Genomic DNA, 72,089 nt, shown 5'->3' with positions numbered 1-72,089 from the left:
TTGCGTCGAATGGGTTTGTGTAAAGTGTAGGTAGCTTGTTCTTGTAACCATCGTTGCACTTGAGGTAAACGGAGACGTTTCAGTCGAGTTTTGGCAGCACGATACAATTTTTGAACTCCTGCGTAACCTGCAGGATGCGAGGGATCGTAGTAAATGCTAGCTAAGACTTTTTCCATTTTTTTGTGTTGGTTGGTGTGTTAATAAGTCACCCACTCTTCGGTGATGCTACTTTGGGTGGGTCGAAAGGGTGGTTTGGAAACGGATTTACGTGTCCGATGGGCTACGGGAGTAGAAGTCGAAGGTAGTGGTGGTGGTGGAGGTGGCAATGGAATGGCTTTGGTTTTCTTTTCTTTTTTCGCTTCTGGTTTCCCTTCTTTCTTTTTCACTTCTGTCAAAGGAGGTGTGGACATCATCTTTTTAACCCAAGCTTTCATTTCTTCTCGTTGGGGTGTGGGGGACGGGGTCAACAAGGATGCTGCAATCTTACTCGAAATGGGAGCTGCTGACGGTGTTTGAAACACTTCGCGCGTCTCTTCTTCCTCAGGTCTTCGTGGGGTAGCATCTCTGGTGACGGTTGGGGATGACAGTAGTGGTCGTGGTGGTGGTAATGATGATGATGGTGCTGGACTTTTCATCAAGGTCTTAAAATCTTTCAAAGTGGGTAGAGATGTTTCGTCTAAAGCTTTCTGGTGAAAGAGTTGCAGTCGTTGCAAGAGTTGACCGTACTTTTGCGATTTTTCTGTTTCGGACAAATCTTGGCGATCCAGCAAGGATTGCAATTCGTATTGTAACTGGGACATCTCGCTCAAATGGGGATTGGGAGGTAAATGCGGGGTGCGTTGTTCTTGCCACCGATGGTATTCCATCCATCGTTTGTAAGGCACTAAAGCTAGTTTTCGTCCTTCCATGGGGTTGTCAGGGGTGAATTCTGAGATCTTGGGACTTCCGAAGGCCTTTTTATCTTGCTCCCATCAGTCCTCCCAACATGGTTCCCAAGACTCCTTTCAGTATGGGGCCTAGCAAGAGAGGTAAAATGCCTCCACGTTGGACCAACATCTTCTTTTTTTGACGAATGGGAATTTTCTTTTGAACCATTTTCCGAAGAACGTGACGATGTTTGCCTAAGCATTGTTTCTGGTGTTTGGACAAAGGGATCGTGCCTTTCAAAACGTTCAAACAACATTCGCACACGGTATCGATGACCTCTTTGGAGGCCGTTTGAATGAGTTTTTTTCGTAGGGGTGGAGAAGCTTTGGACAGGACAGATAACAGGTCCCCATGTTTGGCTAAACGTGGTGGCAGTCCTTTCCTTTTCTTTCCTTGGGGTTTTCTGGAGGGTGACATCTTTGAGTCTTCAGGAGCACCAAAAAACACTGATATCCTACTCGGTCACAGGCCTTTTTTATACTGGAACGCGTCGCCATTGATTGTCTTTACGTCGTATCAGTTTGAGGACAGGCATGACACGTCGTGCAGGGGTACGTAACGGACTAAATCGAGCCAGTTCTTGCTTGGACAAATCCAGTAAACTTTGTAACATGCCCGATCTTTCTTGAACTTTGATTTTGGGAGAAGGTACTTTGTGAGCAGCAGCCACTGCCGCTAAATTGGAAGGTCCTGCCAATGGGGAAGTTCTTTTGGGGGTCATCAACGGAGAAGTTCTTGGTGTGATCAACGTCTCCAAGTACTCTTCAGTTCCTGGTGACATCAACGGAGAAGTGGACAAACGTGAGGCTGCCGGAGACGCTGTGGCAGGTCGTGGCTTGCGAGTGTAAGGTTGCGTCCTGGCCGAAGTGCCTCTCTTGCGACTAGTTTTCTTCTTCTGTGGACTTTTCTTTTTCTGGGGACTTTTTCTCTGTTTCTTTTTCTGGGGGCTTCTTTTCTTCTTCCGGGGTGATGGTGGTGGTGTCTGGTAAGAGGAGGGTCCTGCCACTGGAGAAGTTCTTCTTGGGGACCTGGTCTTTTTCTTTTTCTTCTTGGGGCTTCGTTGAACTTTTGTCTTGGGGATAACTTTGGGGGCATTAGGATCCCATCTTAAGAGTGAGCGAATGATGACCCCTCCTAGAGTACCGCTCCCTCCAGGTTTCAAAATGATTTGTTTTTTGGTTTGAGTGTCGATGCGGGGATCGGCCAGTTGGACCAAAGCGACTTTGTTTCGATCGAAAAAGCGTTGGGTTTGATGAGGAATCTGAATGATTCCTTGGAGTAATTGACGTGCCGTCACCGTGAACCATCGTAAGACTTCTTTGAGACTAGCTTCTAAGACACGGGCTCGTGTTTGTGGATCTTTTTCTCGGCTGATGCCATACAAGGCACGAATCAATTTGACGGGAAGATGCGACTGAAGGGACGTCATGTTCACACTGTGTGAGACAGACGAAAAAGGGTCTGAGGTTTTTATAGATTTTTTTATGGGGAGTGAAATGAAGTCGAGGACGGAGACGTGTACAGGACAGGCCCTCCGTCTTGGCACCAGTGGTGAAACAAGTGGGTACGAAATCGCAAATCCTCGGGAGTCGTAGGTTTCAAATCGACGAGTAAATAGGCGTGTGGAGTTTCAGTGGCATCGTCGTACGCCTGAGTCAGCCAAGGCGTTCCTAACTGTTTGGCTAAGACTTGCACTTGCGATTTATCTCGAGGGCTTTTAAACAAGACCACGTAATGTGCATTGAGACTGATGGTGCGATGGGCTTTACTTTGTTGAAACAAATTTTGGGTGATGTAAACGACACTGGCATTACGGTGATGCCCTTTGCGCGTAAACCACAATTTAATTTCTTCTTCGTCTTCTCCTAACATGTCGTCGAAAATGACCAAATGGGTTAGACGGGAGTCAGAGACGATGCCATCGTCTTCTTTAGGAATGCCTTCCACAAACACGATGGAATCGCCTTGACTTTCACGCAAGAGGTTGTACGCCGATTGCCACTCTTTGTAACACCACACGATCCGTTGAGGGGGCCGATCGATCAAATGATGTTTATGTTCGATCAAACGTTTGACGAATTCGGTTTTGCCTGAACCGCTAGGTCCAGCAATGAGCATGTTAAAGGGATGGCGAAGATACAAAGCCTCCCAACTGGCACGATCTAAGTGTTCGTCGATGACTTTGACAGTAGAGGAAGAGGGAGCAGAGACAGTAGAGGCAGCCATGGTGTGATAAATGTCACTTGTGACACGAAAAAACAAACAAGACAAGAGTTTATATACTTTTTTCAGAACACGTTTATTGAATGTTTCAAATATGAACACGAAAGACAAAAATACATACAACCCAAATAGTGATGTACAGGAATATAAAACACAGCAAAGCGATCAAAGTGGAATATAAACAAGTGTCTGTACAACATGTTTTGGGTAACCAAGATGTCCTAGGGACAGTGTGTAATGTTCTTACAGTCTCTACATGAGGTATTGTCACACAAGTGTCCTCCCGGAATGACCTTTCAGGAATGTCCATGACAGTCCTGTCCTGAAGCGAGTGGTTGTTCTCTGTGACGGGTTCTTCTGGCACCGTCACTAACACAGGTTGAAAAGTAACTTTTTTCCTTGAACAACTCTTGTGCATACTGGGCCACTTCTTGGGTCCAAGCCTCAAAACCCCCCTTTTTCCAGTCACGAACATCCGTCCAATGAGGGTGTAAGTCACAAGCTACACACACATCGTCATACACGTCTTGGGTCGCTAAAAGTTGACGAATCTTTTTTTCCTGTTGAGGTCGAGAAGTATCCAGATGAAAACGCAAGGCTTTGAGCAAAAGGAGTTTTTCGTGACCATTTAAGGCCATGGAGGTGGTAAGTACTGATCGTAAAGAGTCCACAAAGAATCGGCTGGTAAACGAAATCCCAAAAAACAAGTCACTAAGACACACACCACTTGTCGTCCCAAATTGAATGGATACAGTTCTTGTAATAATCGATGGTAATGATCCACGGTTTGAATATGGTCATTGAGTTCCTTCCACGGAATCTGTTGGATGACATGTGACATAAGTCGTGGCATGGCAGCCTGTTTTTATAGTCTCTTTGTTTCGGAAACAATACACGTACTTTCTAGCCAGAGATCTTCGTTCTCCAGTAGGGAATCTAAATCTTGCATACTGTAACCGAAACTTCAGAGTTCGTTTAGAAGTTTCCTCTTCCTCTAAGTAGATTCCACGTAAAATATGTTGATAATCCTTTAACTTGTCTTCCTCAATGTATTGCTGTAGGTGAATCTCGAAGTAACCAAAATAATGAACATTTCGATCATTCACTAACTCAAAGTGTTGAACAAGGTCTGACCACTGAAACAATTTCTGACGAATCAGTTCTCTTATACCATTCAGGTACCAGTGGTTAAAGATCTGGTGACGTAACGGATGCAATTGTTCTTTACGTTTGACTTGTATTTTCACCAGCTCTCGGTAAATGCGTTCTCTCAACTCCACAGGCAAAGCACGAATGTTCTCTAGCAAAGTATCCATGAATAGGTCATACTAAATCCTCTTTGGTCTGACACAAGAAATGTACTCTTTGCACAAACATGGTTTCACTTCAGTGTCGAATTTAAATCGTTGAGTCACTAATCTACACATTACAATTCGTTCAGAAGTTTCCTCTTTCACCAAGTTGACATTGTGTTCAAGATGTTGGTAATTCGTTAACTCTTCCTCTGGAATTCGATGCAGTACGTTTACAATGTAGTAGATAAAATCGTCAATACCAAACCATTCCTTTTTATAACCAGGAGGTCGTTGATCAATGTCTGTCCAATGGAACACTTTCAATTGAATCAGTCCTTGTATGGCCTTCAGGTACCAGTGGTTCAAACACCGGTGACGTATCGGATGCAATTGTTCTTTACGTTTCACTTGTATTTTGACCAGTTCTCGATAAATGCGTTCTCTCAACTCCACAGGCAAAGCACGAATGTTCTCTTGTAAAGTATCCATGAACAGATTATTATGGTAAAAAGTTACTTCAATGTCTCGGTCCCACTAAAGGTAAGTAATGACAATTCGGTGACCATCGAGCATGTTCTACGTAGGCCGAATCTTGCGGTTCCCAGTGGTGAAGTGACACACTGCAACTGAAGCACTTGACTTTATCTCCTTCGCCCAAGTAGAAAAATCCGGCTCTGGCTAATTCTTCGGGGGTCGGTCCTCCCAGATACTTAGGCCATTTTCCTTTGAACGATTGAAGACGATTTTCAAAGTCGCAGTATTCCGACAAACGCACAGGAAACGAATATTCGTTTTTCACAGGTTCGTTTCGATGAGGGTTGAGTGAAATGGGCAGGAGTTTGCTCAGGGCTGGATGACATCCGTAGGGAGGTAAACGTGAAGGTCGACATTCCCCTTTAAAACGAAACCCAGTAAAATGTCCAAGAGGACGAGCAGCATCGCTTTCGCATCCCACAGGTTTGACACGCACAGCATCACTTTCCATGACAGGGGTAGGGGCACTAAAGTTCCCATGATGCTTTACGGCATCGCTCAGGTCACAAGGTACAGCATCGGTCCCATCGCAAGGCTCACAATCGCACTCGTCTGCAAACTCCGTTACGCAATTACAATGGTAACCACATGGACAATCGCAGTTTCCTTCCGGACATTTTCCGTCGCAATGTCTGGGTCTTATCCATCCAGTATTAGTCACACTAGAGAAAGATACAGCTTTTTTACAATCCCCAAACTGGAACGATGTCTCTTTCAAAGTATTCATCTTGTTCGCTCGGTCTTGGTAGTCACAATGAACTATCGATCTTGACCATAGCCCCCTTTTTATACTAGTCGCAATGCAGTCTCCAGTTTGTACATCTTTCCTTTTTTACGTTTTTTATGTCTTGTTTCGGAAGGTACCGTCTCTAAGGTACCGTCAACATTGTACCGTAGTGTAATGGGTGGAAAGGCCATAGAAAGGTAAGGGCAGTGCGGAGACCATCGAGTATGTTCCAGAATAGCTGAATCTTTATAGATACATAGATCCATTCGTAACTTCAATCCACAAGCGAAACACTGTACCTCGTATCCCAATCCTGACTCAGGTCCCAAGTAGACAAATCCTGTTCTAGCTAAAACATGCGAAGAAGGTAATCCTTCCCAATCCGTAGGCCATTTCTGAAACGTGTCCAATCGACGGGCACAATCACAATAGTCAGGTAAGAAGACTGGAAAATGGTAGGGTTTGAACTTGGAGTTCTCATCGGGTTTCTCACTCGATTCTTGCTGTGGCGAAGTCATCTTTCTGGTGGGTGGCTATCCTCTTACAACCAATGTTTTATACCAACGTGTCCATACGGTAAGGTGAAATGATTGGGAAGTCGAACTCGCTTCTGGTACACGATTTGATAAACTTTTTCCAAAGGTCGACTGACGATGTGGTGAGTGGGTAAACGTACAATCTTGTTCGGTTGGTGAGTGGTCACTTTAAAGTTTCCATCCTCTCCCGATTGCAAGGCTTCTTTCAATACCCCAAAGTTGACCACTCGACTGGTACGATAATTCAGAGTCAGTCCTTTCACTTTGCACGTCGTGTGCACTTCTCCTTGTTTGTCCCGGTATTCGTAGCCGTAATTTTTAGGACCGCCACTGACGAAACTTAGAATCTTGTCGTCGGGATGCTCGTCTGTCCAGGCTCCTAAACGGTCTCCTTCGATGTGAGGGTGATGTTGAATCGGGTGATGGATGTAAATGCAACTGTCCGTGTCAAAGTACAGGACGCGTTCTTCTAACAGTTCTAAAGCTTCGTACAATTTTAAGCGAGCATGGGCTGTCACGTAAGCCGCAATGATGACATTTCCAAAAGGGTCGTCTTGTACAAAGTCCAGATCTTCTTCGTAATTGACCAAGATCAAATTCTCTCGAACGACGTCCACGTGTTTCATGTATTTGGTTTTGTCGTGAATCATCTGGAAGTAGCGGGAAGGTTCTGTCAAATATTCCGTCTTGGGTAAACACGGTCGTTGTGCCATTTTACCCCACAAGCAATTTAACATCACTTTGGCAAACGATCGCCTGCCTTCGTTTTTCTCGATGTGGTCTAAAGTGATGCCTTCTTGTTCGTAGTATTTCTCTTTGAATTGTATTTGGTCTTCGGGAGTGTGACACCAGGAAGGATAGCCGCTGGCTTCTTGCTTCAGTTTCAAAAAGGCATCCACGTAGTCGGCGAAAATGCCTTTCTGACTGGGATCACCCTTGCGGTACTGTTGTGTCTTGGGAAAGTGGCAAATTTCGTACACTTCTAACAGTTGGTATCCCATGTCCAAAGCTTTGAACAATTCTACGCTGACCCAGGTTCCCGTCAAGGCCCGTTCTTCCTGGCTGTGCTGACAAGGTTGATCTTGGTTGCACGTTTCGGCACAAGTACGGCACAAGGGAAACATCAATTTGCCTTGACAATGGTGAGGTAAGACGGGATGGTATAGGTTCGTGGGAGGCAAAACTTTACACTTGATCAAGCCTTCGTATTGTCGAATGTTTTTCAGGTCGATGTGTTCCGTTAACAATTGCGGGTGCCCTACAGGAAAGCGACAATATTTGCACACGTAGGGATACAGCGAACACACGTCCAAGTATTTGATTTCTTCTCCTATCTCTTCGTCGGCTTGGTACAGCAAACAGGTGGCATTGGTCCTTCCTCCGTACAAACTATCCCTCGGGTTCAGTGGGTCCATGAACTGGTAACTTTCCACGGCACGTTTAAACTCGGGATCGGTTTTCATACGGTGATCGTACTCGTGTTCCCACATTTCCACCACTTGGTATCCTTGCTGTTCTAACTTTAGGCATCGCTGACAAGGGTCCTGGTACAAGTCTTCCATGGTTCGTTGCAAAAACTGATTTTTAGTGCCACGGTCAGGGTAACAGACGGGACATCCGTGAAATAAGCAACCGTTAAACTCGTACACGATCTTGGGGTTTTCTAAGTCCCAGCCATCGACCGAATACGTTCCGATGGTCTTTTCGCCCCCTCCGTTGCGGGCATGCTGAATCCACTTGTCTTCCTTGTCGCACAAGTAATGTAACCAACGTAGGGCTTTGACCGAGTATTGACGTTTGACAAAGTGGGTCGTTTGAGGACTGATGACAGCCACGGTCTTTTCAGGCATGAATCGTTGTCGATACACTAAGGAACACGCTTTGGCAATGGTGCAAGCTTCTTTCAAAGGATCGACCCCTCCGTGTTCCATGAACAGTTCTCGAAATTTTCCACAGCAACGCCGTAAAATGTCCACGTCGGAACGACAATACTTTAGCATTTCTTCCTGAAAGTCGAAAGGGTCCGAGGCGTGAATCTGGTACCAAGCGTAGAAAGCTTCTCGTTGTTCGGTACGCATGTTGTCGGGGTCGTAATAGTGAGCCTCAGGTAAATGGGGTAGAACGGCGTGTTGATTGGCTTCCGTATTGAAAAAGTGTGGAAAGTACCCTTTAGCCATTTCTGTCATTCCAAACGTTTTAGGCATTCGACTCAAAGGCATGGCCAAATAGCTTATCGAATCTTTAAACTGTACTTGTCCCACTTGCATGAAAATGATTTTGGCTCCGTTCAAAGTCACTTTAGGACGCTCGGTGCCTTGTTCCGTATAGTATCTGAGAAGAAACTGTCCATCGTATCCGGAGAAATTGTGAGCCATCACCGTGGCATGGCGATGACAATCTCCGTAACGTTCGATGTCCTCTTGGCTCCACGTCTTGTCGACGGGGTCTAAGACCCATTGGGCAAAATCGGCTAACGTGTTTGGTCCCCGAAAGATTTTTTCACGCCCTCCGGGAATCTTGCTACAGTGAGGGCAATGACTGAAGATAGGTTCTTGAATGCACTTCTCGCACGCTCGATGAGCCACGCAGAAATTAGGAATGTGAATGCCAGTCTCTTGCATGCATTCGAAATCGAAAAAGATGAAATTGCCTTTCTTCTTGTGACCGTCCTCTTTCTCTGGTGGGGGTTGGTATTTTTGCACGTAACATTCGTGTTCCAAGTCCACGATGTGGTGACAAATGTGACATTTTTTCTTTCCTGAACATACGTGTGCCTTGGTATTATTGGTACGTATGCCTTGTCCACACGTAGGGCACAATCTCAGGAGTTGACAAGCGCATTTCTTCTGTGAACCTTGCGTCTTCAAATGTTGTTGGTAACAGGTAGGGCTGACAAACGTGCGCAGACAAGTGGAACAAGGCACTGGTTCTTCGCTCAGACAGGGTGGAGAGGCCAAACATCCTGAGCATTTCCATCCACAATGTTTGTGTTGCTCTCGATTATTATAACCATAGTCACATTTCTCACAGTAATAACCGTATCCCAGGAATCCGGTGATACTGGTAATGGTATCGAAATGGTCATCGTGATGATAAACGTGAATGTATTTTCCGTCCTTAAAATCTTGGCCTCGAAACAATAGAGGCCCGCGCATTTCTTGAGGGTGCACTTTCAAGGTGTATCGTGGAGCTAGGACATCTTGCAATTTTTGCATCTCAGGAATGCCGCAGGGTGTGTCTTTGGGCAGTCCGGCTTGTTGTAACAGGAGTTCTGCTTCGTTTCGTTGTTTGGCTCGGTCGGAACGTTGAATAGTGTCCCAGGTTCTTTTCCATTCTACCGTGTTGTTCTTGTTGGCATAGGTTCGTCCCACCACGATGGCACGGGCTAAACACATCTGGTCTTGAGGGTTGTTAATTCGGACGAGACTCTTTTTGGTGTTGCGAAGGTCGTCCACCAATAACATCTTTTTGCGTCCAGTCCCTTGAGGAGGAGAGACGTGGGTCATGTCCAGTGTGGCTTTACCATCGGTGATGTCAAACTGATCATTAGATTGTTGTACGTGTTGAATCTTGTCCATGACTTTGGAAGCAGTTAATTCTGCAGGGGTGCTAAACTCGATCCAAACAGGGGATTTCAAACCGTCGTGTTGTATGGAAAGTCTCAAGCGATCGTCTTCTTTGGGTTGACATTGTCGCTTGAGTGAAGTGAGCAAAGAATCCCACACCTCGGTGATGAACACTTCTGCTTTCTCTAACGGCACGTCGGACTTGAAATCTTTAAACTTCACCGTGTATTTGTAAGCCGTAGTTCTAAATTTTCTAGAGGAGCGCTTTTCCGTCTCTCGAATGGAATAGTACTTTTCAGGGTTGACTAAGGGTGATGAACTTGGTTTAGAGGGTTGGGATTCTGGTTCACTCATGTCCTCTTCAAAATCACTGGCATGAATTTGTGCCAAGATTTCAGCCCTGGTACGAGGCGATAGATCACGTTTCTGCCTCTTACTTTCTTCTTCTTTCTTCTCGAATGAATGGGATCGTTTCATCTTGAAAGCAAAAAGTCAAATGACTCAAGTTCAAACACCATAAGCTACTTTATAGTCATAGCAGACCAGCGTATATAAAAGGGTGTGTGTCTTGTCCTTTCACTATTCATTTCACTCTCAAGCCGAGCACAACGATGGAAGAGACTAACCAGATGGAACGTTTCGTCAGAGCTTTGCGAGGGGTCATTAGAAAATTCTCTTCAGACCAGCCGACGGACTACTCTCCTTCCTTTAGAGATAAAAGTCAAGATACTTGCTATATCTGTCAGAAGAAAGGGCATTGGTCTTCAGAGTGTCCAGACCGTCAAAAAAGAACAAAAACAGGGACTAAAAAAGACAAAAGTCAAGATACCTGTTATTATTGTAAAGAAAAAGGACATTGGTCTCCAGATTGCCCAAAAAAGAAACAAGAGGAGTCAGAAGAAAAGAGGAATTCTTCAGAAGAAGAGAGGGATTCTTCGAAAGAAGAGAGGGATTCTTTAGAGGAAGAAGAGGAAGAAAAAAGACAATTCTATTTACAAGAGGCAAAGAAACAGGAGAAGAAGAAAAGAAGAAGGGAAGAAAATGAGGAAAAGACGGTGAAGAAATTCAAAAACCAGAGAGACTAAACAAGGAGAAAGAAGAATTTAATGAACTTTTAATTAAAGTGTTGTGTTGTGAATTGTGAATTGAATTGTAAAAAATGGAGAAAAGAATAAATGAATGATATAAGGTAAGTGTCTTTGAGTTTTGATTTTAAAATAAGAAGCTACACTCACGCACTCATACACAGACACGTACTATAAGGTAAAATGGGTGGGGTTTTTTGAGTTATTGGCAAATTGAAATTGTATTTCTTTTCGAGAAATGTGGGTGGCCCTGAAAAGGGCCTTTTTTGGTGTAGGGGTGAGTTTAAGCAATCAACTTTAACTGCCTTATGCCTTTGCCACGGCCAAGGCCTACTTCTGGACTGCGTAATGTTGATGATGATTGGGTTGAAATCACTAAGGGTGGTACGGTAGGCTTAGTCACAGGGTTGACATGTTTGGCTCGGGAAGGTCGTATTCTCTTCGGTCGTGATAAAGAAGTCTGATACATTTGTTTCAGACTTCTTAACTCCGCTAAAATGTCCAACAGTACCGTGACCGTTTGATTTTCACCCTCTTGTTTCTTTGCTGCTACTTCTTCTTGCTGTTGCTGCTGTTGTTTTTTTCTTACCTCTTCTTCTTCTTGTTGCTGTTGCTGTAGGAGAAAAGCCTGTTCCGCTTCCTTTTGTCGTTGTATAAATTTCTCCAATTCTTCTTTCTGTCTCTGTCTAAAATTTTCCACTTGCGGTAATGAAGAAGGTAACGAAGGTTCCGGAACAAATTCTTGCGAGGAGAGAAAATCCACAAAATCCCAATTCACTTCTTCTGAAAGTAAGTCCGAGTTCCCTTGGGCAGTCTCCCCTGCTGGTGCACCCCACTGGATCGTTTTCTGAGTTTCCGTCATGTTGAATCACTATCGCATAGATTGACTGCACACAAGCACTAGCGAATCTATATTGACTACGTGACGTCACAGACTGCTCTCTTCGGATTGGATGCGGGCTGACTGAATTCTGTAACGCGTGTTCGGATTGGTGAATGAACTCAATCCGTTTCAATCCTTCCTGTCCCTATAAATAAGCGCAGTTCACTACATTGATTCACCTATTCTCGGAGCCTCAACATGTGGACCGACGTTGAATCTTCAACCCTTGTGTCAACAATGATGTTCAGGACGGACATGCTCATGTATGTCCGATCCAAGTGGACCGTTGTCTACAGGACCAACAGCAGTCTGTGGATAAGAAGAGTCTATATAGAGAGACAAGGTTGCCTCAAGAGGACTCTGATGTATGGCCCTGCTGTAAGACGAAGTTTGAGGAAAAGAAGATGTCGCAAATGCCCTTTATGTTAAGGGCATATTAACATAAACCAAAGGCCCTTTTCAGGGCCAGCCATATTTCTCGAAAAGAGATAGTCTTTGAATTGCCTACCCCTTTTTTTAAAAATTTTTTTTTAAAATTTAAAAAAAACCCATGTTAAATTCCCCTTGTCCGTAGATTGTCCCACGATTTATTCCCATGTTAATTCCCCTTGTCCGTAATCTGACCCACGATTTTTCGCCATGTTAAATTTCCATTGTCCGTAATCTGACCCAGGGGTCCCTGTAATGCTAATTCCCATTGTCCGTAAAGTATCCCCTTTCACTACTTATATATATATATATATATATATATATATATATATATATATATATATATATATATATATATATATATATATATATATATATATATATATATATATATATATATATATATACATATGCTGTGCTTTGAGGTTTTTGAAACATGTTCTAGAATGACACAGATGTGGAAGACAACTCATTAAAATTAAATGAATTAAAAATAATTGCACGACATTCGAATTAGTATTGAGTTAAGAGAAACTACAAGTACGTCTAAAACAAGATCGTCTTCATAAAAATGATCACATGAAAACATAGTGTTACTGCAATGAAAGTAATGTCCTGGCATGGTCAGAAATGGCATCACAGAGAAATACAAACTAATGACAATCAAAACTAGAAAGTCGGTTTATGTTACATGAAACAAAATATAAATAGACGGCAGAAAATCCAAAACCAAACCGAAAAGACCCCAAGATAACAAGTACACTGCAAAATACTGCAAGGCAGTCAACGAGATTTTGAACAAAAGAAAAGATGCCTTAACAAAGGCAATTAAATTTCTCCCAAAGATAAACGGATGTACATCGGTGATTCACATAAATACCTAATCAACTCTGCAAGTTTGGAGTGATAAAATGTTTTCATTGGCAATTTAATAAATACCTACAATCTTCACTCACTAGAAATTATCACTGTTTTGAACAAAATCAGTTGATCTGGTTAGAACTGTCCAAACCATCTGGATGAAGTGAAAGCCAGAGCACATTTCATAGTGCGCAGGTAATTGTTTTAAAAAAAAATAATAATTGATCTTCAGCTTCTGAAATATATAAAGTAATTGAATTTAGTTGAAATATATCCCTAAGAAACAACAATAGTTGTAAAAGATTTTCAATGTAAAATAGAGAGGAAATGAAAAATAAAAGAAATATAAAATAACGGAGATACAACGAATGTATTAAAAACGGAATAAACATATTTTGTAATAGAGAAAGAAACAGATTAGCGCGGAAAACCATCAGAATGTGTCGAAATTTATATGTACAAGAAAAGTCAATTACTTATGCAAATTATAGGTGTTAATTGCTCAACATACTAATATCTTCATTTGAAAGTAGTGGGTTCACAAGCTCCACCACTTTACTGTAGATAAATTGACTTCAGCTTCTTAAAACAATCTCCAGTACAGCGCCTCGCTCTGGTACTGTATCTCAGTTTGTTGCAACTATCGCTCCCGGTACTGCATGCATATTGAACGAGATAAAAGCTTACTGCTTTGAGTCTAAATGCTTGGTGGGGCCCGGAGTGACCAAGTAGTCTAAAGCGCTCTCCGTTACGGATCACTGTCATCTCATCTCTGTCTGCGTGGGTTCGAGTCTAGGATTCGGCTAATGTGGGTATGTTAGAAAGCTTGCCAGTAGCTTCTCGTGGGTCGGTGGTTCTTCCAGGGGTTTTCCCGGGTTCTTCCTCCACCATTAATACTGGCCGACATGTATAGTCTATAGTGTGCTGGAAAATGGCGTTAAAACCCCACAACAAAAAAATAAATGCTTGGTCATATGGGCCACTAAACAATTTCATAATTACAATTTAAAATCTGTTAGTAATGACATTTTGAAGAGATCCATGTCACCGTGAGATTAAAGTTTAGCAGTATCAACTAAATTGCAGTGTGAGAATGGCTACAATTGGCCGTGTAATTTCTTTAATGCATTCGATAAAACAAATAGCTGTCTGAATGCATTAAAAGAGTTTGAGAATTTCAGGTTTATTTTCAGTTGCAACAACTGATGTCTTTATGCAATGTTTCCCTCTTTTTAAAGCAGTGTATAGTTTAGTCTAAAATGGTTTTAAATAAAGTAACAGGAAAGAGCGAAAAGAAACACGTTTAGTAAAATTCAAGAATACATAGTAAAAATTGAAAAACAGCTTATTGTATTATGAATTAATTCCCACTGAATGACAGTCTTTGTCTTGACTGAAAGTTGAAGAAGAAGCTTGCATACATAGCGGCATTACTTTGTATTGATCAAGTCCATCTGGTGTTACGAATGCCGAAATATCTTTTGCTCTTTCCGTTAGTGAAATTCGCCAGAATCCTTTCAAAAGGTCACGCTTGCTGACATAGTTTGTGTTTCTAATTTTTACCATTGCAGTCATCGATCCTTGATATTGCAGACATATCTGTTTTGGGGATACTGTCCACTTTTCTATTATCAGTGCACGTACGAAATTATCTGGATTCGGCACTAGAATGTATGGTGAACTCCAGTTACTTTAACTTGGTTATATGAAATTATTCTCCAGCAAATAATGAATATCTTTTTTCAAGCAGTTTGAGAGGATTCATCCTGTAATGATACTGTTTCACAGGCGTAGAATCTAGCATTTCAACGTCTTGGTAGATTTCATTTGTTCGTGTTTTTAACATCTGGAAACAAGAGCTCATATACAAGTAATAGTTGTTTTGGTTGACTCTTTTCTTTTCGATTGTATCGGAACCATCATACGTACTCTGAAGAAGATGCTTTTGGTATGGGCAAGAGAGCCAGAATTATATCGCTTGGCTGAAAACTAATTTTCTTTGTGTTTCTGAAATGCCATAGTTTCATTTTTGTCTGAGTAAAGATTAGTTCTTGCTACTTCGGAAGTATTTGATACCTTACATTTGAAATCAGAGACATAACCAAGAAGATTAATTTCTGAATCTTCGTTGAAAGAAATTTCTTTTTTACTAACTTCAATGGCCCACTGACAGTATAGCTAAAAACAGGTTCAAAAGGTATGAAACCTAATAATTCTTGATCTGATTCTCTAATACCACAGTAAATGAACAATCTAATTCCAATCTCTTTCTGTGTCAAAGCAATATGACTGTATGTGACATTTTATATCTGTGCTTGATTTTATTGTTAGAGGTTTATACCTTTTTTGCTGTCTATCGAGTGCCACCTACATGTCCAGTGTGAAGAAATATTTCTGCTGTTTATGAGAACATAAATCGAAAGAAGGATAAAGTACAGAATGATCGATGTCTATATCTGCTTTAATGACAACTGCACGCTTTGTAACGTTTATCCATCTCTGATATAACTTAATGAATAATAGTCTTTTATAGTCAGTCTATTTCATGTAGTGTCCAATTTAATGTTGTTACGTAAAGCCGATACAATTCCAATTCTTGCTAAGGAAGATATCCTGTGGTTTTCATTATTTCGCATTCATTCCAATCTACCAGACTCTAATTTTTTTCCACCAATTCGTTTCATGTACGCTTGTAATTGCGTTTGGACCAAGTTTAAACTCTAATATTATATTACGTATTTCCTTTCAAGAAATCTCAGAGAAACCTTTTTTTTTTTATCCAACTCCTTTATTTATGCAATTAATATTCATGGCAAGTAGCCTTTCATGTACAGATTTTGCTGATTTATCGTCCAAATATCATTGTCAAATAAGTGACGTAAAGTAAAAACAAGGTTATCAAAGAACCTGAAAAAGGTTATTGCATAAAAGCTAAAGACCAATGTAGAGTTGAAATTGGATGACATTCGTAAGGATTCAAAAAGGCAAAGCAAGCATGCATATCGAAATGGAATGTGGAAGAAATCATAATGCATGAAATAAAGCAAACAGTTAGATCATTTGGTAAAGAACAGTTTTCCTTCACGTAGTCTTTACTATCACTATTATGTTTGGGTATTAGAAAAATTCTCCTGAAATAAAATACAACATATCCACTTACACAATGCACGGTCTTGACTTTGACCGATAGTATAAGCTACCATTGTTTAAAAATCTTGATATGTATATATTTAAGTCAGAATAAAATTCGTAGCTTGGTTTCGCGTATCTTTGCCGTATCATACTAATTCCACCTCTACTTCGGCTCTCAGTAAGAGTAAGAATGTTCTACACCCGATAAATGTATACTTGCATCATGAGCTAAAGCTGATGCACTATAATAACAAGCAAGGTCGTGTTCGTATTATTGCGAGCAGACAGCACGAAACTCATTGAAAGTGTCATGCAACACTAAAGTATTTTTTAAGTAGTAACCGTCTTGAATTTAAAATTATTCTTCCTTAGATATGTTTAAATTGTTACGTAATTAACAATCTGTTTTTATATGAGGTATAATTCTCTCATCGTCTCTATCTGAACCATAGAATTCCCAATATGGTTAGATGTCCTTTCTCAGAAAGTTAGGTCTCGTGTCACGAAAATGTTGTGTCTTCTTATCGTTGAAATTAACAGTAATCAAATAGTTAAACTCACTGGGTATTTTTGAAAGTGGATTGTATATGTATGTATCTAAATTAGGCAATTGGCAAATGTGCGGCATGGAAAACTATTTCCGTATTAGTCACGCAAAGCTGACCGAGTAAGACCAATGATAACGTAATAGATGTCACTGAAGCTATCAAAGACTATCCGATATATAAAAAATTATTCTAATTATCTGACCTATGGCTAAGCCAAATTACACTTGCCTATATACTTTCCTGAATAAAAACAATGGGTAGATCGTGGAACAAATAATACAAGCAAATGATGTCCTTTAAACGTGGTTGGAAACAAGTATTGAACTATAATGCATTATTCATCATTCTGCTGTATTTCCTATTATTATGGTACTGCCTTGACAATAAATTGTGCATGCTACTCCTGCAATATAATACAGCCTGGACAACCAATTGTGCATAATGCATGGTACTATCCGCACGAACAAATGTGCACAATGCATGGTACTATCCGGACAACCAGTTGTGAATGGTTTTCTTTTTAGGACTGCCAACTCTATCGTAAATCTGCAAATTTAAATCGGTGTTATGCAAACTGAAATGAAGAAATGGGTTTTGCACTTTCGGCTTTTATTCACCCAAGCATTCATTACCGCTGTAACTAAATAGTCTGTAACATTTATGTAAACGACTTTAGGTACAAACATAATCTTCATGGAATATGTTTAGTGTTTTACTTTGTTTAGAATATACGTTTGATGCATAACACTGTTACCATTTTGTGCTGCTCAGCAAGGACACATCGTGTACAGTTTGATGGTTCAAAGTCGAATAATCTACATAAATAACTAATAAATGGTGCTGGGAGCTTTTAAAAACGTTACAAATGAGTCTTTTTTGTACATGTATATGGAATTGTCTGCACTTTAATAGAGACTTTGTGGAATTAAATCTAATTTTGTACAGTCAAAAGGATAAAGTGTTTTCTACAGATATATGTCTGTCAGGGAAGCCCGTTCATCACTGATGACACCGACTTAGATAAATCTTGAATCCAATGTAATGGAATTTTCTGTGTAGCTGTTAGCACAATCGCTTGAATCAAACATTATTACCTGGCTAAAATATCTGACTTTTAGATATCAGTTTCTCTAATACTACTGCTGTTTCGCACCCGCTCTCATTCTCCTTTTCAATAATTCATGCACAATTTATATCGATATCAAATTCAAGTTAAAAGTTTCAAATATTGTCGCTTTTAATTGAATATTCATTCAACCATGGACAGCCAACATCTAAATTATTGTTTGTAGTCTTTGAGGATTTTGTGGGAAGTGTTAAAACTTACTCGATATGGTAAAGGAAATATCGGTCATCGGTTTTGTTTACATTGACACAAGCTTTCTTGTTCTAACTCGTTGAGACAAGTCCATATGAATCCTTGAGGCAAATCTATATGAATTTCCTCGTAGCGACCGCTACATTCAATATTCAGTGCTATGTAAGATTCATATCGCGGTGGCGCTTACTTTCAGTCCGAATGTGGTATGCACAATGTCAAAAAAACGTTACATGACATCAACCATTTCAATTATGTTTATTAAATTAATAGTCCATGGCCTATGGTAAAGTTTTTGGACTCAAGGCGCCCTCTTTTGCATGGTTTCGATCGCCAAGTATCGTGTGCTTATGCTGTATTTGCTTCCAATTACATCGTAATATTTTATTATTGGAATATTTATTATCAGAGCTTATTGGTTTCTTTGTTAATTAAAACAAACACAAACAAATCATACATAACAGTCTTTTTCAATGATCTATTTAAGGAAGAATATTTTAATATATATTTCACTACCTTTGATTTAGTTGTGCTTGCGAATGTATAGTGTTTCCATTTGTATGGAAAGGGAGCCAGAATAAACGTATGTTTAAAAAATTCAATCAAAAGTATGTTTGTGAATAGGTGATAGTTGAATGAATCTTTTATGAGCAGATGTTCACTCTGAACACGTGTCCGTTATGGGCAGGTGTTTTTAAGCATGGTTCAAGAACCTCCGAACTACTGATAAATAAAATCAATTAGTTTTTGTGTATGGTACGATGTTTCCATAATTACCCTTAACTTTTCCTCTCAAAAGAAAATGTGACAAGAATTTTCTCCCCAATATTCTGTATATATAAAGTGTGTGTGTGTGTGTTTAAGAAACTACATACCATTGGCATGTAATTCTAGTAAGACTTCATGAAAAACAATTGTGATTAACGATTTCATTTCTTCTTACCTAACAATGTGAATTGAATTCAGTTCTGCATTGCAGATGCTGAGAACTTATCATCTATCATCATCAGCTCTACATGTGGAGAATACCTGTCCATATACTATGTTTACCATTATTTTTTCACATTCTTTGATAAATGAGAATTACTTCTGTATAACTGACACAGGCTGAGTGCGGAACATGATGCAGTTTCTCTATATTCCAGGCTGAATTAAATACAATGCTAAACATGGAAACAAGAACGAACTTACATTATAGGTCTTTGTTTTTCCAGTTTAAGGTGAAATTCCCCACTAGAGCTTTAAATCCTCTCGCACAGATCCGGAAAGCTGTATGGCTGTTGCTATATAATACTAAAAGTCTGAAATATATCATGCATGCAGCGTGAATCATGTCATTACTTTACTACATGCATACAAAAATGGCATTTATTGTTTTATGTTGGTTGTAACATTTAATCTGTTCACACCGTTATTTATGTTGTTCAAAATATTTTGTCTATTTGTTTTGTGCCATACTCACGCAAACAATCAGGGGATTAAAATTTGGATGTATTAGCTAGAACGGTGTTTGGTTGTGATTTATACATTTACATGTGTTTTTAGATATTCTCGCTGCCTCTAAAGTGCAAACAATTGTTGCTAAGCAACACCATTGTACCACTAAACTGGTTGGATGCGAATGATACATGTACTAGTGTTATAACTGTCACAGAATAAGGCAAAGAAATAACTTGGTTTTGTCTTAAAACAATTAGACTATTTCTCGTTGTACATGCGTACAACGTTATATAGGGTGAATATGTTTTTCCAGGTAAGCGACTGTGTATCATGTACCTAGCCACAGATTACTTGTGTCGGGTATCATGACTAACATGAGGTGCACGGGTATTCTACCCCGACTTGTACTCACTCTCCTATGGATTTAAGTAAGACGAATCACGAAAAACCACACTGGTCATTTTTTGGATCACGTCAAGGAGTATACACTCTCCTTTATTCTCCAGCCATAGGGGTAAGTGTTAAATTTACATTCTATTTATTTGATAGGCGAAGCTTATTCGGTTTGTACTGTGTTATCGCGTAATAATATTTATTACAACGCAGATTTTTAAAAGTACTATCATATATATAGAAATTATGCATAAACTATTATGTCCCATTTGGTTTTATTATAGCTGCGTATGTGAATCTGTAGCTGCGTCTGCGTCTGTGTGTCTGTGTTGACAGCTGTGTCTGTGTTGGCAGTAGCTGTGTCTGTGTTGGAAGCTGTTTCTGTGTTGGAAGATGATTCTGACTGTGTTTGTAGCTGACTGTTATAGTAGCGGACTATTATGGTAGCTGACCGTGTCTGTAGCCGTGAATGTATATGAAATGTTATTGTGAATATAACTAGAGCTGTCCGAAGCTGTACGAAGCCGTCTAAAGTTTCTTGGAGTCATCTGGAGCTTCCAGAACAACGCTGTCTGTTGTGATAGCATTACTGTGAATCTTTAGGTGTGTCAGATTATTGTGAATCTTTAGTTGTGTCAAAGATTATTGTGAATCTTAAGTTGTTTCAAAGACTATTTTGAATCTTTATAATTTTGTTCTTGTTGAACAACGAACTGTTTAAGGGGTAAGTGCAGCCCATGAGGGTTCTTGGATCTGCACTTCATTTTATTCAATATTTGTTTTGTTTATTTTCAATTGTATTTTTACATCATATATTTATCATTATTAACTCGTTCATAAATTTCCAGCTTTCTTACATTGTGTTTGGCTTGTTCATTTCGTCCAAAAACCCACTCGGTTACAATTCTGCGACAATAACAGTGCTTTTAGTAGTTGAATACTAAAGTTAGAAATAATTTAACTGGTCGTCTGTTTTGAGAATTATTTTCGTTTATGGATAAGAGAATGTTTAAAATTTAATTGGTTGACTGTTTTGAGAACTGTTCTCCTTTTTAGGTTAGAGAATGTTTAAAACAATATATCGGTTGAAAGTTTTGAGAAATGTTCTCATTTATGGGTTTGTGGGTGTTTTGAAATCAGATTTAACCAGCTGACTCCTTCAGGTCTCTTCACGATTTGTGTTGATCATCATTTAGTTCAAAAACGAGTTCTAAGATTTTATGACACTGTAGTTTGAACGATATAACTCTTAATCGTACTTGGGAGAATTCTTGTGAGCCAGTTTTATGAACAAACCAACTTCAGCTGCAGCTTAGTAATGGAACAAGAAATGTTTTAACTATTGTGACATCGATCTATCATCTGTGAGACAAGAATGTCAAGGAAATATGTTTTAGCTATTTTGACATCGATCTATCATATGTGAGACAAGAATGAAAAATACGTTGTAGTTATTTTGACATCGATCTCTCATCTGTGAGACAAGAATGTCAAAGAATAGCTCCAGACATGGCTCATAATATTATTACAATATATACGAAGAAACAATTCCTAAGGAACTGAAGGATGATATTATTGGATGTTAAATTAAGCTACACAAACACTTCATCTTGTTTAGAAACAAGATAGTGTCATAAAGAATTCGTTAGAGTCAAGCTAAACGGGAAATCTAACTTTCAAGCCTTATGTTGTCTACATGCATTGGATCTGTGACTGATATGGGTACTCCAAAAATGTCACACGGGACGTTGAATATACATCAAACCTATTTTTGGATTTTTTTAAAAACATGAACTGCTTGGTAGTGATTTATTCTGCTCTTTTAGCGATCAAGAAAGAAGGATGATGAGTTCAATTATTGTTTTGTAATGTGTTTACTCGAAACCAGTGTGAATCGATATTCAATTATTGCATTTTAAAGTTCAATTTCTTGTCTAACATAATAAATCTTAATTACTTGAAGCGAACACTGTTCATCCCAGGAGCCGTTTTCTTAACTCATCCTGAAAGTAAATAATTAAGTAGCTGGTTTGCGATGAACAATACGTGTACCATACATTAAATGACAAACAAAACATTTAATCACTATACCCTCAACAAAGGTCAGGTAAATAAAGACTTTCTGAAACTGCACCCACTGGGGATTTGTTTTGCTGTGCAGTTTTACGTTTGACTAAGGCTTTTGCTTTGTTGTGACAAAATGTTGATTATGTACTACATACGCGACAACAATAATATTCTCCAATCATTTTTAACACACATGAACGGGGACATCCATCATTTTGAATGCATAAAATCAAGCACAAGTGTTAGAGAAACATGCTTTTGCGACATGTAAAAATATGATAGCGCATTATATAATCAAAGCATAAGCCAGAGCTGAGTGGACAGAAAAAAATATAAATATATTAACACAATATTATTGACTTTTAGTTGCTAACCTAGACCTCAAAGCTTTAAGAGCAAGTCTTGTCTGCAAACATTTCTTCAGACACAAGTCAGTAATCAAGATTACCAATAATGAGTAATGATAGATACATAATGACTGATGTGGGTCACAGTGGGCATTTCTTTAAAATCATTATACAGTACTTCTCAGTATGTACGTTAGTATTCGCTACCACAAGTGTACAATCAGCAGGGTCTCAGAAACGTAAGCATTAAAGTGCACACAATTGCTGACAATCAAACTTAGGTCACAATGACCTACTTTGTACCCCTCAGATATATCCCATAAAGCTTCATCAACGTGAAATATTGTCTCAGAAATAGAAATCAACGTGTTTAGTGTGCGTGATCATCGGATCATTAAAATAATGCCTACGACGATAACTACGACGCCAGAGGTACTATACACGCTCCCTTGCATTTTCATGCAGGCGGGCAATGAAAAGAGGCCATTTTCAAATATGATCTTTACAGGTCAAATGCTTTTAGCACTTCAACGGTACACTATACGTCCTGAATAAATACTGTATCTGACAATTTGTTTAAAATGGCCAGCTGAGCTATATCGTATAAAGCTGTTGGGATTTTAAAAGATCATGTATATATCTGCCTTGAAGTTGAATCTATGATATTTTACTTGATGGTCAAAAAATAAAAAAGTGAGATCATGAGAATATTGAAACTTCAGTCCTCGGTATTCCTTAATAGGATGCATTTTTAGACATGATTCAGTTCATTGTATGAGACAATGAAAGTAACAAAAAAAGGATCGATAAAACAAAGGAAGAAGACGAATGAGTAGTATGGGAAGATCCTACAATTCAAAGACAGAGTAAATGGAGCCGCTGAAATAAAATCCAGCAAGTTCTTCTTGGTGGTTAAAATACTGAGTTGAAAGTATTTATAGAACCGTTCTCCCAGTCCTAGGAAACAATTTCTCAGAAGGATCAGATTCACAACGGCAATACAGTCGAAAGGACAGGAAACAAGAAAAAAGGACCAAATAAGGAAATAGGAATACAAAAAGAATGACAGTGAGAGAGATTAATGGAAGTGTCAAAATAGATAAATAATAGGAATTTGGTCCGTATAATGCAGATTTGCCACAAGATGCATGTTAGTTTAAATTACACTAAAGATGATATGTTCTTAGGGACAGCAAGCGTTGTTTATTTAGTTGTTTTGTAAATAATTGATATCACATAAGCTGATAAAATGATAATCTTGTTAAATTGCCTGGATCAGATGTTTGAGTATATTAACGTGGCATTTAGATACATAATGATGAGAAAATTTGCTTCTGGCTGGTTACAACAGAGCTCTGGTTTGTGAGTTCATACATTTACTCGCAGAGTTTTAAATCAAGCCGAAGGTTTACCAGTATCCTTTTATTTGTAGTTACATGTCATGTTTGAAATTATTCCAAGGTTCTAGCTTGGATCCTATGTACCAATTCCGAATAAACCGTAATAAAAATTTAACTGAAAAGAAATGAAGGCATTCGCCGTATTTTTGAATCAGATGGATTGTTGGAAATATGACTTTAGGCACTGGGAGTTAAAATGAAAAATAAACAGTTAAAAAGATTGTAAATTTGGATACTTTCTTGAACTCTTAAACTATTAATCCTTCCAAACTCGAATTTACATACGCACATGAATTATCCATGCATGCATGCATCCATACATACATACTAACCTATCTTCTTAATTATATTGCGGCTTTTCCCCTTGTTCCATTTTACATACGTTTCTTATTATCCATGAGCGTATTGTCAGTGCTAGGCTTTATGCATACAAACGCAAGATGAAATGCTGAATCAAATGAAATGTAAGATTTGGTAAACTTAAAATCGTGTACAAACTTTATCACATAATTGGACAATACATATGAAGATCAAACTTGGTTATTTGTAACGAATTTTATTTCGTTCATTTCCAGATTTAATGGTGCTACTGTAGCACTGCTACATAACTATGTTTGATTTTGAAATATTTATTACCTGTACACACAACTATTTAAGGTCTCTATTATTTTAGATGAAAGTTAACGGGTCATTTACTTGGTTTTTAATTATGATTTCATTTAAGATAAAATTTGGCAATACCCAGCAGCAAAGTGTTAAATAAAGGTGTATTAAGATATGTCTTATTGAATTGACCACTTGACCGTATGACAGTCATAAAACAGTCTAACATTACCAAGTGTAATATGAATGTAATGATGCAATTGCAATCATGAAATTAATCATCCATGAATAAGCTTCTTCAAGGTAAACAATTGCAATAAAATGATTTTTGCACAATGCTTTTTTGTGAGGTCCCCAAACTAATATACTAGCGGTGTAGGAAAATATAGTTGCTGGAAATATTAGAAATGTTCACTTCTTGTAGGCTTATACTACATCACGATAGTAATTTAAATCTCTTCATCTTAACCTATTTAATTCTATACAAAATATTGAATGTACGGATAGTTTATTCTATCCAGTAACATCGATTAACTATGTCATTGATTTTCAGTATAAAACTTAACTACATTGTGGGAGGGGAGCACACTCCGGTTGGTTTGGCTTCATGCATGATTCACCTGACGGATGGCTCTGGTCTTCAAGATATGCTTGGATCTGTATATGACGGCAATTCAGTTACACACATGTTGAGTGGAAAAGTCATTGCCAGAGCTCGAAGGGGTCACTTTCTTATAGATGATGCTTTGAACATTCCTCTTTTGGAATTGACTTTCAAGTTGCAAACACCTTGGAGGTTTATCAAAGTGTCAGAAGGAAGACCTGTAAATTCTTTATTGAGGAAATAGTGACGGCAGAGGATTCTAAGTTTGTATCTGAAGAAGGGGGAAATCAACACTTTGATGCTTAAAACCAAAAATATGTATGCAAGTGTAATACAACGCAGTGATATGAGTGAAGAAGGTGTGCAAACAACCCTAACAATATTGATCAAGTTTTACAATAAAAAAGAACAGATCAAATGCAGCAGAACATTTTTTACAATACAAAACAACAGATCAAATGCAGCAGAACAGTTTTACAATACAAAAGAACAGATCAAATGCAGCAGAACAATGGATGCAGTACATGGACAAGATTGATATTCTAAAAAGTTTCCAAAGAGGATGAAGAACTGCCAAATGGAATCACCGTTTGTCTTCCATGGTGCAGACGCTCCTTATTTTGCTACAGCAGGACATAATCTCTGTGCAAAGACAGTTCGTGTCTATCTTCAAGATATGACAAATCTCGAAACAAATAATCTTAGTGTGCATGAAGCTTTTATGAAAACACACCATGATTAACAACGTAGTGACAAATTCTGAACAGGCCTTTTCACTGACCAGATAACTGAGCAAGTACTGATGTGCAGCATTAAGACCATAGGAGGGATTGCCAGGGTAGAATTATGCAAGAACTTCAGAGGTTTGTTTGGATCAATTCAGAGCCATCTTGTACTTAAATCAACCATGACGTGCAAGAGTTTGCAGAATCAGTATTCCAAACCAATGACCAACACTAGGAATCATATAATGCAAAGAAGTAGGAGACTGCTAAGATCTTGAAAAGTTTGTACAGGTCTTGAAGCAAAAAAAACCCAACCCATTTTATCGTAAAGATCTGTCTCTCCGCAGTACAGTCTCGGGAGTGGTGGCATACGAATTGGTAAACGTAGACACTGCAGCAGGCGTTGGACACAAGATAATATAACCTATGAAAGATATGGACAGCTACAAATATTCATTCAACAAGAGTCAACAGGCCATCACTCCAGGTAGCAAAAATGCAGCTAAATCATGAAGCCATCAACGTTGACCCTGAACATTTCTTTCAGAGATCGGCATTGGTTGGCACAAACGAAAACACAGACTCGGAAGATCTATTTATATATGAACTTTGCAGATATCCTGTCATTTTGTTTGAGACAACATATGAGGCAGGCAAAAAAGTAGTACTTACTGATTCATTGTCGAATGAAGCACAAGACAGTCAAAATGCAACATCTTCCACTTATCTTCTATTGCATATCTTAGATGGTTGAGCTTTAATGCATCGTTGGCCTTGGAATAAAACATGTGTATCGGAAATGTTCAGCGATGTTTGACGGTTACAAAACTGGTTGCATGAGGGAAAGATAGCACACATATGAGAAGATCATCAACAACAGGCACAAATGTAATGGTTCAGTGTGACGCAAGAACATTGCTCACTGTAAACAGGAAAGTGTCCTTCATAAACAATGCGAACAAACAACGTTTCATATACATGCTAGAAGTATGTCTTAAAAGCTGGATGTGACACCATATATGCACCTGGAGGTCCATATGTTCTTAATGTGCAGACTACAGTTGCTGCAGCCACCAAAGAGATGTAATAGTTATGGCTGGTGACACTGACATACTTGTGCTCCTTTTTATATCATGCCAGCATGAAAAGCAGAGAAATAATATTAGTAACCCAAGCGTACCTCTAGCAAAGTCAGAAGGTGGATCGTCAAAAGTATCTCCACCTCCGTAGGTATTGTAACTTGCAAAATCTTCTTTTCATTCATGCTGTGCTTGGTTTTGAGATAGCCTCCCATCTGCATGGAATCGGAAACTGTGTTGGACTCGTGAAGATCAGGCGATTGAAGCGTATGCAGAGGTCATCAACAACTCTATTTTGTGGCTGAAAAAAGGACTTGGGTGGTGTTCACAGTGGCAAATCAATTGATACCTTACACGGGTTTCGGTATAAGCATTTCTGTGAGAAGATAAATAGGACCTCAACATTTCTCTAGTTGAGGTCTTGGCCTCAGACAGTTGCTTCAGCCAAACGCCTGTATCATATTCTAGCAGATTCTAATTGTTAGTATTGACAGTTGGCCAGAACATTAATCCCATCATTCTGGATATTTAATACCAGAGACTGTCAGCAGGTCCGGTTCTGTTGTTTATCTTCCCATGGCTAATTGATCCTGGACTAGTCAGGCCCTTCTGATAATCACAAATGTTAAATTAAGATCACTTATCTCTAACCCTACTAAAACAAGGGCAGAGTGGTAGAGCAGGCAGTTATGGGCTTGGTACTGTAAGCAACACTGGTGTCTAGTTTGTGTGAAGACTTTAGCTTTATTTTACATAAAGGTGTAGGACCCTTACTTGGTGTTTGTGTGTCCTTTGAACCCGAATGTAACAGACCCCATTAAGTGGGATGGAATGAAGTCCAGGGAGCACGTCTTCTCGTGGTAAGCGATGCCTATCCAACAGCTCATTGGAGATGATAAGATGCATTGTAAGTTTGACTGTAGCACTGCTGGAATATTTAACCTGCCTACGGTGAATGTCGATGGAATGCTTGTACCAATGCTCCTCCAAAGGACTGTGAAATGGAGCAGATAGATGATTATCAGGACTGATATGATGATTTGTATCCTTTTCATATATGACTGTTCAAAGTTATTTTTTTGCAGTGAAATGTGTCGATAATACGTGAGACAATTTGACAATAATTACACCTGACACTGCTGTCGTCAGTGTAAGTATTTGTACAAGTTCCACATTATTAATTATTTTATATATTTCCAGCAATTAATATTTTCTGTAATTTTGTCTTAGCAAAGTTAGCATTATATTGATGTTAAGCAATGCTATATTGGTGTTAAGTAATGCTTATGAGACATTACAATCTCATAGAAACTATTATGAACATTGGGTTGTAAGTTTTGAAACTTACGGTCTTTGAGAATGTATTCCTCTGTATCTTAAGCATATTAAACATATGCAAATGTAATCTTTGTTACTTTTGTTTTAAGTATATCATTAAAGCATTAAGCATACATGCAATGAAGTTTTAATGTTAAACGTAGCTTGAACTCATTGCAGTAGTGACTACTTGTAGAGATTTCTGCTACTGACTGATGTGTACATACTTACAAAGGTAGATGACATTATAATATAATGTGAATCGATACTTCCAGCAAGTATTTGTCCTATACCTTTGTTATGATATTTTATGTACCTTGTAGAAATGCAATGCACAACATTCATTTGTATTGCAACATATTTTACCTTGACATAAAACTTGAGACAATATCCCTAGACTATAAACGAACTATTCAGTCTCGCAGAATGACGGGAGACTACACACTTGTCATGTTGTTGCGTTTAAGACTGGACTGACATGTGCCAGCAAATCACTGGAAAACAAAATTATAATTAACATAAGGTGGAGCAATAAATTCATTTTTTTCTTCCTACGAACGTTTCGCACATTACATTACGACGTAGCGAGGAGAACATGATAAATAATTACATGCGTAGTTCTGGCACACTAATTATTTTCTGTTGTAAATATTAACGAGACAGCTGTAGAGTACTTTTCATTTTTGCTATACTTGAGAGATTCATTATGAAACGTAAACCACTGTCTTTCTAACTATTTTACTTGTAAGGTTACCATCAAGTATGTTGTTTTCTTCGTCATCTACCAATACATTGGTCCATGTCTTCATCATCTGCCAGTTCATTGCAACATACCTTTAACAGATATCAATACAAAGGTACATGCGTTGCACTTCGTATTTTTCACATTCAGTAAAATAATAATAATAATAATAATAATAATAATAATTATTATTATTATTATTATCATTATTATTATTATTATTATTTACTAAATTTTGAGACAACAGAACGAGTGATAATACGACGAGCTAGTTCAAGAAGGCAACTGTACAAAAAACAAGTCATTTCACCATTGTTCCGAATCTACAAGTGTAAGTGTTAGACACTTAACCAATGAGTGCAGCAACCTAACCAATTTACACTTAGATAATTGGCACAACACTCTATCCCTGACTCTTCTGTGGCAGCTGCAAATAAATATAAGGCTGAGTTCACAAACAAGTAGAACGATCACAAGGCAGTGAATATGGCTGAGAATAGCAGTGCGAAAATTCTGTAGGATTATAAAACTGAAAATACAGGCCGACCACAGGATATGACACGGACTGCTCGCATAAAATAATCCAGACCTATCATAGGGTGCAATCCAGAGCTCCAACAGGAAACAACCCAGATTGATCATTGGGTACAAGCCAGATCAACAACAAGAAACAACTCAGATTGATCACTATTTACATCGCAGAAAAACCACAAAAAATACAACTCAGACCGATCGCACTGTCCACCAGGAAACAACTTATACCGATCATGTTACAAACCAGACAACCATAGGTAACAACTCAGACTGATCACGAATTACAACCCAGACCGCTCACAGGTTACAACTTAAGCCGATCACATGTTACAACTCATACAGACTACAGGAAACAACCCAGACTAATCACAAGTTACTACTCAGACAGCTCACAGGAAACAACTCAGACCGGTCACGTGTTACAAACCAGACAGACCACATCATACAGAACAAAAAGACAGCCCTAGTACTGGTTGCCAAAGAGGAAACCTGATCTACGTCATAGGCATATCAATGCCAGGAGACACTCAGAAACTTTCAGAGCTTGTTGTGGGAGCTACTAATAGTAATACCTGACAGCCTGAAGATTCTATGAAAAGCGATTAAAGCCATTCGCACTGCAAAAAGAGGCTCTTCTCGGAACAGCAGGAAACAGCAGAAAGTCCCAGAAATCTAACGCACTAGAAAATTATACTATTTCAGGAAACCGTTCATAAATATTTTCAAGATGTTGTCAAGAGGTTGTGAAGAGGTTGTGAGTTATTATCATCATTGTAATGATACTACTACTACTACTACTACCACTACTAAATTTACATTAATTCACATTGGTCTGGTGACATTTTTTGCATGGTTTCCTTCAAAGACGAGTAACTGAAATAGGGGCAAAATTAAGTTTCAAAAATAAGTACTCTAAACGAATGGTCTTACTAGTAATATTTACTGCCAATCTCTGGGGAACTTTCAGTTTGAATTACATTACATAAGAGGCGAACATAAACATTGTCACGTGACCTTATTTCCCAACTAAACTTGGAAACAAACGCTGGTGTCCTAGTATCATATTACAGTAAAAAGGTGGGATGTTTATACATATACATATATGCCACATTATCCCCACATAGGTTAATATTTATGACACTAAAATCCAGTGCTGTATTTAATCTCTTCCAAAAGACGATGCCACAGTCTAACAGATAATCAGCTCTTTCCCAAGAGGACAATGCATAAGATAATTGGATTTGTTTTTACTGACTGCTGTTTTCCAACTGAATACGAAGAGTCAAGGCGTAGCTGGGAGCTTTTCTAATTATTGTCAGTATTAAGCAAGAAATGGATGATTTTGTTGTTGCAATTTATATAATCCCGGGGCCTTAACTGATACTGAGTTTGATAAGAAATCATTGGGCTTTGAATGAAACGTCGCAACAGACTGGTTTCTTAATGACTTCTGTCAGGAGTCTGCGGTCCAGTACCAGCAGTCTATACTGTTTTTTTGTGTAACTAAATTGTCGGGAAAAAAGATACATGTAACGCATAAAGGGTAACTTATTTTTAAAGTATTTTATATTATAAGCGCTCAGAGAGAGAGAGAGAGAGAGAGAGATGGTCATGCTTGATGACTATCAGAAAAAGATCACACAAAGATACAGTCACTCAAATATAAGTAAACCGACAAAAAATATTTCGATATTAGAGATAAAATAAAATCACATGTTTTACTTGTTTCCAATTTTTAAGCTCCAAAGACAGTGCGATTTGAGAAAGAGGTTCATTGTGGGTATTATAGATGCTCGAAGAGTAATGAGATTGCAGATACGCACGGACACAATGATCAGCTGACGTCCAGACAGGCAAGCAGAATACAGCCAAATAAACACATTACAAAAAAACAGAGTACTTTTTATTTTCTATTGTCCTTGCATTTTTGTGCAAATTGTGTTGAGGATCAATGCATAAAGACAATCGATTCCCCATAACCGGGTTTTCCTATCAGCGTCTTTTGTACAGAAGTCTATAAAGCGCTCATCACAGGTCCGCGTAATTCTCTTGAATTTACATCATAAGATTGTCTTATATTGTATTGGTGTTGTAGTTCAAGCGATGTTAATTCCAATCGATCAAGGGTGATTATGTCTAACTTGACTGATGTAATCAACGCTGAGCATAAAACCAGTTTTATCCGCAACCACTCTGCAGGAACTGAGTAATGGAACAAAAATATATACATTTTTACTTAATTTGAAGTATTGCGGACAACCGTCTACTTTGACTGAAATTTCATTATTGAGAATAGAATGTCTAACAAAACCTGGAAGGCACCGATCGCTATATTAATACAAAGAAACCTAAAGATATAAGGTGCAAACGAGAAAAGTATGGAATGTTAATGTAAGTAGCACAAACAACTATGACTGTAGTTACCCTATTAGACCCCGATTCGAATCCGAAGGGTGTAGGGGGTCGATAACATTCCAGACACCCCAATAAACTACATGTAACGAATTTATTAGCTCCAAACCTTACATCAACTTATTTCTTCAAAGAATAATACACAGAAATCGCTAAGCTGATTTTATTGGTTACGTACAAGATTGTAACAGTTACCTCTCTTAAACCGACACCAAATTTACGCCGACCGACTACGGAATCAACATTGTTTAATTTAAATATATACTCCATTTTTTGTGTAAGGATATTTTCTGCTTATAGAAAAATATTGTCCTGTAATTAATTCATTTACTGGATATATAATTGCATCTTTTGAAATATTATAGGTGAGGTTCTAAATGTTTGTTGCCCTTTGAAAATTGTTTACTCCATGAGTTGTTGAATTATACATCCTGGCAGACTGCCAACATCAACCTTATAATTTTCTCTGATTTAATTAGTACGGTTGATGACATCATAGATTCCCTAAAGGGAGTCATTTTTGCAGTTATGATTTGGGGAGATTATAGATAATGAACGCACTTATAATTACGATTAGAGAAGATTATTTTAGTTAGTGCAAGTTAACGTTAATCAGCATTAGCATCGCATTTTATGGGAATTCCGCAGAAAATAAAAGCGTTTTTGAAGGCAATGTCATAAGTTCAAGTACACTGGATCTGACTATTTTCCCTCGGCTATCCACGATTTACAGTTAACTTATATTAAACCCATACATACTGTAAACATGTTTACAGGTCTAGTCCAACAGCAAATTCCTCAAATCCAGAGCTGCCTCTGCACAGTGCCCTGGCAGCTCTGGGTCAGTGCATTTTACCATGAGAATTCAGTTTAAAAATTAGAGACCCTGACCTGATGGTATCATGGTCTATATTAAAGAACTAAATAGTAATGCGCTACACTGCATTGTATTTTTTTCATGCTGTATGTTTTTGATCAAGGTTACATGGGTTTGGGATATATAATTTACCCTACGGAACTAAATATTTGTCGCTTTATCCGGTAAATGTATGCACAGCATCTGAAAGGTCTTAACGATTTAATGAAAGCAATGAAATGAAAAAAGTAGGTAAAATAATTAAATGTAGCAAAGTGGATGTAAATATATAAATATGGAGGCAATAACATTTTCTTAATAGGAGCACTCGGGATTGCAATTCTGTTCTTGTCTTTTACAGTTCATGTATAAATGTAATATTTATTTATTTATTTATTTATTTATTTATTTATTTTTATTTTCATGGACCTAAACACTTTACCGTTCAGTGTCATTTTGGGAGTTTAAAACACGTTTCACACAAGAATGTTAAGATAGCAAACAGTAAAGATTGATACACTGTTGCATCTCTGTATACTTACTCAAAATGAAATTATATTAACAATATTAACTAAGTCAGATTTATACAGATACCTCATGTATGTATGTATGTATGTATGTATGTATGTATGTATGTATGTATGTATGTACGAAAGAAGTTTTCTGTTTCTATTTTTTGGTTCTTTATTTCTTTATGTTTTCTGTCTCATTGTATCTATCTATCTGTCTATCTATCTATCTATCTATCAATCCATCCATCTATCCATCTATCTATCTATCTATCTATCTGTCTATCTTTCTATCTAATTATCTATCTATCAAAAGTAATAAGAATATGCAATGAATCTGTAATAAGAAAATAAATATATCAGTCATTTTACAATGTAACGGTACATATCAGATATCATTAAAAAGAAAAAGAAAAAAGAAGAAAATAACAAGCATGCAGCATGATCATTATAGGCTGTTAACATCCGGAAAATATTTAATTTTGTTAAGTGTAAATACTTGAATTGCAAAGTATGCCTTTATTATTATCTTTATTAATCTTTATTATTATTGTTGTTGTTGTTGTTGAGCTCGAATCAGCTATCATCCTGGTCAGACTAAAGCCTAAGACTTGAACGTATTACTTTGCCGCCATCCTTTCAAAATTATGCCTTGTACAGAGCAATGTACATTGTCGAAAACATTACAAAAGATCTCGGCAAAGAGCTTCACTCTGGAAGTGACGTAACTTTCTCTCCGATTCAATCGAACTGAAAGGTACAGAGTCAAAATCATTATAAAGAAAAAGGTACCTGCACCCCTACGTCTTCCCTAATCGCGTTTAATAAAATCTTTTCCTCATTTTCATCTAATGATGCGACCGCATTTTTCATATCACAGCCTGCTGAGAACAAATCAGTTTCTAACAACTCGGCCACACGGACAAGTAGAGGGAACTCGTCTTCGAACGCTGGTCCGGCTGTCGTTGTTGCCTCCCATTATGCGTTTCCGCTTCCAACATCGACACCTAGTACAGGACACACGGTACGAAATATATGGAAAAATGGGCACCAGACTAGATATGGGTGAACCTTAAATAGAGTATTTATGGGTTTGGCTGACCAGGATTGGTTAATAATGTAAGTTATATTTTAGGAAAAAGAATCTTTTGAGAGCTTATCCTAGTTGTAAGTAAAAAAGATAGAGACATTGTTTTATTTATGGAATTTCAGTCCTTAGCAGTCTTGAGTTGGAACATACATTACTAAAACTAGTACATGACTCTTTGGTGCAGAATTGAAAGCACGTGGTTCAAACACATGCAGGTCCAGAAAATTCCGCGGATCATATCTTTTCCTCTACACAGAAGCTGACATCCAGGTTTCATCCATACTGTTAAATATTGGTTTGATCATGAGCACTCAGAAATTTTAAGTTATTGGATTTTTAATATCATAGTGTTTGCATAGGTTTACTATGGGAACTGAATTATTACCATGAGTCCTACATATTGCTCCCAATATCCGAAAAATCCTATGCAAAGTATGTACGACACAAACACGTGTTTCGACTAACGTATGACTTTTCACTGCACTAGCCGCACAAACCACTAGAAATCAAGCACTCAACCTAACGACATTGAAAATTACAGGAGAACGCAAGAGAAACACGACGAGCAGTCTGTACCAAAAGTCTGGAAGGAAATGGCAGTAATTGGCACTTAGAACGAGCTAAAAACAGCTAAAGGTTTCCACGATTAATGTAAAATTTTGTCAAATTATCTTTCTACATGAATCGTGCAAAAAAAAAAAAAGAAAAAAAAAAAAAAACGGTGGGTGAACTTACAGGATCTGTTGCTATTCGATATTATATGACACATGCGCAGTCTCGTGTGGCTTTTTCACTAAATGAGAATGGGACACGTGTTAACCCCCCCCCCCCCACTTATTAAATACAGCAATGAATTTTGTTTAAGTAAGAATTTTAACTCTGAACACCATTATAATCATGTCTGAAAACCACGGATAAATCGGGCATTTGCTGAGTTTGACTGCAAGCCAAGATTAAGCGATAATCGAAGTTTGTGTGTAACCTCTGTTACTAAACTAAACAAAACTGCTTCTTGGCCGAAAGTTCACATCTGAATGAAGAAATGAGTAAAAAAAATGATTTAAAATTCATACGAGCAAACAAGCAATAATTAAAGTGGTTAAAATATTTTTCCATTTTCTGTTGTTTGTTTTCAAGTTGTTACACTCTGTCGGATGCATCCAACTTCGTGATGTATCTCAGTACTCTATCCCAAAAATGTTTGACATATCAATCCTCGCAAGAAAAGCGTCAGCACAAATATAGATCTCTTATATTTCGTTTGAAATCAATCATTAATTTCACAAAATATTCAATTTGTGTAGCATAATAAATACAAGCTAAATTTGTTAAAGGTTGCTATCATAAGATTATTGTAAACATTAAAAAACTTCTTGTTACCAATTTAGTAATGAATTCGTTAATCGCATTGGAACAGAATGAAGAAAAATATCAATGCAAATTTACGGTTTTTCCTAAGAAGTTTATATGAAATAATACCTACGTTTTTTTTTTCAGTAGATATGAAGAAATACTTCACTCGTGAATTGGAAACATTTTGTACTGTCGCTCGTGGCTTCGCCAGTCGTAACAATACAGTGGTTACCGGTTTCATTCTTGAAAGAAATATATATATATATATATATATATATATATATATATATATATATATATATATATATATGTTAATGATGTAGATTTCATGGAAAATTGGTAAATTGGTTTTGCAGCTTGTATAAACGTCATGCTAGATAGTTGGATTTCAAATCGACCGGATACGAAAATCGAAAATTTGCTCAGAATTTGCCTTGAAAAGAACGACTTTCTTTTTAATGAAAAAGAAATATTTTCAATGATAATTTACTACTTTGGGAAGAAGTGTGTTTCTGAATGGGAGATAAAACTATTTGCTAGGAAACAAAAGCTGTCATTTTTCTATGACAGGTTTATGGATGACATTTTCTTCATCTGGACCTATTCGGAATAAGGATTACATGGGCTTCTTAACTGGACGAGTAACTCCATTCAATAATTGAAATTAAACTAAATTTAGCGATGAAAGTGGTAGATTTATTTGATGTAATAATATTTAAGGAAAAAAAAATTACAACTGCAACATACAGATAGTTTTCGTTCTAGGCGTTCAGTAACATTGTTAAATCGCAAATACTATGGTTTGGCTAGATAGGTTACATGAACAGAATTTTCATGATGCACGTTCAGTGCTTTTTGTTGGACCACGAGAAAGACGTTACTAGATCATGGAACGAATGAAAATTGAAATTTGACATATTAAGAGGAGTACATATCTCACAGCTAAACACATGACATCATTATGTTAATTTTTCATTTCAACAAATGTTCAGCCTCTACATCGAAATTTTTTAGACAAAAAACAAGATATTTCATGCCATTCCTAGTGTATTGTCTGGACTCTATGCTGAGAAAAATAAAATTAGGAATAAAAGATGGTATTTACATTCGGCGTTAGTAGCTATTGGCGTCGGCCTCGGCACGATATAAGTTGGTCTAGGGACAAGGTGATTTTAACAATTCGCCGCTAGTTTGAAAACATATCGTCTGAGCACAAGTGGAATTTACAATTAAAATGTCTATCGATTTAATATTTGAGGTCGGCCTGGGGAACACAGGCAATTTAACCTTATGATTTACTCTCGGTACAAGATCCATACCAACTGGTTTACATCCACACATACTGACCACCACACAGTCATACAGACCAGCAACAATATTTACTGACCAGTAGCAAAACATATCCAGCCACAAAATCTTACAGACTGATACAAACACCTTCTAAATAACATCCAAACATATTGATCATTACGCATCCTTATTTACCAAATATATTGGTCATATGCCGGAATCTAGATGAATACTAAGACTACCAGCACCCGGAATATTAAAGCACTGCATACTCATAATGTATGCTGATAAAGGCATACACAAGGTACTGCATACTCATACTATATGCTGATACAGGCATACAAAAAGTACTGCATACTCATACTGTATGCTGATACAGGCATACAAAAAGTACTGCATACTCATACTATATGTTGATACAGGCATACATAAAGTACTGCATACTCATACTGTATGCTGATACAGGAATACAAAAAGTACTGCATACTCATACTGTATGCTGATACAGGCATACATAAAGTACTGCATATTCATACGGATATCTATAAATTATAATTTATAATTACTGCATACGCATACTGCATACTGATACAGACATGCATAATAGGACTGCATACCGATAACGTTCATGTTAAGGGGTTTCGCTTTCTGTTAACAGATCCTTTCCAAGGTGGAATACCGCTATGTAAATAAAGGAGTCCTTTATACTATTTTAAAGCGTTCACGACAGTTAGAAAAGACGTTACTTATATCAACATCAAAGAGACTAAATCAAGTGTATGTTGTTTGCCTGATATCGTGACATATCTGCTAGTCTGCCTAGAACTTTTGCCAATATTCAGTCTTCGTGTTCTTATGGTATTCAACTGGCCTTGCAGACAGCAACGGCAATAGATGAGACGATGGTAATTTTTAAGCTAACCTTGCTTATTTCGTACAAGTCGATTAAACAATATGTCATTCACCTTTTATAGTAGTTTTTTTTAACTGAAGATTAACCGCAGAATACTGGCAATAGTTAATGTACAAGGTTTTGTTTTCAAGGAATTTTCACAAATACATCTTTTATATATTACTTATACGTAGGAAGTATAAAGGGAGACTACTAGCGCTAACATAGATAATAACTGCTTCGAAGATATTTTTTAAAGTGTGTTATTCTTAACTAAAAGAAAGATACATAAATGACTGGATGTAATATACCGAAGCAAGTATAATAAAACTTTTGAGTTTCAACATTGACTTGTAAACATGGTCTCGCAAAGAACATCCTCAATATCAGATACGAAAATCTGTGGCATGTTCCGAATGTAATGCCCAAATAGGTTCTGGTGCAAAATGTTGAAATACTCTTATACCTTTATCAGCGCACATAACGACTGTTTGAATCTATTTTATATACGTATTACCCTTTATAAGGGTAAACTTAAATTGCATGAAAATCAAATACATATCGTTGAAACTCAGTAAACCTTATATTGATGGATGAGATGGTTAGGTAAATAAAAATATGGGTTTGCTGGTTTTTAGAACTTCAACTTCACAGAAACAACGGTCTATATTTATGGGGTTTTAATGCATGAACAATGTACAATTTTTATATTTATCTTGCTGCAGAATAGAAACAATGCTACGTCGTCTGCAAGAGAGCACAACTAGATGGTTATGACGTCACGGAAAAGTAAATTATGTCACGACAGTGCGCAATGATGAATTATCTCAAATCACGTCACCTCGCATCAAGTGAAAAAGAATCTCTTACAGGAATCGTGGGATAAATAGAAAATGTTATCCTGAACAAAATCGCCGAGTCCATCTCCAAAGATAACTTTATGTGTTGGCAATCGTGAATTTATCGCCCTGACTATGACAGGTCCACATTGAACATTGTGTATGATCATGTTATTTTCTTCTCACTGATCTAATTGCATACCTAGTCGCTGTAGTAATTGGCAGTAATGTCATCGACAAGTGCCCGATAAACGTTAGAGTTTATGATACCACCTGTAAATAATCGTTGACAAATAGCAGCTGCCTCACTGATGATTTCTGTGGCATTATTGCCCGCTCGTCTTCCACCAATTAAAATTTCCAGTCTATCAACGTCAGCGATGACGTTATTGGGACAAATTGTATCGTGAATCACTGGAGATATTTGGTTTTTACGACGTTGATCGCGAGTGGAAAGACCACTTCCAGTTGTTTCGTCTGCGTTTTTATTTCTTGTTTCAGATCTAGATCTTAGGGTTGATTTCCTTTCTTCTTGTTTTCGCTTCCTTTCTAGTATTACCTGTTCAATATGCTCATATACCGGTCAGTTAAAAATGTTAAAATTTTCATCGTTACTTCTGATTCGCGGAGCGTCGGCAGCAATGATATTACATATTTACGCCAATCAGCACGACCTTTTGTATTTTTAACATATTCAGGTTTCACATATGGTCTTTTTCATAAAAACCAAATGCAGCAATTTCAAGTAATTGTTTTTTTAATTCTTGATAGCTGCAATACCTTCCGGGGTAAATTTACCTATCATATCAACCTTATCTTTTAATGGTTGATCTTCTGGTGCAACAATTTCCTTATCCCTACCTATTTCAACACGAGCCTGATCGATACCTTCTAATATTTACGGTTGAGTATCAGCTATCTCTTTTTTGAATCCTTTTTGTTTTCTTAGTTCGCTCTGCGATTTTCCCAGTTGCGCTAGTGTTTTTTTTTCCCCAGCGATGGAAGAAGACCTTTACTTGTTTCCGTAACTGGTTTAAATAATTCTTAAGCACTCTCTGCAAATTCCACTCGAGCTTGTTGTGACGCTCTTATAGTTGCTGTTGACGCGATCACGGACATGGAGATATTTCTTAATTGCCTCTAATCGTTGTCGAGCCAATGAAGCTGTACGAGATTCCATAGTCAGCGCAGAATCGCTCATTAGTATTGATATCACAATGACTTAATTACAGATCTTGCTCACTGCAGCCACATGTTATTTTACTTCAGAGCGGAAAATAATGGAATCATATTTTCAGCGAGGGAGTAAACCCTCCCCCCCCCCCCCACACACTACGCGCTGATTTAACTGATGGAACCTTCTATCGTTTTTTCATAGAGGCATCCATTTTACAAATTATCGCTTTGTAGCTCTGTCATATTGCCCTTCCTTGATAAAAGTGTTAATATTTTTAATGGACGCTTCTATGAAGAAAACGACTAAAGCGTTAATTTGCAAAATGGAAGCTTCGTACCTTTGTCTGTTCCCCCCCCCCGCTACTCACACACACCCACACCTCCAAAACAACACCAAACTACACCATACTCCAAAACAACACCAAACTACACCATATACATAGTAGTGCGGACAAAAATAGTGGTAGTGAACTGTGATTGTTAGATTGTTAGTATATGCAGCCAGAAGTGGAAGTGAAATATCATCAGCTAGGGTTGTATTTAACACAGCTATTGATCCAGTCTTTGTTCCAGATTCACCTTTGTCTAACTGGAGCAGCAAGTCAATATAAATATTGCATACATCAAGGTTGATAACATACCTCTTTGTCTCATTCGTTGGCAACTGTTGTTCGAATACAATTATTTTTTCGGGTTGGTTGCTTAAAGATCCATCACAGTGCTTCTGTTAATAATGTTAAAGCCAAGTGCAAAGTGATGGCCGTGATGCTGCAAGATTCAAACGTACTTCCAAGCAAGCATTTTACTTTACTGCTACACCTGCATACAATCATAGAAAATAACTTCTCGGGGAATATCGTTGTCTCCAGTGATTGTTTTCATGCTTCTAGGGTACACGGAACTTCGTAAATTTCACCGATGGATGGTGTTTCTACGCCCGAAGTGGAGAGCGACGGGATGTTTTCGAGGGCATATAAGGATTTAATATCACATTTTTCAATCAGATAGGAACAACAAGTAGAACAAAATTGGTAACTGTTCCATTCGTAGATTCAGGAACAGATTCATCACGTGGTTGTTCAGAATCCATCACGTATGTGCAGTTGTAATTCTTAAACGCTGAAGCCAAAGACGGCTAAGTACCCTACTGGATGACCGTTGAGTCCTTCATGTTGAATTTGCACGCTCGCTGTTAATAATGCTGGTGCTTCAAATGGTTGTCTGCTAATATCGAATAACTCGGTATGGGTTATGTAACCAGCACACGTGTTATCGTTTATCAATATTGACATTATAATTTGCTTGGCAGCAAATCAGGTTACGATGAGTAGATATGACTCAGACTTGCATAACTTCAAGTTGAATAGTTAGATTGGTTAAATCCATCAATTCCACCAGGATAATCAATAAGAGTAAAAACACACACACACACACACACACACACACACACACAATGCGCGTTGTTTTGAGGGTAAGACTGATAGCACTTCAGCGGCCTTTAAATTCACTTATTGTTGATTGCGGCATCAGCAGTGTTGATGGGCTTTTGTCTCCGAAGATTTCGATTTCTGTTTATTTTTCGCCGGCTTGTTTGTTTTTTATTCCTTATACGGATCGATGTATTATTTGTGTTGCAATGTCAGCGTCTTCGATATCTTATTTCGCTGCAACATTTGCAGAATGAACGTATCATTTTAATTTATTCCGCAACGGCTTGGTTGATGGGTTTTCTCATCCTTCGAATTCGGTTTCCGGTCATGATACTATCTCTTCTGATTTCGCTATTGCCCGAGTTTACTTTCGATTCTGTGCTTGGATTGGCGCAAACTTTTGATAGATTCCATTGAATTACCAGTCACAGATTCATCCCATTTCACTGATCGCGTTAGAGTAGTGGTGGCGTCTCGCGGCTTTAAAATGACATCGTTGATGTTCACGTTGGATGCTATTAGTTTTCCGTTTCTATATTGAAAAACCAAGGTTTGCAACCGTAGAAAGGTCAATGACGGTGAAATATTTGGTGGTTTATCACTCTCACGTCGACGACATGTTAAATGACATTTGTTGTATATGCGTACTTGAAACCCATCTCGGGCTTAAACACGTAATAACAGATCTCCGATACTTAGAACTTGCTTCCATTATGGAGCGAAGAAAAGGTCGTGCCGACGTAGATTTGAATGCGATTGGGTGACTGACCATCAGAGAAAGAATTGCCAGATGGATTGTCTGGTCTGAGGTTAAAGAATGCACTTGAGGGCAGAGCTTCAGCACAAAACAAATATAGACGCGAAACTATACGCTATATACTGCAGTCCTTAAGGTTAATATAAGAGTGAAGCCACCGTTGGAAAGTTAGACAGCGCGGACAAGTCACCCACTTGGTCGCACTAGCTTGGCTAACCAACTTATTTACGACTAGAAAAAAATTAACTTGGATGGTTTGATGAGAGATTCAACAGGTTGATCTTATGTCTTTTCACATGATATGGTACCTGGACAATTATAAAAATATGCATTAACCTCGTAGATGGTGCCAGAAGGTGATTGGAAGCGAAGACTTTAAAATCTAAAATTTCAACATGTTTCGCAGACGCATTCAACGCTAATATGTCATAGGCTTCTGAAGGTGGTAAAGAATATCTCGGAGCTGGACATGTCAGCATACATCGCGATGAAGTTATCTTGGAACGATTAAACCTCAGACTTGTGGAACGATAATTGTGGAATCACTACCCACATGAATTATTTATTCATGATCGGTCCCGTGGGTGACACGACTTCACTCGGTCATAGAAGCATTGAATAATGAATTTACACGTTAGACTGAGTCAAGACAAGTTGACGGAATTTGCAAGAAAACCGTTGCATCACACGAGGTGCTTCGTCGCTGCAGACACTCGCCTGTCCATCTTTGAGAATTATAGGCACACAAAACAAAAATGTTTCAGAATAATATGTTCACCAGAACATGTAATGTTTACTTTATAATGCTGCTCTGGTAATTCCATAGCTAATCAATACTGCAGTGGGGCTCTCTGGGAGCATTTAATTGGCACTCGAGCGGAGTCGCGCTGTCCCGTGTTATGTACGTGTGCGGAAAATCTCTGCGTTCTACTCGCGATTGTCTTGGAGGTAAAATCATATCAACTACACTATATGCAGTTATCACAGAAACTGGCGCCAAGTAAGGAATATTCAACGTCATAAAGTTGAGTTCTCGATTGGTACTTTCCAGTGGCGTACGAATTGTAAATGGCGCCCTGGACGACGATGATGGCCCGTCAACGATTTTCCTTCACTTCAACATTTCTCAGCTGTTCTGGTGCCCCAAGACCTCTGGCGCCCGGGGCAAGCGGTCTGTTCGCATCCCCCCTCCCCGTTAGTACGCTACTGGTGCTTTCAAACCTCTGTTTTTTTTTCTCCTAACATTCATGAATAGGATATCCAGGAACGTGTGCCCTTGCACAAAATCTGAAAATGCATATAGTCTTAACATTTGGCTGTTAACTTTTAAAAGTTTCAAGGAACATACCTTATGAATAATTATGGTATGTCTGCTCGAGTTCTTAGAAAATACTTCTTTTTGCCAATAATTAAAAAAATTTAAGAAATGACAAGCAGTGGATTTTTTTGAAATGAAGTAATAACATTCCACGTCAGAAAAGTTTCAATCTGAAAAATGAATTGCTGGCTTACAGGGTTGAAAAACTACTATCGAAACATTATTCAGAGCTAAGAATGGTGGGAACGAGGAAAAACACCATAGGTTAAGTTTCCCATTAACCAAATTTGCTTAAAGTACTATTGGCTCTCATACATGAATAATACTTACCTGGAACAACACATCGTGGCACCCAAGATCCTAGCATCGTCTTTTGGTAAACATTGTTTTGTGCCATATATTGAATACCCTGCGATAAAAATGGGAACATTGAAATGTTTGAAAAGTTTTGAACCAAACAGGCTTTTACATATCAAAAATGTCTGAGTTGCTTAAACCTTCATGATGGTACAATGGTGCATACACGGAAAAACTTTATAGACTACACAATATTTTCATATATATATGGACCGATCAATTATATCGAACTAGAGAGCTCAAATAGAACGGGGCGTGTTCTAAGGTAATATAACAGGCGTCATTTGTATAGGAAAATTTCACTACGACTCAGTGCGTTTAGGATTTGGAAGAGATCACAGTATCCTAGTAAAGGGAACTGTGTGGTTAAACAAATTCAAAAGAAAGGCCACTCTTCGATTTGTGGCTTCTTTTCTCGCAAAAGGGAACTGGAACTGAATATAAAAATTTCGAAAGTGAAGACGATATCTCACCCAAATTTTGTACTTGATCTGAGAAATTTGATTGTATACATTCAATTACTGTAATTATGGTATCTTGTCCTGAAATCTAAAGGAGAATGCTTGAGAACATTTATATAATACTAATACAAATAAATGCTATTATTTTACAGGCTGATTAAGTATTAATTAATAATGTAAGAATTTAAGAAGATAATCCGCCGGGTCGGCGAGTTATGGAACCTATCGCTTTTAGCTGCACGTACCAGCACCTATATCCTTTTGAGTTTGCCTGCATCACCAGAATCTGGCGCAAGAAAATCGCCGGTATGGGCCTTTGTGTATAGCAAATATATGATATCCAACTCGCTGCATCCAAGCGACGAGCACATGGATTTCTGTTCAGCATCTTCCTTCAGATGGTGAAGGAACAACCTCAGGTTTATCATTATGTGACAAAGTATATTAGGTGAGATAATAAATCTTTAGTATTGGATTGTACAACAATGAGTAATTAAAAAATGTATGATGACGTGTTTCTGGATTTTTGTGTCAATACAATCTTTTTGCAGATATTTATACCAAATGCACAGAAGAGCCATATTTCTTTATGGTCTTTGATTAAACAACTTTAAATACACCCGAAGAGGATTTGACCAGTTTTATCGTAGTTCATATCGCAAGTTTTATCATGTCCAGCTGTGAAAATGTTAGACACCACGTTTTGTAAACTAGAGGCGGACTAATTGTATGAAAAACAACAATGAAGACCAGGTCATTCCAAGTGTATTATATGTATAAACATAGTTTGATAAAACTACGAATAATCCGATTTGAGCTCCTGGTCCAGAATTCTCCTTTGCCTAATTCTAACAAGAAATGTGCACACTTTTTAACGTCCTCTTTGCAATGGAGATTGAAAATTCCTCAACAAAGCCAAGATTGTAAATCTAATAATTATAAATAGTTATTCTATAGATAAGACTACAAATGCAGAGGAATGAACCAGCCGTATGTTTGTTAGTTATAATTGATTTGCCTTTGTTAGTTTAAGCTCCATGACACAGACACACACAAACGCACACACATATATATCAGCAATTCAACAATTTCAGGTCAAATTTCAATTGAGGACAAGCAGGATGAAATTGTTTACGCTAAACTTGCATCTCTTCAGCTTTGGTCGTAATGCCATGAAAGCAAAATTCGTTCAAATCCTAGTAACGAGAGAGGTGTGTTTTGCGAAGGATTTCTTGCGTTATGCAAGACAGAAATCCAGTCTTTGTTTAATTTAATAAAAATTGAAGTAACAATTTCCACTGCCATATCTATGACTATCATTTCTCAGATTTGATTGGACAGTTGATACCTGAAATTAAAGCATTACATTTGTTAAAAGCTGCTTTTTAATTGCATAAAATGCCACTTTTATATCAGGAATCATTCTAGTTAAGCCGCCTTGTAAGGATGAAGTTATTTTTATCATCATTAATTGTCACATTAACTGAACTAACTCTAGAGTGTAAACCTCTCTCGTCTGAAAAAAAAATATTATAGGAACTGTATAATAGTTGATGAACACTTGGACACTTTGGTCGGCTCAGTAATGAAGTATTGCAATTCATCTAGGATGAGATCATCTTTGAGGTTTTCATATTTAGAGCTGAGCATGAACTCAAAAATGTGCTTAAGATTATAGTGTTACCAGACAGTTTTACGCTTGTTCAAGGATGACGTTTACAAAACTCTTAGCACAGTACAGGTGCGCAGTTGTGGCGAGAAATTCAACGATATATTAAAATCTAGAAAATAGGACTCATTTTAAACCTTCGAGATATTAATAATATCATAAAGCCATGATTATATTAATAGCTTATCTGAACATATACAGTTATAACACTTTCATGGTTATTTTGATCACACCTAACAAGCTTAATACAGTTTTCAGTCATAAATAACGTCGTCGTTAATAATGTTATTTACGTATCCTTCATTTAACGAAATTAAGTCGAAACCTCAAGCTTATTCCAAGTATAGTCCTTAATCGAAAATACCTTATTGAACGTATTAAAAAATGCTAAAGTATCGTCGTTTGACGTCCTAACTGAGTTTTTATAGCTGTTTCTACTAGATGAGACGGACGGAAACATTGAATCCTGAGTTAGCTCAATGTTTCTGAATAACAGAAGATAAAGCCAACATCCATAGCACATATATGGTTGTAAACATATCTTCTGCATTGACACGCAAATAGTCGTGAACACTGATATTTGTATTATATTTAGCAGAAATCCACAATATACTATTATAAACATATCATAGAATGCAAAAGGTAGAAGCAAAGTAATATGCTATATATTTATATATCTAGATAGGAAATGCACGTTCATTTCGTGTGCAAGTCATTTGTTGGAAGAGCAAATATGTTTCACCTCTTTTTTTAAAGAATCTATTTTGTAGCAAATACGTGTTTTTTTTAAAGGGGTGACAATTTGGTATTTAAATTATTCTGATAAAACGATCTAAGCTCAGAATAATCTTTCAAGTAATAATGATGAATAATAAGATTGATCGTCTTCCTCCGATTGTATTAATTTTGTTATATATTTCCCCGTTCACATAAAATGTACAGAAAATGAAAGTTATCCTGTTCAGGCCAGACTCACAGAAAAATATGTCCCTGTACAGTTAAATATCTCCCTATGCACATCATATGTTAAATCTGTCTCTACTCACATCACAAATGTTTCCTTATTTAAGTCAGATGAGACATATGTCTCTTTTCACACCAAACATTTCTCCTTATTCACGTCCGATTTGAAATCTGTCTGTATTTACACCAAAAATGTCTTATTCACGTCAGATGTGAAATCTGTCTTTATTCACACCAAATATTTTTCCTTATTCACGCCAGATATAAAATCTGTCTCTATTTACACCAAATATTTCTCCCTGTACACATCAAATGGGAAATCTGAATTCACATCGAAAACGTTTCCTTATTCAAGTCGTGAACTCTAACATCTTGTTCGCTGTGACATGTCATACAAGTTTCAGAGAACATGCTGTAAAGGGGATGAAAACAAAAAAAGCAAAAAACAACAAATATAAAGGTAACCGATGTATTTTCCTTAATTTACAAAGACATGTTATATGCAAACTAGGCTATTTCAAATACTATGCAACATTATTTCATACAGTTAAAAGTTGATCGAAACATATGGAGTCAATTTTCGGAGTAGCATTTTCATTTTGTATTATGCATATATAAAAAGTAATGTTCAAGTCACTTTTATGAGTGAACATTCTGCCTCATGTAACATTTTTTCAACGTTTAAAAGACTTATTGTATTCTCTAATTGTCTCATTCGTCCATTAACATACCAGTCTATTTGCTTTCGGAACCTGCCAAGTCCTTTCTAACGTGGATGTCCGAGTAGTCGTAGGCGCTTGCCGCTATAGATCACCGACATCGCACCTAAGTCTTCGTGGGTCTGAGTCTCAATATTGGCAGTGTATGTATTTGAGAAAGCTTGTCAGTAGCTTCGCTTGTGTCAATGGTTTTTCCCGTGACGTTTTGGGGTTGTTGATACACCAAATATACTGGCTGCCATGTAATACCTATAATGCGCTGAAAATCTGGAGTTAAACCTAGAAGAACAAACTAGGAAAAGCATAATTCAAGTGTTGTGTGACTAACCATTTCAAAAAACTAATACAAAAATGAATAACATGAGCAAACATGTATGGTACCACGTGTTAAAGAGCATCTTGAAAGGTCACATGTAAACAGGAAAGTTGCTTAATTGAAAGGAATCTAAATGATGACAGACTCTGCACCATACAGTGCTGTTGCTTAGTGTTCAGTAATATTCTTGTGTCACGAATATAGTGCTTTTCTGAATAATTGATGTTAAGGCCTTTGGCAGTGAATTAGTTCGAATAATTTAAGTTATGGGCTTAAATTAATCGCACTCTTTCGCAACATCATTTCATTTATGCATGATTGCAATGCCTTAAAGCTTACAAAAATGTGAGCTTTAATCAGTGCACAAATATATTTGAAAATAAGGAAGCCATATTTGTCCATAAGGCTGTTCACTTCCATGGAGGTATTTCTTGCCAATTAACTAGAATATATTGAGTCAAAGGACTAACTGCAGGAGTTTGTCCAGAAATTAGCTGGTTCACAAACGTTTATGTTATCAAATTGGTACTGGGATGCGATAAGGTAATTAAGCTCGCATTTTATTTGTATATTTAGCGCTAAATATCATGCAGTCTTAATAAGATAAACGGGAATACACCATTACCTATTAGTATGAAGTGCATGTTGTTATATTTTATGACATTAATGTGATATTATTCAAATTACACGATCTCTGCCTTTCGTTTATAACTTGGGACATGTATAACTCTTTTTTGCTATATGCTTATCTTTTCACACTTAAAAACACCCACATTAGTTTTCTTAGTGACCTAGGGGGATAATGTAAATTTGCCCTGGATTATATATATATATATATATATATATATATATATATATATATATATATATATATATATATATATATATATATATATATATATATATATATATGTACCTGCATAGGAATCGCTAAACCATTTATATTAAAAAGTTGCGTTAAACTTGTACATAATGATAACTTTTGTTATCCCTCTAGCAAACATATTTTATTGGTTTCTCTGAATATGCTCTCAATTTACCTCAGATTTTCAACTACATGTTTTCGTTTAATTTCAGTACCCTCGAAGTTGTCTTGTTACAATGGCTTTTGTTTGGGTACGTTCATTTGTTGATGCCCATTCTGGACTCTTCTACTATTACTCCAAATGTAGCCAAATCTGTTTCTGACTTGATACATTCTAATGACTTTGCATATCTCCCCAATTATGTTTCATCTGTGTTACTTTGTATTTCTTTTACCACATTTATTTGATTTCCGCTTTAAATTCTTTCGTAGTAATCGTCAGCTTTAATTTCCATTTAATGGTTCACTGAATGGCATTTGACGATAGAAACTTTATAGATTATATCAATGATATGCATTATCTGTTACAAAGCTTGCTTACTCATTCGACATTACAAATAATCTGCAGCGAACCACTATCGTTAAAGTATAAATGTTTTAGTAGTGGGCTTGAATAGAAAGTATATGGTACCATGTCAAATAAAACCAGGAAGCATTGTTAAACTGTAATTAATTGTTCCAGTTACTTGATCTTAATGGATCCTACTAATAGGATATTAGACATCATTTTATGTCTAAGATTGCCAATGCATCTCTGACACATATACATATAGCGGGATTAAATCAGAAACAAAAAGTACAGTTAGCACTGTCATGTATATTCATTGGAATTAGAAATCGTATTGTATCTTAGGTATCAAGGAAACGGGATGCTTACAATGGCATTTAAAAGAAATGCTAAATGGTTAGAGTTCTAGTGATAGGCATCATAAGAGCCGAAAATATTTTGGAAGTAAAATGACTACCACTTTCATGGAAAACAAAGATCTGTGGCTACCAACTTTATTTAGTATAAACTGGGGTGAAGAAAATAAGAATCAAGAAAACAGAAATCTGCAGTGAGTTCTTGCTAATGAGCAAAATACTAACTTGGAAGGTGTAATATATTTTGTGCATATAAGGTTACGCCAAACGATTTGCAGATGCCAACATATAATTCCCGAATGTATCCATGTTTTAAGATGACACATAACATTTCCACAATCACCTCAAGCAACTGTTGGAAGCAAATTAACCCAACAAACTATAAAAGCAAATATTGTTTCGTTTACAATTATATTAGAATTAAATGGACAATCCGCTTAGATCCAAATATGCATATGCTGTCTTGTACAGAGAAAGAATCATATACTTAGCAACAAATACAAATAGAGAAATAAACTTGTGTTTGATTCTCCCAGAATGGGCACCAAGGAACTGTTGACATTGTGGAAATATATGGAAATATGATTCAGAATATTTTCAGTTGATCCGTAGAATACATTTTGTTGGCTATAGAACATCGATAAAAGGTGATTTATTCACGAGGTTTTATATTGGTAGTGCATTTGACAGAAGCCACGGACTATATTTGTGATGAACGACAACTTGACAAAGACTTTAGAATCCTAGCATATACAATTTATTTCATTGACATTCATTGCAGATGGCTTCATTTTAGAGGCACACATGACAAATGATTGCGCGAGAGCTCTCTTAAATTATCCATGTGCAACAGGTTATCAACCTGCAAATACATGGACACGAAAATGTAATCCTCACAAAATTCAGCTATACATTGTGTTAGATGAGCAGGAATATATTTTTGATCTGTATAAATATATTTAAAAAAGCCCCAGGCACCATAAGATTGTAAAAAAAAATAGATGCACTAAATCCGATAAATAATGCCTCTAAAGATTACGTTCTTATCAGCTCAACGTTGTTTCTGTGCTAAGATACGTACGATCGAAAGGTGGTGTTCAAAGATGTAAAGGTTATAGTGAGATTTTCAGGTGAAAATTACATACTGGTTATGAGTGACATGTGGATATATACCATGGAACCTATACTTTGTTTTGAATTAATAACTGTGAAATACTTAATCTTATAATTAAGAAAGAAGGTAACCTAACATTGTTAGCCGCCTGTTTTTTATTTGTTAGTATGCTTGAACCTTCAAAAGAATAACAACATAATCAAAGATTGTATCGACAGTGTATACTCTTATATTTAACTCGTGTTGAAAGGACTGAAATGCATGGGTAGAGTGTTCAAAGTCCATCAAGTTAAACACATTGTTCCAGGCAAGACAAAAGAAACAATGTGTTTATAAGTTTTTGCCATTAGCTATTAATGTTATTTTGTTCATTGTGAAATTTTAAATATCATGTTTGTGCGCCTTCGAAAACTTGAATATGAAGTTATTACTAATCAAGTATGTTAATATTTCTGTGCAAACCTTCTTATTGTTATCGTTCGTGAATGAAAACAGTCTTTACATTAACCCTCAAAACTAGCTGCGCATTTATCTCGTCCTCAAACAATTTGGGTATTTCGAATATTGCAACTTTACCATCTTTCAAAGTTGAATCATTTTATGTTTTAAACTGACTAATACCAAGGTTTTGTCAATAATTTTTTTCCTTCCATCATAAAATCTTTCAGTCCTTTAGAATTATATTTTCATCTGTACATATTTTCACAATCATCCTGTTGTCGACATTTTCTATCCGTTTTGTCTTGTATTCATTTGGACGAGTTTTCTCAAATTGTTTTGTTACTTTTGTGTCAAGCTTAAATTAAGTGTAATATACGCTGTATGCAAGAGTAGGTGTTTAGACAAAATAAATATACAAAGTTTCGTTAAATAAAACCAACTATATGTATAGCTTTTTGATTCATAAATATGTGCTTTCAGTGCATTGTGGAACTGCGGATTAGTTCGGATTAGTTCTTAGTGTATCCTAGTAATATTGTACCACTTAGGTTTTCAACTGCGATGAATCATTTTCATCGGGTACATGTCTCGTTTTCGTTTTCGTGTTTATTCTTTTAGGTGAAAAGTGTTAGTCTTATGAGTTAGTCTTATAATAAGCGTGTAGACATGTTGGCACTTAAAACCTTACTGTATGCTCACCACCAGTATCGATATTACCATGTAAATGGAGCATATGATCTTCAAAGCATCGAGTTTGTTTATGAATTACCTGTTATCGTTTGTATGTTTGTTTCATTTTAGGTTTGCCAAATGTCAATAAAATTGTATTTTTGTCTAAATGCATACTATATTTTGCATGTTTAGCTTTCAATTCTCTATAGTGCTTGTTTGCCGTCTTACACAATCGCCTGTAAAACACATTGGTATAAAGAGATACGTCTAATGTTCTCACACATATGCAAAGTGGTGAAGGAAATTCTTGTTATATTATTAGTGTTGTGATAAAGGTCATCGCAGATAGTGTGAAAATATCAAAGTGATCTGATCTAATTAACTGTGGCTTTCAAAGAACTGCATTTATTTAGCATGGATTATTTTATATTATCACCTGACATACATTTGTTCGTTCTAGCAGACTTATTTGCCACAATTTTATGTAATTTTATTATCTGAAAATCAGTACTTAATCATGAGATTTAGTGTTCTGGTTTAAGTATCATTAGCACAGGAATATGTACATCTGAGTAGGCCAATGTTTAGATTCATTAGTCCATGCTAGGTTCAAAGTATGGATTCGTAGGATCGTGACTGTATTTAAATCGTTAGAAATACAAAGCATAACTTATGTTCAATTATTCAGCATAAATATTTTTGACAGCGGTCGCTCTTGATAATGTAATGAAATTAATAAGAATTAAGAATATCTTTTCTAAGTCATTTTGTCATTTTGTCATTTGTTCTTTCATTCTCAATAATACTACGAATTTAAGACTTCACATTCCAAAACGTTCAGTTGAATAAATGTGCGAAACATACAATTGGTACTCTTTTAATAGATGGTTAGTGTAAAATAAACACATGTAAAAGAAAGTATTTATTATTTTTATAAATTTAGAAATGATTTAGCTTTTTGATCGGCAGAAATGTAAAGTTTGAAGTAATATTGGAGATACTTCAGCATCATATGTGGTTGGTATTTGGTTTGTCTTTAAATTGTTGTTCGACGCCACCAAGAATTGTGTGAACATGTCTACTTAATGATATATCATACCATTAGATCAAAATGTATCAAATGTGCTCTAATATGAAGGCAGCATGCGGCAGCTTGGTCTTGCAAAATACAAACACTGTTTTAATGTACTGCCATCTCGATTTCTCCGATGAAAATGGCCTAATTTCATTTCATTAGCGTGAAATCACGAAGAGTGTAGTATATAGATGTCATCAAAATCGACATCATCATGATCATCACCGTCGTCGTCGTCATCATCATCAAAATAATCATCAGCATCATTATCATCACAGAAGACTAATTATAATCGGATAAGCGGCCGGTTTCAAAATTTCACCAATAACTAGATGAATTTATGTTACATTCACAAATTTTATAAAATATTCCAAAGGAATGTTTCTTTTGTAATTGTTGCTATTAAATGGAAAATTCGCACATAATGTTATTGCACAGAAATGAAGTTGGTTGCCCTTTATGATGCCTATCCCGTCTGGTCTGAGCACAGTTCGAATCTAAATCTTTATGATCGCGAGCTTGAGAGGTTGACAGTTTAACCCCTGCCCCCTTGACACCAACTCACCTAGTTTGGATGTTTTAAACCTTTGAAACACATCTGGGTACAATGTAACGCCGCTTGGGAAAAAGGTATATATATATATATATATATATATATATATATATATATATATATATATATATATATATATATATATATAAACTCTTTCACTAAATTAGGTATTAAAGTTGACAGTAACATGTTTAAAAGTATCATGTTTAAAATAAAAAGGCACAGTAGTTGAACATGTAACAGGCATGGATCATTAGTTTAAGTTCGCAAAATATCAAAAGGAAATATCTTAGCGATAAAACAATTGTCTGTTAGGTTAAAAGCCATGCATATGGTGTAATAACTGCTGCATATTTTGTAGGTACTAGTAGGATAGTAATAACTCCTGGGATAGCAAAAACAACATTTACAAACTTTAACAGAAGCAGACGGATGTAGTATTGATCGTGAAGGAGTTTCCAATGTAGTTTGAAATAGCACAGGTGTTTCTACAGATTCCATGACTGACACGTTAACCGTACATTTAATGTACTGCTGAATATTTGCTTTGGTTATCTGGATCAACATCAACTGGCAAAAATAATCGGTTGTGTAACAATCTAGAACATATCATCAGGTAGGCAAGTAATTTCTTTAATAGCTGTTAATATAGTTTTGTTAATTATTGGCATCACTGCAGTTTTACTAACAGGGTTTGTTGCTGTTAACCAAAGAAATGAAACTTAATGGTATCCTAGCAAAACAAGACAATTATGTAAAAGGCAAAGTATACCAAATATATTGCACAAGCTCCAAGAACCGTATACTAGTTATAAACGCTTGTTTCTTGGTATTATGATTATTTGTATTCGTTCTGCCTAGTTTACCATTTTCTCGTATTTTTAACATATCTATAGTTCTTTCTCTAACTGTTTGTATCACTCTTGTGTCTTCATCATCAGCCTTGATCTGTTTGGGTGTTAGCTTTTTTATTTAAATACAAATTTCAATGGTTCCTTATCACCTAAGGATTTATTGTAGAATACATTCCTAGAGGATAATGTTCAGAAAAAAACTAAGTCTTGTCTTGTTATCTACTAAACCGGCATATAGTTATATCACTAGATAATACAATTAAACCGATACCCACAAATTGTGTCGTGATGTCATCACAATGAATGACTTGTTCTTCATAAATATATTATCGAAACAGACCTTCACTGTCTATTCAACAGCTTAGTAGACGTACCATTTTGTACCTGAGGACCTACAATATATATCATATGTAATCTAATACTCTGATTTAGACGGGTTATTCCTTCAGGTTTAGTCCACGACAAAACACCTGGATGGGAATAATTTAAATCTTTGTTTCTTCTGGTCTTGTGAGAGATTTATAGTATTAAAGACTATATCGCGTCCACCGACCTGAGCATATGCTGTGAATCTACAATAGGCGTACGCTGTGTATATATAATGGGTTTATGATTTGAATATCCAATGTGCATTTGCGGTATAATATATCTTCATCTTCGTAAATATATCTGCTATTTAGTATACGCTTCCAGACGAAATTGCAGTTGCGTAGATATTACTAATTAATGGGTCTTTAATATGTCCGATTATTGCAAAAATTTCATTTTTATATGGCAATAAAAACACTAATTATTCATTATTTAGACTATTAGCCTGGCAGTGGAGAAATTATAGATACCGTACGTCTTACTTGAAGGTTGAGGTATTGACTGTATATTCGGCCAGAACGTTTCCTTTTTAATTTTCAGAGACCTTCGTCAGCGGTTTTAAAGTTTACATTGATTTTGTTTGTGCAGGTACAGGGTTTTAATTTTGTCTCGGCATGTTAACATTATACTGTTCGTACCTGGTAAGAAACGGTAGCTTGCACCGATACTCTGCTTAAGGGCAATTTATTTTAAGAAAATGCCCCAAAATCATGATGTAACATTGCTCAGAAGGTTTGCACTTAATCAAAACAAAAAATGGTTGCGTTCTGCACTGTGCTCTAGCGCACAAAGTTTTCTCAAACGTTAACATCGATGTTTATGAAAAAAGAGTTAGTATCCCTATAGTTGCGACCTAAGCTAATTTGAAGGACATTTAAATGAAACTAATTGTTCTTGTTTCTCTGATATTCTAACAAACGCCATCCATTAGACTTAGTCATAACAAATAATACATAATACGCGTCAGAACTGAAACCACACTTTCAATGATATTATAAACAGATCGGTGAGACCAAGAAAGGAAACAGAAGAGATCGCTGACGAAGATCAGTACACTGTATAATTAGAAATCGAAAACTTTTAATGTGCGTCGATTCATAACACAGTGGTGATTGCAAATAGTGAGCCAATATTAAAATGACCAGATCAAATTGTCTGTGGCTTTCAAAAAGCTGCAACTATTTACTATTTATTGCTTTATATTATTACGTCACCTATCTTTGTTTGCACTAGACATTTAATAGGGATATGTTTCATCTCTAAGTCAGTTAAACTATGAGATTTAGTGCTCTGCTTTAGCAATACATATACAGGGATTTTTCCATTTCAATAGACCAGCATTTTACTTGTGACTGAAAGATAAATGTTTGTATTAATCTATGCTTGATATAAGGTATTGATTCAGAGGATAGTGACTGTATTTAAATCTTAGGTCGCTTAGAATTGCAGAGCATCGATTAAGTTCAATTATTCTGTGAAAATATAATTGACGGCAGTTTCACTTGATTGATGGATTGATATAAATAACCATCAAGTCCGACTTTTATCATTTTCTTATTCGTTCTTTCATTTTCAACAATATTAGTAATTAAATACGCAATGTTATTTATATTTGCTTTACATCCTCGCCGATCTCTAAAGTCTTCACTTTAATCAATGTGTGAAGATGACCATTATTGTTCTTTTCCTTAGGGCTAATGTTAAATAAACACAGGTTAAAGATAATATTTATTACTGTAATTAATGTAGGTCAATAAATGATTGCGCATTTGTGATCGCTAAGAATATATTAGTGACATGTTAGTTACTTCTGCGTCGTATGTGGTTGGTGTTTCGTTTGTTTTTTAAATTTTTGTTCGACGCTACTATGAAGTGCATAAAAGCTGATACCAAGCAATATATGATCAAACCGCAGTATACACGGCATTGGATCACTAATGTATCAAATACAGGAAACCATTTATGCACTTCCCTGTATATCATTAAGAATATAATGTTAATTGGAATTAATGACATTTAAATTCGTTTGTCTATGGTAAGTATACAGGTAAAGATATAATAAATTCTCATATGTTGTTTCATATGAATTGTTGGAGACGAAAATACAAATGCAGCTTTCCTATTTGTTATCAACCTTTGAAGCGATGCAACATTTCCAAGTTCATACATGGCTGAGAGTGGCATGCTGCCACTTGGTCCTGCAAAATACAAGAATTGTTTTAATGTACTGTCGTCAAGTTTTCTAAACCAAACTGGGCGAAATTTCATTTCATAAACTTCAAATCAGCAAGAGTGAAAAATGTTTACAGACATTATCATCGACATCATCATCTTCATCATCCTTGTCGTCATCATCATCACATAATAATAATAATACTAATACTAATAATAATAATAATAATAGCAAATTTTAAACTTTGACGAATTAATAGATGAATGAAGAATTACATTCACAGATTTTCCAAACAAATTCCAAAGGATTTTCGTTAAGTGTCTGTCATTGAACGGTATACAAAAACATGAAAGGTGATATAGTGCAGAACCAATAAGAATGTAGTTCATTGCCAAAGGAGGTCCTTTGGATGCCTATCCTGCCTGATGTTTCCAAAATTCGAACCTAAATCTTTATGATCTCGAGCTTGAGAGGCTGACAACTGCACCCCTCCCCCTTGGCATTAACTCACCTATTTAGAATGTTTCAAACCTTTGAGACGCATCTTGCTTCAATGCACCACTGGGAAAAAAGAATATATATATATATATATATATATATATATATATATATATATATATATATATATATATATTTGAATGTATGCATTAGTATTAACATGTCGTATCTGCAGAGTTTTAACCTATATACCAACGGGTTCTTAATTGGATTGATTAGCAAGGGAGTTAATGTGTCTGATAACTGAGAACATTAAAGTGTGCTATATTGTAAAACATACCGAAAAGTTTTTCAATGTTTTAATCGCAACTAGTCATCTCTTAGTACCTGAAGTAATATCGTATATTTCCTCACCTCTTATCCTCTTGCTAGAAAAGAGCATTTTCTAATTCGCTCAGTTAGTTTTCATTACTCGAGTAGCCAGTTGTATTTGTGTATTTCGTGAGAGAAAGAATACCCTATTTTCTCCACATTTGGTTCCTCTGGCTGCACCGTAATATCTTGTATTGCATTCGCCCGTTAATGGATCTGTACACCTCATTGCGGTACAAAGATCTACAGGAGCGGTCTTAAAAAAAATGCAAAATGGATACTTAGCTCGTAGACTGAAATTTCCATCGATCTTTATAGAATAAACCTAAACTAAAACGCCTAACAGTATAGAATTGGCAGGTTTTGACACATTCGCGTTGTTCAATTTGTTCCTTTCTCTTTTAATTGTGCGAATGTGCAAAACATTGTGACAAAATAAATACGTCTATTTCATTGATGTTTCATTACGCAGCGAAAGTTACATAAATACTTAACGATTCGTAACTGAGCACGTATTACATGATCTACCTGACATTCTATAAACACAATTTGCTCTGAAGATCACTACTGATTACTAAGCGAATGTGTGATAAAATCAAGGACCTTTCTTGACATTGGTACAAATAAATCAGTGATGTTTGGACTTAAACAGAGTTTGCTTGAATGGAATAAAAGCAATCGAAACATTTCTAGATAAAAACAAAATACATTTTAAACAAGTACTGTGTCTCAACTTTGGTTTGATAACTTAAAACTTAATTTGATATGATTTGCATCTCTTTATCAAGGAGCATTTATGATAAAGGCCTACAAATAATCACAATGTGTTCTAAGCGCAGACTGATTTCATGCAGATGAAGGTGGAACAATAAGAAACATTGGAAAATAAGAAAGTATGAAATAAAAATAATGTTGTAAATCCATTACAACACAAACGAGGGGTATGAAGTTATTTTTTTCTGTTGGGACACAAAATCAAAGAAATGGACTAAAGGCAGAAATTAACTGGCGATAAAATGTGTAATAGAGTTCATAATTAGCTTATTTTGCCATAAGACTGTGAAATAAAAGTGGATGCAGGTCATAATCAATGTCACGATTCTATGAGTATGAGCTCCAGAGAAATCAACATCAAACACAAAATGTATTCCCAGACAGTAAAGAGCACATTCTAGATCAGTTTGTACATAATGAGCACAATGGATGAATCATTTAACTGAATAAATGGCGTTGTAAACAGATGATTTAATTTTCGATTTGCAAGTAGATGCCCTTTTGGAATCGTCATGGGCTGTAATTTTGCTTTCTGTATTCTACCCAGAAAGATTATTTTCCTTTCCTAGTTTCAGTCCTCCACTTTTGGTTATGAGATAGATCTTTTTATGTAGGTTTCTGTTTATCCGACATATTGAAGGCCACAGATTTTATACAATACGATTAATTGTATTCTGTAATTTGCACGTCCTGTTTGGACCATGTATTATCAATGTTTGCTCTTCGCTCTGATAGAAAATGTATTGGACTCTATCGCATGTTCATTTCATTCTAAGTTTGCACAATATTTGTTCAATTATTTTCTCCAGCAATGCGAATGTACGACTTACTGTTTCTGTTTCTTCTCCTTACATGGGATCAGATAATTTAGCAGTAGTAGTAGTAGTTGTCTTGTAATGGTGAATTAAAGTCCTATGTAACTAAATTCAAACTTTCCAACAGTCTTCCCACTCCAATGATACCTCACCACCAACTTTCTAACCCTAATAGGTATAGGTCGATATAGTCTTTTTAAAAAAGAAATACAATATAAGAATACAATCTACTCCATATTTGGGTCCATATGTCAAGTTTTAACTGACCATTCAGGATGTACGTTGGATGTGATATATCCTTCTTAGTATTTAGCAAGCAGATGTGGAAACATTATAGCTATTATTACACTAATATATGTCCTTTTCTATTACATTCATTTCCTGCACTTTGAACACAAGAAAATAAAATGCAGTTCATTAATTACATACTATGACGCAAAATAGACTATTTTCTGTCAGAAACTAATTTAGACAAAACCTATGAAACAGCTAGTATTTGTTCTGTTGCCTTTTCTAAAATTTAGCTAAATTTTAATTAGCGATGCTTAATCCAAGTGATCTTTAATAATGGTTTTGAACCAAACCTGCTTTCTTATACTTCCGGGCGACTTAACACAATACTCAATGTATTTTCTGTTTAAGGCTTAATGCCGAGTTCTAATGAATGCAGACGACTTCAAAGAAAACAAGTGTATGATTTCATAAGAATTACAACCTAGAATAGCGTATCATCACATTAGGGCAAAATTCAGCGAAACAAATTTTCATCAGCAAATTCATTGCTCCAATCCTATCTGATAATTGTGCTTTGTGACTGTTTTTAAGTACATCACAGGTTTGTTCCGGTTACTAGTTATCTCCAAGCAACCTGCTATATCCACTCTAGTTTCCTAAACAAATTATACTGACACTAAAACATTGAGGTGCAGCACAACCATTGGCAGAAAGCAACTTGTTAGTCTAGTACAAAAGCAAAGTTGGTCAGCCTTTGTTATCCGATGATATCCATCAGATGGCTTATAAATCCCTCTTTTTTATGAACACTGCTATTTTATCACATCATAAAATGTAATGATAACGATTTAAATCTTTGATGTTATAAGACAGCAATGTTTATTTATTCTTACTTAATATTACAATAGGAATTTAGTGTCTGATTTGTAAATTGCAAACTTACACTTTACGGCGAGCCCAGTTTCTGGCGATAACACACACACACACACACACACACACCTCATATTAATAAGACATAGATCATTTTGCATCTAAATACAACCAAACTTTGTGAGGACCTTTATACTCTCGATATCATAACTTTATATACTTTTCATGGACGTGATAACGTGTCCGTCCACACACATAAACATACAAACAAAATGTCATACCTCACAGCATACAGACTTGCGTCCAATAATAAAAGAACACTGATCATTAGGAGTGTAGACCTCTCCTGGCTCGTTCATCACATGCTGCTTATATTCTTGATCGTCGTATAAACTACCAGACTCGGTCGTGCACTTTCTGCAATGCAAATTTATAGTTAGTATATGGAATATTATATGACCAATGAGACCAGGTTCGAACAAGGCCTTCACTTTCAAACTCGACTTTGTACTTTATAGAGACAATATGACTTCAGCATTAGTCCACATAAATAACTTAAATGGTTGTTATACGGATAATATTAGTATTACTCAACAGGATTAACATTAATCAACTGTATACCGTCAAGACAAGTGTCAAATTGCCCATAGGTGGAACATGATTTGACTGCATATCAACAAAGGGAACATTTACGCCGCCTAATCAACGGTTAAAACTACTGAGCAACACCAACATCAAGTTACCAAGAGCTACACCTCCCAGTCAATACACCTCCCGACAGTCACCCATACCTACTAACCAACAATAAATCTGGCTGAAATAAGTTGGGCGATATCAGAAATGGGATAAAACAGAAGTTTAATATTTTGTAAGCAAAATAAATTCAGCAAATATTCATATGACCTGATATAACTTTTCTACAACTTCTTTATAAGCAGAACTTAAAACAAAATTTACTTGCCCCACTTATGAACCCTTAAAATATACACGTAGCGTGAATGAAGAGAATAGGGTAGGGATATTAACACGTGTTAGATTAAGCATACAAATCTTCTATCTAAAGTGAGAAGGCGACGACAGGATGTATACATGATAACGAAATGTACATTCATTGATAAAAGTTAGGTATGTACTATGTTGTTCTCAAAAGATCCCTTACGACAGCAGACATGTAAAAAAGATAAATACAATATATATATATATATATATATATATATATATATATATATATATATATATATATATATATATATATATACACACACATACATGGATGCATGCACACATACATACATACATACATACAACAGGTTATGACGCAGTTTACAGTTTTTATTTTTCAATTGACAATCCTTGGATTAATTTATATCGATACTACCTCTACCATCTTTTTCTTGCTAATTATTGCTAAAAGATAATGACTTTAAATGGGAAAAAAGGAAGAACTAGAACCAGTTTTGCGATGTCAAAAGCAGCATATCAGATGTTTGTTCAAACAAACAACGAAGAGCAACATATAAAGAAAAACTATGAAGAGTGAATAGAAATAAGAAAGTAAAAAGAGAAATAAGTTAAATGACACATTAATGGTTGTAAAACACACGAAAATGATTTATTATGCCTCTTGGATTAAACAAAAAGAATTAAATAGAACATGTTCAATCCAACAACCTTTTATTACTTCATTGACTAGCTCCGAGACACAAGCAGTAGCAGCAATCACCGCCTCGACAGCAGTATGACTTGTTTATGGCAAATGCTGGGTACAGATGAAGGTGATGCTGAAAAGCCTATGAGATTTTCTCAAACCAGAGACTATTTCATCAGGAAAGAAATACCACTTTCTGTATACCATATCAAAACAAACAAAAGCAAATCCCGTCAAAATAAGCGTTTGTGTCGATATTTTATGGATACACTAAAGCAAAAGGAAATGAAATCCAGACATGAATGCATTTACTTTGTTCCATGTCGTCTCATACCATGAAACGTTTTGACCAACGTTCGTTCTAGCGTTTTTCAAGAGAAAATGCCCAATACCTTCAATGTCCTTCTCAAGTCTGAGATGTCCTTCCCAAGTCTGAGATAGTCAAGATTGGTTAAGAAAAACATCTTTGGCAGACTCTTAATATTGGTTTCGCATTCAACTGAACAAGGTTTCATACACGCACGACATTTAGAATAACCACTGTAAATTGTAGAAATGACTGTCAAACTGGAGCATTTACCACATCTACGCAATGAACTTTTCCTTAATCGTAAACGGGAGTCAATATGTGCAACAAGCCAACGATGAGACTGGCATGGTTGATGCGAAATTCATCCTTCTTATGAAGCGCATGTTATCTTTGTAAAGCGTAAATGTAAAGTTGTATGTGTTGATCAATTACCGTCTAGAAACGAAGCATTATAAAGATTAATAATGACCTTGATGAGCTTGTTTAGCCTACGTGATAATGGCAGGTAGAGCTCGAGCTCTCTCTCTCTAGAATGGAATTATGATGGGTCAGCATTTTCAAATAGGACAGTGTCAAACAACCAACAAGATTTTTAGGTAAAATTTTCAGCAAATGTCATCAATTCGCTTCAGTCTTAGCTCATAATTGCTGCTGCTACGATGTACACTTTCTTTTGAACAATGTGTAGAACAAAGAACGGGATTCCAAAGATCACCATGAATGGAGCTTAAATCATTTAATGAATATGAGAAACGCACGGTTTAAAGCTTCCATATATCATCTGACTATTTGAGCATACTGCTAAAATCGTCTTGAATGACACAAATTGCTAAAGGTTATGTTCGTCGCTGTTTAATGCTGAAGAAAAGCAGCACGTGCCGCCCTGACGTTTCTATCGAAGGCCATAACTACAAAAGCAAGCACCAAGACCACCCAGAAAAGAACTACGCCTGGTACCAGACATACGCTTCTTACGCATTTGATTTTCAAGAATAAAGGTTGAAATATCATTGGTCAGATGAGAAAATTTTACTACGTATCCCGTGAAGGTAGCTTCCAAGGCTGCGATAGACGTTTTAAAACAGATAAATAATTTCATCGCATTGTAGAAAAAAAATTTTTTTTGGACGTGGAGTCTTTCAATAAAAAAAAAAGTTTGTATGAAGGACGTTCCAAAACTAATTGCTTGTTGTACAAAACGCCACTCTCAAGTGTGTGTGTGTGTGTGTGTGTGTGTGTGTGATGTCTCCAACCTGTTACATTGAAATTTTGGAACGATACTTTGACGTCGAATGGGTGCGACCAAATTAGAACACGGTAGCGCAAGGGTAATATTCTTTAGTATAAAAAGCACATGATTTACAGAGAGAAAGATTATTGTATGTATTGTTCATTCAACCAAAGTGTAACGAAAGTGAATGTAATGGAGTGCATTGCGACAAAAGCGTGACCTCTGCTTTGAGACATTAGTTATGCAGCGAGACGTTCCCTATTAGCTGTCGACAATGATGCGGTCGTGTGCCTATCTATTAATATCATTCATGCAATCATAGACCGTTTTGTTTATCACAAGCTCAACTATAACTTCGACTAAAAACTACACGTTTTCTGTAGCTTTGGAGCAACTATCTGGAAAGACCCACTCACATAACTTTATCGAGCATAGGGTTTGTGTATTTGCAAGAAAGACATAAAATATAGTGTTACCGTTGTAGTGTCAAACTCGACAGATATGAAAATATATATTCCCTTCAGATTGTCCTTAAAATGTCACTACTTTTTTCGATGGGTCCTTATTTTTATCCACATCGATATTTTAGAAGCGGCGAGTAATCGTAGTTAACCTCCTGCTCAGAGAAAACACATTGACAAGAACTTTAAGCAGATTCAATTGAATCGTAAATCATACCTATATTTTTAAACTACTGCAATTTTGAAAGCATCATTTACTGATTCAAGGGCTATACCATGTCGTACACAGAACACGACATGGGTATGAAACTCTTCTGCTATTAGTATTACACTGTTTAGAACAATCCACTGGGATTTATTTTCATACATGCTCAAACGTTTTCAAGAGCATATATACCTCGACATCTACCCGAGATGCTCATTATATCGTACTGTCTAAAAGTGTGAGAGAGCCAAAACTCTATATTCAAAAGGAGAAACACATCATATTGAAACTGAATAGAAGTAAATTTTCAAGAGAAGCAAAGATTCTTTCACTTATATGATATAATATAAATACCGTAGCTAATAAAAAGAAATCATAAACCCACAACCGAGAAAAAAGACGAATAAGAAGACGAGAGTACCAAAACAAATCCTCATCTTCTAAGAAGGGATACAAACATATCCCTTTTTGATGAAGACGGAGATGTACTGCCGCTAAAACGAGCACTTACTGAAACATCGACCTGGAGACACTCAACGACTCCTGCTATCGTCTACACTTACAATTCTTCTTCGTTATTGATAATGACAGTAAATACCTACTTTAAATCAATATAACTTCAATCTGAGGAAGCAATAAGGGATTTCTGTTTCTCCACTGTCATCATATCATCGTTATCTGCTCTAGCTGATGCTGATGTAATAAAAAAAGGTGGAATCCCCTAATAAAAGCATAAAAAACATGACAGAACACGAATATTGGGTTCGTCCAAACAAGAACAACCCGTTGAAAACGCTTCATCTAGTGGTGCTTCAGGTCAAGGTGATACGGCTTACCAATAACCAAGGGATACGAATTCCAGTATGAAAGAAGAAATATTCGACAAGAATCATTCCAGGTACTCTGAAGAAGATCGTTTCATCTAATTCACATTATGGTCGACATAAAAAATGACAAAAACAACATTAAGCGGTCAGAAGTTAATGGATTGAAAAGAATTGCCAGAAATTAAGAACAAAAATTGCAACGGTACGGGAAATTATTGCAAAGACTTTAAATGCATCATGGCAGACGTGAAAGAATTTCATTTAACACCAATACTGATCAGTCTTACAGTCTTAATAATAGAGATGAAAGTCTACTATTTCAAATCTCTTAAACAATACTCTGAGACTCTAAAATGTTTGCATGCATTTTCTAAACTTTTTACAAACTTATCTGTATCATTATTTTGTCCTCTTTTGGATGTGAGCAAATACTAATAAGTTTTTATAGGGGTGAACAAAGAGCAAGTGTAATCATCACTACAATATGAAGTCTCAAAAAGAGAATTCATTATGTGAATAAACCCCCCAAAACAAGGTACATCAATCAATCTGCTTTTGTTGCAAATGATATATATATATATATATATATATATATATATATATATATATATATATATATATATATATATATATGTGTGTGTGTGTGTGTGTGTGTGTGTGTGTGTGTGTCAACAATGTAACACGGAACATGATTCATTCATGACGTTTGCTACAAGCCAGGATAGTATTCCTCATATATCAAATTTACGTGGAAAGCTTAATGCCAACTATACAAACATCATTTCGAATTGTTCCTAGCATATTTGCAAATCCTAATTATGATAAGATAATAGCATATATATGCTCAAATACAAAATTAAGCATGGATGTATTAACTTACGTACGGCCTCAGAATTTTTAAGGCTTTAGCGGAGTATCTTTGGAACGAAAATAAAAACGTGCACACATGCACATTATAATAGCTGTGTGTACATCTCTATATAAAGCAGGGTGATTTCATTGGCGAAAGTACATTCTGAATGTACCATTTGTCTCATAATTAATATGATTACTTTCATAACATTTTAGGAGATCTGTAGTAATTTAAAAGAATCATTTAAAATGATAAGAGTACAAATATATTCAAATGTTTTTTGTCGATATTTTCTTTGATTTTGTAAAGCCGGTTGTATCGTCATGCTGAGAGTCATTCCTCCTGATCTGCATTGTATAATTTATTTGTGCCACATCTAGGAATATTTTCCTCTATGCATCAGCTTAGTATGTGCAAAATTGTCTTTGCATCCAATGACAAGTCGTAAAAAATGAATCAAGATTGCTAATTAGAAGATTAGGATGAAGTTAAAGGTTTGTTACAGAGGCTAGAGAACCCCGGGGCCTGTTTGATGAATGGAATGACATTCAAACAAACAAAACATCCCACGGGAGATGGTTGCCTGTAGAAACTGGAAGGAACTCATCAGGAAGCTGTAAAAGGAGGTGATCGCCAAGATTAAAGGAGCATTGACGCGACATAAACTCGAGAAAGGGAAAACAAGAGTGCCAGAAAACAAATAAGGAGCTACGCATCGTTAAAGAAATTTGGGAGAAAGTTCCGGAAATTCGACGAATTCTTAAAGCAACAACAGTCAGTACAGTCCTCGATCCTGCAAATGAAAGATTCGGAAATGAAGGCCGTTCCGCTTCAGTTTACACTGGCAGCTTTCATCTTCATCAACCAATGGGTTAGTGTCCAGTGGACAATAGATATGGAGCTTGAGGATCTAGCAACAGAAATTATGGTCACTAAATAAAACACAATGTGACCATACAAAAATACTGTTCTTTGCAAGGCCACTTACATATCTCAAAAACAGAGGGACTATTCCATTATTCCTGCATAATATACGTTTATTATCCTATATTTATCCATTTTCCCTCTTCTAAGGCTTGTCCTTTACAACTTACACTTAAACCTCTGTGCCTTATATTCCCGCTAATATAGTGAATAATGGCATATTGGTGAATATGTGAGCAGACTTACCTTTTGCATGGATGAATAGCATGATAGTTTATATTGTAAATGTTTCCGCCTTTTTCTTTCTTTTCCTCTCACTAAGGATAGTAAGAGACATTCTAGAGGATTTGTTATAAGGGGACTGCAGAAATATTAGTGGGATTATATTTGTTTGCAAGGAGTGTAACTTCTATTTTAGTCACCTTTTGCAACATCCTACCCTACTACCATTTATATGAGTTAGTACAGGAGTTTGTCAGTGTGTGGATGCTGGTCAGTAAGATGGTATATTTATTAGTACGAGTAGGTGTTGATAATTAGTGTCTTTTTTTTAGTACTTCTTTGTTTTGGTGAGTATGTATGAGTGCTATCTTTCCAATTGCCCATGTACGATCATATTAAACCTTATGAGCAATTTTCACATAACATTTCCTTTCCCCGTATACAATTCCATTTGTCCGTATGCAGTTCCATAATGGTAATCGTATGGGCTGATGTAAAACGTGTTGTTCCAGTTGCTCAAAGGGTTAAATGTCATAAAATGTGTACGTAAACTTGTGCTTTTTATAAACGGCTACTGGTCATGTCAGTTATCTATATAAAAAGAAGCCTGAAACGAATGTAAGTTTATAATGTTATATGTCTCTATATACATTGTCCATACTTGCGCTTGAGTGTATCCTTAAACGCATCCACTGAGCAGTTGGAGAAAAGCCAGGGGTTTCTTGAGTATCTGGTAGGGTTGAGTTTTGCCTCTAGGTAACTCATAATAAAAAAGTCCTCGGCCTTACAAGTTCTGGCACCCATTTCACCGTCGTGATATGCACCAAGACTAAATAAAAGCAGGCAAGCCACATGAATATAAATCAGATAGAGTGCAGCTTATAGATCATATTACTAAACAATAAACATCCAGAAAAAAAAAATATTTCGTTCCGATAGTATTAGTCTCATAATGCCAACATATGCTTTCTTCCAGAACAACATAAATCTTATGGATAGTAAAATCGTATTATATTATACATTTACAACAATTAAAATGCCTGAATGTCTTAGTTTTATCTTTCATCAGTGTATTTATTCAAATATAATGCGCTGCCATATACCATACAGTCCCTTTCCAAAAAAGGCGATTTTAATCACCAATGTTAATACTCTAAGTCTTAAAATAATTAACCGAAAGGAAGTGAAACCAGGAAGTTTAGTAAAATCAATAAAGAATTATTATCGCAGTTATAGAGTGAAAATTTAACAGGAATTTGCAATTTTGTGAAGTAAATACCCCCCCCCCCAATCTTAAAAGATTTATAACAAGTCTAAAAGTATAGATTGTTTTGAATCAATAGTCTTGAATGTGCTTGTGTAGTCCAATAGTCTTGCTGTAAAACAATGATTTGATCGATAATGTGTTTGAATAAATTCAGAGTCATCCCAGAGTAGAGTTTTCCTCCAAAAAGTCAATGAATCACTTTGTAATTCCAATGAATAATTTAAATGAATCATCTCTGATTATATAGGAACACAAGTAAAACCTATGGTCATTTATTTTCAAAGAACGATAGAAAACAGGAATGAATAACTGTTAATCTAGTCTCTTTTGTATACACACCTCGCATCAAATGTGACGTAATAGAGTTTGGAAAAAATAATTTGAATGTTTACTAACACAAGCCGCTTATCAAGCTAATCATCTTCCAAGATGCAAATGGTCATACAATTGGTCACTTCTGACGTATCTTATTTTAAATATTATGTCATCATGTTATACTCGCCAGTCGACCCGCTGATGCCACGATGGACCCTCACTAACTGTGTTAAGTAACACCTCTTTGACGCTCGATACTACACTGTGCACTAGACTTAATGACCTACGATTCCATTCATCCTTACTTAAATGAAAACGACAGCTTAAAAAGAAACGTTGTTTTAAATCGAGCCATCGTAGAACAGGCAGAAAAATTCAAGTTGTCATCCTTCCGTCGGTTCCTTTTCAGCAATTTGAAAACTCCACCGTTAACTTGGAAAACGTAATTCAATTTCCTCTTAAATCGACAATCTTGAAGTCTGATCAACCACTGCGCATTGCATTATGCAACACCCAGACAGTATGACCAAGGGAAAGGCTCATATAAATAATTAACTTTATCAACGTTCAGGAGAGTGGCTTAAAACTTCAGGAGATGAGCCAAAGTGTATGGATCTAACATCTTGTGGTTACTCCATCAAGTCGATCCCACGCCACTTCCACGCATGTGGAATTGCTGTCGCGGCAGATAACTCCATTATTCAATGTGTTTGCTACAGCAAAATTTCCAAATTTTGACAAACATCGTTTAAACTGGTCCAAACCTCACTCACAACGGAACAAAGGTCAGTCCATTGTTATTCCTCTAATGGTTTCCTCCTAGTCGGAAAAACGTCTGATTAAATATATTATTTTTGAACAGTTTCCCAGCCTCCTGGGTATGGGAATTCGGAAGGAGGCAGCATTATAATTCTTCGAGATTTCAACTTTCACTTTGACCGCGCTGGAAATCCATACATATCAAACTCCTAGATCATGTTCGCGGTTTCAACCTCAAACAGTCCGTAAGCCAACCCACCCATAAACATGGTCACGATCACATTTTATACTGAATTCGTCATCAACCTAAAGATAATATTCTTCAGTCTCCATTGGTGTTCCACGAACTTGCATTAGATCACCACTACGTTATATCATATCTCAACGTATCAGCCCATAATCCTTCATCTCTGTTTGCTAGTAAAAAAAAAACTTCATTTTGATGTATAAAACCTAACTAATGCATGACATCCAAGCAAACCTAACAACTATGTTACCTCCTACTGCAGTGCGACTTGACAAGTGCTTGCGTTTATTGTTTCATAAACATGCCCCAGCAACCAAGTGCGGTATAGTAGTGTTAGGGACCAGCTTCACACTGCTAAAAGAAAACTCCGTAAGGCTGAAAGGATATGGATTTCCACCAGCATCGCTATTCATCAGAAGATATACAAAGCTGCTAAGACGAATGTTACAAATATAGTTGATGTAGGAAAATCAGCCTACTTCAGATCACTGAAAGTTCAAGCTGCAAAGATCTCTTCGCGATTACAAACAAGCTAATGTCAAGAAATAAACGTACATCACTTCCAACGACCTTCTCTCCTGTCGATCTTCCGGACCTGTTTTTCAAATATCTTCCCTGACAAAGTTCAGTCTATTAGAGATATGCTGACAATAATTTCAAGTGACTCATTGTCACCATACAGTTATGATACAGAATATACACGGCAACCATTAACAACATTTGAACTGTCTCTGAGGATCTGGTACATAAAACTGTGATGAAGAGCGCCCCAAAGACATTTAAACTCGATCCGATTCCGACGTCACTGCTAATTGAGAGTTTATATTCAAAATTGCCTGCACCAACCTATGTCACCGATACTTCCCTCTGATCTGGGGAATTCCCATTATTTTTCAAAACTGAACTTTTAAAGCTTCTGTTGAAAAAACTGCCAATTGACCCTAATGATTTAAAGAACTACCAAACCGTTTCTAAACACTTATTCATTTCAGAAATCTTGTTCTACTATCATAAATTGTAACTAACCTTAATTCAAATAGTCTGCACGCTGCCCTCGCCGTAGCGAAACTGCCTTTCTGATAGCAGTTAACGACCTTCTCTCTGCTTTGGATAGTGGAAAGATTACAGTCCTCACCGTCTTAAACTAGTATACGGACAATGATATATTACGCCAGCGTCTGCAGCATGTATTTCGTATTCATCATACAGCTTTACTCTGGTTCAAATCCTATTTAGTGAACAAGTTACAACTTGTGTCCGTAAATAGAAAACAATACACCCCAGTATATATATGTTTCTAGTGTTCCTGAAGGTTGTGTTCTCGGCCCCGATCCCTTTATTCTGACACAGCCACTCTCACGTTTCATAGATATACATCCAGTGTCGCACTACTTGTACGCTGATGACATTCAAATATACAAATCTAGCTGACCAACAGAAGTTCCGACTACCATCAGAGGCGTAGAGAGGTGCATTTCCGATGTGAGATCATAGATGACATGTAACAAGCAGCAGATGAATGATGATAAAACTGAGTCAATCCTGGTCACCATCCGAAGACTTTTCCATTCACATTCTTTACCTCAAACAAGAAGTATAAGCAATACCAACATTAAATTGAAACAGTCAGAAAGAAACCTAGGTGTCAGTCTCGCAGGACGCTCTCGTTACACCAACATGTAATAAACATATGCAAGCCTGCATATCTGCAGCTGAGACATGTCAGCTCACGTTGCAATTTTCTTTCGGTAGTTGCCACTAAACGACTTATGTGTTCCTTAGTACTTTCAAGACTGGACTAGTGTCATTCATATCTGGTTCGCCTCACTACCACATAAACTTAAAAAAGTTCAAAACGTGGCAGCCCCGATGATAAAAATGTTTCATCTAATATTATTAAGCGCTTAGAGCTTCTAAAGATTAGGCGATGTACTAAATCCACATTATTGTTTTTATTATTATTATTATTATTATTATTATTATTATTATTAAGTCAGATAGTCAGATACGCCGCCAACCGCTGACTTACCTGTGTCCAAGTTCGTGGGCTGCTGTCCCCACCGACCTAACAAAATCACGTGTCGAGACAACCGAAGTTCTTTTACCTGCATCACATACCCTCCCTCTAAACGTAAGACCTGCCAGAAAGAAAAGAGAAGACTATATATATAATTACGTTCTAGCAGAGTAACGTTCAAGACTTACAATATATTCTGATCTGCCTGGCAGATATATATATATATATATATATATATATATATATATATATATATATATATATATATATATATATATATATATATATATATATATATAATAACGTTTCAAGATCAGCTATTTACTGTTTTCATAGCTGTACAAAAGTACTTTAAAGCAACACTTTATTAAACAGTAATTTTCTACACATTATACTTTTCATAAAATAATTCAACTAATCAGCAGTCTGCAGTATTAGCTTCTGAACTGTTCAATGGAACCTTTGCAGCATGTTCCACCATTGGCTGTACTTAGCTTGCTTTACATGAGTTATTACGACGCAAAATAATATACAGTAACACAGTCTGGATACCACATCTACTGCATTTCTTCCAATCATAAAGAACACTCAGTCTGCA

General features: G+C 36.5%; 1 protein-coding gene and 1 long non-coding RNA gene across 2 annotated transcripts; one reads left to right on the top strand and one right to left on the bottom strand.

The window, feature by feature from the left end:
• The first annotated feature begins 19,617 nt into the window (after positions 1–19,617).
• On the top strand, positions 19,618–21,859 carry LOC149803461 (uncharacterized). The gene is made up of 2 exons (XR_016419960.1): positions 19,618–20,018; positions 20,182–21,859. It is a non-coding gene; the product is annotated as an uncharacterized LOC149803461 (long non-coding RNA).
• A 34,212-nt stretch (positions 21,860–56,071) lies between these two features.
• On the bottom strand, positions 56,072–71,595 carry LOC149803460 (metalloprotease mig-17-like). The gene is made up of 6 exons (XM_089951421.1): positions 71,504–71,595; positions 67,548–67,715; positions 60,487–60,622; positions 57,658–57,768; positions 57,214–57,263; positions 56,072–56,727 (listed from the first exon to the last, which is right to left on the bottom strand). Exons 2-5 carry the CDS (start codon positions 67,688–67,690, stop codon positions 57,228–57,230), a joined length of 426 nt encoding a protein of 141 aa, XP_089807547.1. The 5' UTR covers positions 67,691–67,715; positions 71,504–71,595; the 3' UTR covers positions 56,072–56,727; positions 57,214–57,227.
• Positions 71,596–72,089: the final 494 nt, after the last annotated feature.

The sequence above is a fragment of the Sinohyriopsis cumingii genome, chromosome 3 (genome assembly GCF_028554795.1).
Source record: "Sinohyriopsis cumingii isolate HCF-2022 chromosome 3, ASM2855479v2, whole genome shotgun sequence".
In the NCBI taxonomy this organism is placed as follows: Eukaryota; Metazoa; Mollusca; class Bivalvia; order Unionida; family Unionidae; genus Sinohyriopsis; species Sinohyriopsis cumingii.
This window is presented reverse-complemented; position numbering and strand designations above follow the sequence as displayed.

Coding starts and splice junctions, on each gene's coding strand:
- LOC149803460 (XM_089951421.1), bottom strand. CDS start 67,690: ATGGGTGCCAGAACTTGTAAGGCCGAGGACTTTTTTATTATGAGTTAC. Junction 57,769..60,486: donor GCAAGTCTGTATGCTGTGAG/GTATGACATTTT, acceptor ATTTTTTTTAAG/ACCGCTCCTGTAGATCTTTG. Junction 57,264..57,657: donor CCAAATGTGGAGAAAATAGG/GTATTCTTTCTC, acceptor CTTTTTTCCCAG/TGGTGCATTGAAGCAAGATG.